The 71,778-nt window shown below is 32.4% G+C and overlaps 6 protein-coding genes and 1 non-coding gene across 17 annotated transcripts in view; 4 read left to right on the forward strand and 3 right to left on the reverse strand.

The window, feature by feature from the left end:
- The first annotated feature begins 232 nt into the window (after window positions 1–232).
- LOC142618822 (calcineurin B-like protein 4) lies at window positions 233–6,881 on the forward strand. 4 transcript variants are annotated; one of them, XM_075791853.1, is made up of 9 exons: window positions 233–339; window positions 3,458–3,615; window positions 4,571–4,653; window positions 4,803–4,862; window positions 5,201–5,309; window positions 5,487–5,539; window positions 5,882–5,962; window positions 6,046–6,158; window positions 6,365–6,881. In XM_075791853.1, the coding sequence occupies exons 2-9, from the start codon at window positions 3,540–3,542 to the stop codon at window positions 6,426–6,428; spliced, it is 639 nt and encodes a 212-aa protein (XP_075647968.1). In that variant the 5' UTR covers window positions 233–339; window positions 3,458–3,539; the 3' UTR covers window positions 6,429–6,881. The 4 variants fall into 4 exon arrangements, with proteins under 4 accessions (XP_075647968.1, XP_075647970.1, XP_075647971.1 ...); XM_075791855.1 differs by lacking the exon at window positions 233–339 and adding an exon at window positions 396–416; XM_075791856.1 differs by lacking the exon at window positions 233–339 and adding an exon at window positions 427–810.
- Window positions 6,882–10,706: 3,825 nt separating this feature from the next.
- On the forward strand, window positions 10,707–17,782 carry LOC142619377 (uncharacterized). 7 transcript variants are annotated; one of them, XM_075792461.1, is made up of 7 exons: window positions 10,707–11,016; window positions 11,149–11,243; window positions 12,147–12,619; window positions 13,937–14,131; window positions 14,796–14,825; window positions 15,065–16,174; window positions 17,050–17,782. In XM_075792461.1, exons 3-7 carry the CDS (start codon window positions 12,179–12,181, stop codon window positions 17,599–17,601), a joined length of 2,328 nt encoding a protein of 775 aa, XP_075648576.1. In that variant the 5' UTR covers window positions 10,707–11,016; window positions 11,149–11,243; window positions 12,147–12,178; the 3' UTR covers window positions 17,602–17,782. The 7 variants fall into 7 exon arrangements, with proteins under 7 accessions (XP_075648576.1, XP_075648575.1, XP_075648577.1 ...); XM_075792460.1 differs by having other exon boundaries at window positions 10,712–11,016; window positions 11,165–11,243; XM_075792462.1 differs by having other exon boundaries at window positions 10,844–11,016; window positions 11,165–11,243; window positions 12,169–12,619.
- Window positions 17,783–23,882: 6,100 nt separating this feature from the next.
- On the forward strand, window positions 23,883–27,723 carry LOC142619562 (phosphatidylinositol 4-kinase gamma 3). Its single transcript, XM_075792702.1, has 3 exons — window positions 23,883–24,103; window positions 24,636–26,390; window positions 27,057–27,723. The coding sequence occupies exons 2-3, from the start codon at window positions 25,014–25,016 to the stop codon at window positions 27,453–27,455; spliced, it is 1,776 nt and encodes a 591-aa protein (XP_075648817.1). The 5' UTR covers window positions 23,883–24,103; window positions 24,636–25,013; the 3' UTR covers window positions 27,456–27,723.
- A 5,422-nt stretch (window positions 27,724–33,145) lies between these two features.
- On the reverse strand, window positions 33,146–37,479 carry LOC142619434 (putative pectinesterase/pectinesterase inhibitor 34). The gene is made up of 3 exons (XM_075792533.1): window positions 36,388–37,479; window positions 35,556–35,692; window positions 33,146–34,085 (listed from the first exon to the last, which is right to left on the reverse strand). The coding sequence occupies exons 1-3, from the start codon at window positions 37,365–37,367 to the stop codon at window positions 33,388–33,390; spliced, it is 1,815 nt and encodes a 604-aa protein (XP_075648648.1). The 5' UTR covers window positions 37,368–37,479; the 3' UTR covers window positions 33,146–33,387.
- A 20,595-nt stretch (window positions 37,480–58,074) lies between these two features.
- LOC142620108 (GDSL esterase/lipase At4g10955-like) lies at window positions 58,075–60,920 on the reverse strand. Its single transcript, XM_075793533.1, has 4 exons — window positions 60,910–60,920; window positions 60,512–60,582; window positions 59,614–59,680; window positions 58,075–59,047 (listed from the first exon to the last, which is right to left on the reverse strand). Exons 1-4 carry the CDS (start codon window positions 60,918–60,920, stop codon window positions 58,075–58,077), a joined length of 1,122 nt encoding a protein of 373 aa, XP_075649648.1.
- A 306-nt stretch (window positions 60,921–61,226) lies between these two features.
- On the reverse strand, window positions 61,227–61,299 carry TRNAA-CGC (transfer RNA alanine (anticodon CGC)). Its single transcript has one exon. It is a non-coding gene; the product is annotated as a tRNA-Ala (tRNA).
- Window positions 61,300–64,411: 3,112 nt separating this feature from the next.
- LOC142618733 (wax ester synthase/diacylglycerol acyltransferase 11) overlaps window positions 64,412–71,778 on the forward strand; it is an 8,554-nt gene continuing 1,187 nt past the window's right edge. For both annotated transcript variants that reach the window (XM_075791739.1, XM_075791740.1), the window contains exons 1-5: window positions 64,412–64,884; window positions 68,750–69,313; window positions 69,948–70,014; window positions 70,913–71,025; window positions 71,327–71,536. In XM_075791739.1, the coding sequence (XP_075647854.1) occupies window positions 64,675–64,884; window positions 68,750–69,313; window positions 69,948–70,014; window positions 70,913–71,025; window positions 71,327–71,536 (1,164 nt within the window). In that variant the 5' untranslated portion in view covers window positions 64,412–64,674. The remainder of the gene's footprint in view (window positions 64,885–68,749; window positions 69,314–69,947; window positions 70,015–70,912; window positions 71,026–71,326; window positions 71,537–71,778) is intronic.

The raw sequence follows: 71,778 nt of genomic DNA on the forward strand, positions 1-71,778 counted from the left end.
CTTAAAAAAAAATATTTATATATACAAAATAAATAAAAAAAATTACTCCTAAATTTGGGCCTTGTCTAGTGAGGGGCCCTGAGTATAGATGTAAATTAATCAACAAAAAGTGATGCCAGAGTGCCCACTGCCTCATAGCTAAAGTGGGGTCAGCTGAATCAAACTGAATCAATAATTAAATACTACTAGTTCAAATCTCTCTCTTTATAACATGCATTGCATTTTCATGTTCTGAGAAAGACGAGAAAGTGAACTTTGACAAGCACTCTCTACACACAAAACACATAAATTATAATCGAGACTAATCTCAGCCTTCCCCTACTTCATCCATACTCGCAGGTAAAAACTCTCTCTCTCTCTCTGTCTCTCTCTCTCATACACATGCACACATTTTGTCTGTGTAGATGTATTTGGAGGTGTGCTCTATTCTTCTTCTTATATAAATTATCTTCCTTTTTCCTTTTTTTAAGGCATTTGTTTGGTTGACTGAAATGGGTTCTCTTTTTTATTGTCTTTTCTTCTGGATTTCGTTGCTTGGGTTTGTTCTTGAGTCCCAGCATTGGAAAATCTCCAAGGTTTGAGGTTTCCAAAAATTGCTAATTTCAATCTGGGCATATAGATTTCTGGATTGTATCAGAAGTCAAACTACTTAATCTTTCACCTTCATTCTTTGTTTTTTAATGATTGATCAATTTTCTTGTTCGGCTCCTGGATGGTAATTCTGAATATTATGATTTCAACAACAACAACAACAACAACATCTTAGTTCCACAATTTTGGATTGGCTATGGATCTTCAACAGAAACAGGTGTCAGTAGTTGATTCATTCATGATAAAGTAATTAAATTTTACCCAGTCCATCAACCAACCATAATTTCTTTTTCTTTTATAACATTTATGATTTCCTTAAAGAGCCATATTACTCTAAAATTTCTGATATTTTCATAGAATATCTCAAAAACAAAAGGTAGGTAGCAATGTAGCATTTCAGAATTGAGCTTTGCTGTTTCTGGGGTTCTACATCTAGCATGAACTATTGTGATTTTCTATTATCCGGGACGTTGCTTAACCGAAAAAATTAAGCCTATGGCTTTGGACGTTCTTTATTTTTCCTTAATGTAATACTGCGGCTTAAACTTGTATACTCACATGTGAGTCCTTAATTTAGCATATAAGGACACACTTAACCCAAAAAATTTAAGCTTATGGGTTCGAGTCCAAATATGTTATATTAATTCCTCAAGTTCTATATTTTGCGTCCATCTGAGACTTCTACTTACACATGTTTATACCCAACAGATTATAAGTTGTAACTCAAGTTTGATCCTTTATTAATGACTCCTTATGTATATTTCTATTTGTTATATGTGGGTGTGTGTGTATCTTGAGGGTGGTGGTGGGGTTGTGAAGGTGGTGTTCAATTATGTTTCTTTATTTGTTAAATTGGTATTTGTGTGGTAGACAGCTTGTTGAACTTGATTGCTTTGAATATCTCTTATATGTATTGGGATTGATCAGGGAAGGTCAGCTTTGCTTACATAGGCTTTGCTGGTTTTGAGGGATTAATTACTTGAGAAAAAAAAAATTGTATTCATTCATTTTAATATCTAATGCAAGTGGTTTGAGGCATGGTTGTTGCTCAGTCCCACATGGATGTGTGGCTGAGCTTGAGAAAATATTTTATTTGCTTCTGGTTGTCAACATCACATGAGGCCATAAAAACTGTCTCCTTTCTTTTTTGACTAGCCCATTGAGTTCTATAAATTTTTTCTTTGCCACTTGATATCATTATGAAATTTGTGGTTATTCTCGCCAAATACATACATACATACATAAACTGCAATTGTTTAACAGCAAGAGGACATATTTTTCATCTCCAAGTTATGGGTATTTGATGAATATGCTTTCAAAACTGATCAGGAAGTCAATTTGTCTCTATCTCTGCATTTGAAACAAAATGAACTACTCCTGCAGTTCATGGACTGGATGATAATCTATTCAATTCAAACTGGATATTTCAGAAGCAAGAATGGCCATATATGTGCACTATATAATGCAACATTTACAATGTCAAGTGCTACTTAATAAAGTGACAAATAGCTTATATGTAGAGTTAACTTCTTGTGTGATAGAGCTGGTTTATGGGATGTGTTATATAAAGGGACAATTTTGTCTTCCTTTTAACTCAACATTCTTTTCTTTTTTTTGAGAGAGTTTTAACTCAACATTCTGTTCCCTGAATCATCTGAATAGTTTGTTTGTTTCTAGTTAATTATTAGTTATTATTGTTGTTGTAGTTGCTGTTATATTTATATTATTATTCTTACTATAATAATTATTATTGTTTGGGGACTGACGTTTTTTTGTTGTCAAATAATTATTATTATGTTCTCATCATCTCATAATCTAAACCACCCACCATTACCAAATAGTCTTTAATATGGTCTTGCTGCCAGAATGGCAAACAACGCATGACCGACCCTGATGCAAGAAGCGCAATAGAATTTCAGAATTTATTATTTTTCCAGATTTCATTTTTGAATTTTGAACTTTTACTTATTGAATTTTAATTTGAATTTGGTATTTAATGTTGTTGAGGATTTTATGGGATGTAAATGTAATCCTTGAAGCCAATTAAAAAGAGGCTCTAGAAATAGCTTGGGATATTCTAATAAGGGAAAAGAAAATGAAACAAGACAAATCCTAAGCTTCACAACCTATAATTTGCCTGAAAACCTTAGGTTTCACCACCTAAGGGTGCTTGGAATCACCTCCAAGCAGTGGTGAAGCCTAAGGTTTTTGGGTAGATTCTAGGTGGTGAAGCTTAGAATTTGTCATGTTTTATCTTCTTTTCCCTTATTTCTATTTTGCTAATTCTTTTGTCCTGCATTAGACTCTGACCTATATTACCCATCCGATTTCATCTCCCTCTCTCTCAAACAGTAACCTGCAAGCTGTTGAATCATGTGACACAGTTGTTCACCTTAGGCATGGCTCACTGTGACCAAGTTAATTAGCTTATGCACTGATCATCAATGGATTGACTGTTCTGAAAGTAATTGAACATTCATTGCATACACTGGTTTAGTGCAGTTTAAATATGTTGCTCTGTGAAGTCATTTCACCAAATCTCGGACACTTAGCACACTGTCACCAGAATTGTGCACTGCTTCAAGCATCAAGTGGATGCATTCTTCTTGGTCAAAAGCAGATGTGTCTCATCCACTTCTCTACCTTATTTCTGATGGTTTGGGTTCAATTGTTATAGTGTTTTCCATTATGCTAATGGCAATGGCAACCCTGGCCCATAATGGTTTGGTGATCAGAGGCCACAAATTATATTATCTAGCACTTCTCAGCATAGAAATCAGCAAAATGTTTCATAGAATTTTGGTTCACTGTTTTTTAAGTGATAGTTCATTATTGGCTGGTTCTTTATTTTTTTGGATGTTGGCAGGTGGAACTTTTCCTAGTGGTAGCACTGGCATGAATATGTGGATTTTCAACATAGTTGAAAGTGAACTATACTAGTTTGTTTAATGGGCTGCTTTTGCTCAAAGAAAGCTCAACCCCAAGGGTATGAGGATCCTATTGTTCTTGCTGCTGAAACACCTTGTGAGTATGCTTCTTGGTATACTCTTGCAACTTGCTGTTTGCATCTGCTTAATTTCAGTAATGAACAATTTTTATAAGTAAATAAATTCATTAAAAACAGAGAAAAAAGTGGCAGAACCCAGTGCACGGGCAGTATAAAAAGGATGGGCCAGAAAAAATTATAAAAAAAAAAAATCTAAAATCAACTTATCCATAAATTCTAAGAAATCTGTTGAAGTAGATGAACTGGCAGCCTGCTCCCACTTGCGTAAACATCATAAGAACAAGAAATTCAGGTTCACCATTGAGAGCTCATTTCCTTCAAAAGTGTGTGCATTCCTTTCTTCCAAATACTCCACATCAAATAATTGGAACCAATCCTGGTCATTTTTAAGATAATTTTGCTTAAGAACCTGTGTCTGGCCTCAACACCTTTTGTGTTACTAGTTAATGGTCAATACATCCATACATTTGACCTAGCTTTTTTTTTTTTTTTTTTTTTTAAAGGTAGAGAGTTAATACATAGAAATGGTTCAAGGTTTGGCATACCTCATGTGCTGGAAATCTCATGTACTGAAAATTGACTTAGATAATTGATACAATGAATAGGCGCTACACTGTAGTTTCGCTCAAATTCAGAGAGAAATGTCAGGTTAAACAATCAAGATGCCCAAATCAGATCCAATATAATAATAAGAGTTACGCATTACATGGTGAAAAAGGAGCATTTGAGTCATTTATGGCATGATTAGGAGCATTAGGTTAGAAAGACAAGGGCGTTCCAGGTCTGGTTTCAGCTATATGAAGTTGTTTCAGTTTCAATCCATCATGCATGCTGCTAAAGAAATGACCATACCTGCTGACTCCTCAGTGTCATGATTTGCATATCACCCAAAATTAATAGTTGGATTTCTGGATTTAAAAAATATATATATATATATATATATATTAATTTCTTTAATTTTTCTCTTTGCAGTTACTGTCAATGAAGTAGAGGCCTTATATGAACTTTTTAAAAAATTGAGCAGTTCAATAATTGATGATGGGCTCATTCACAAGGTGGGGATTTGCAAAGGCAACTTGTAACAATCCAATTTGTGTTAGGGGTATATTGTTATAGCTCCAACAAATTCAATATCTAGTTACTCTGATGGTTTTAGTTGTTAACTTTCTCCAAAATAATAATTACTAAGTTATCTTGTCTGCAGGAAGAATTCCAGCTTGCACTCTTCAGGAACAGAAATAAAAGAAATCTCTTTGCGGACAGGGTATGTGATGCTCACTCCTCATCTCTAGTTCCATGATCTTTGATTTCATCCCTGTGCTGCTGATATGACGAGCTATTACTAGTGCTGAGAAAAAAAATAATATATACTGAATTATTTGGAACTAAAATATTGCTGCTTGGTAGATGTTAACTTTATAAGGAAGTAGCAAAGGCTGATATTATTGTGATTGTAAATTGCTAATGGTGCTATAACATTGTAGCTTCTTCACCCTTTTTGTCATCCGGATATGAAAATTCAACTTTATTTTGGACAAATGTAAAAGTCTGCACTTGTTATTGTCTTCTTTCTAAATATATCAACCTGGTGTTTTCTTGTAGGTTTTCGATTTGTTTGACATGAAGCACAATGGGGTTATTGAGTTTGGAGAATTTGTTAGATCATTGGGTGTCTTTCATCCAAATGCATCTGTAGAAGACAAAATTGCATGTAAGACTAGTTTTTCAATAAAATATATATAATCATGGTTTTTTCAATTCTCAAATTTCTGCTGTAAGTTAAACAGGAATAGTTATACCAAGTAATGTATCTCTTTTCACCACAATATTGTTCAGACATTCTACAAAGCACATTAGCATCTACTAAAAAGGTGGAATTTTTTTGCAGTTGCTTTTAAATTATATGACCTGAGGCAAACTGGATATATTGAGAGAGAGGAGGTGAGTATTGCCAATTGATTTCCTTCTCATCACATATCAATCCTGAAAATTCCAGTTTCTATAAATTTACTTCATTTTTTACAGATTACTGAAATTTCTTCTACACTGTGAGGCTTATACATATAGCTATTAATTTGAGCTAACAAACCTATTTAAAAGGACTTGTATTACAAACCGCCACTATTTAGATTTAGTCTTTGGCCATTGTTTCATTGACTATTACCTTATGCATGTCATTGATTAAGGAATATGCAGTGAAAATTTCAAGGTTGATGGTGGTAAAGATGTGTTTCTAAATCTAACTTGAGCAACCTAAGCTTACAATACTAAATTATTTGACAGTTGAAGGAAATGGTCTTGGCACTTTTGCATGAATCAGATTTGTTACTTACAGATGATGTTATTGAAGTAATTGTGGATAAGGTACAGATTTCTCTTACCTTTTCATCCAGTTTTTCATGCTCATTCAAAACTTCAAAGTATATATTCTAAACTCTTTCCTATAGACTTATAATGAAGCAGATGCAAAAGGTGATGGAAGAATTGATCAAGAAGAGTGGAAGGAGTTTGTTTTGAAAAATCCTTCTCTGATAAAGAACATGACTCTACCGTATTTAAAGTGAGTAATAAGTTCATAATATTCTCAATATCCAGATCACCCCAGAATTTGCATGTTCTTGTTATGACTACCAAGTTAACTTTGCTTGCCTCAGCCATTTGGTTGGGATTTCTAAATTTATACTAGTGTTATTAATTTATTATATACAATCAGCTTACTGGCGTTAAATCCTTGACACGCCAATTTTTTTTTTTCCTACTTTCCAGGGATATAACACTATCATTTCCCAGCTTTGTTGTTACTACTGAAGTTGAAGAATCAGAATTATGACTTGGAATTCCATAAAGAGGAATATATCAACTATCTCATGACCCATGACCGAGTAATCTTTTGAACTTCATTTTATGTGATGGAATGTGGACTTTGGAGGATATAATCTCTAACCACAGTCGAAGAACTGAGGAGTCTGGAACTCCAAGAAGCATAGCAAACAAACAAAGACTCGCTCCCCAGGCTGCACATTATCTTTGCTATCTTCAAATACATGTTCACGGAATGCGGGCTGGTACCAATAATTTGTATATAGGTTTCATTTCTAATTCTATATCGAAAGTTTTTAAATAAACTGTAAACTGAATAGAGATAAATGTATTTCATATTGTATGTATTCCATGCTGCAAATTGCTAACTATGACCAGTGAGAGGTTAATGCGAGTTAAATCAAGTTTCTTAAAGGGACATAAATATTTCAATAAAGTTATTCAAAATTATTTAGAATGGTATACAAAACGTATCAGCACAAAACTACCACTCATTGAATCCATATAATAAGAACTCACATATTCACCATGCATAACTCTATTCCTTTTCAGAGAGAGAGAGAGAGAGAGAGAGAGAGAGATCCCTCATGTGTTATTTCAGCTGGTTTGGCTGGACATAAAGAGTGTAAGATGTCGTTTCTGTAATGCAGCAGTGTAATGCTGCATTACACTAGTTAAATATTTAAATAGGTTTTGCTGTCTGTAGGCCGAAAGGGAGATCTAAAAGTGATTCAAAACTAAACTAAATAAAGTAAGAACTAAGAATAGTTATGGCTTGTTTGGATGGAAGGGGGAAGGAAGGGGAGTAGAGGAGAGTAGAGTAAAGTTGGCTAAAAATAAACTAATTTTGTGCTAAATCTACTCTACTCTACTCTACTCACCCTCCCTCTCCTCAATTCAAACGGACCATTAGAGAGCTCCGTGTTCTTTAACTTTGTCTGTGATAAGTGTTGAAAATTGACATGGGATTAAGCAACCAACAATTTCATCAAACTTATCATGTGGCATCTCTCTCTCTCTCTCTCTCTCTCTCTCTCTCTGTGGACCAGGATTGTGCAAACCTTGTGATCGGGCTGCGAAAGATTGATATATACTTTCTCTTAGTCAGCCTCTTTTAAGGAGGAATCTCTTCCTCCTCTGGTGGGCAAAGAACAATGCTACGAACAAAATAAAATATGACTATGTTTTTCAAATAATTGAATTGACTAATTTTTACTGGTTATTATTTGGACTCACCAAGAAATCATTTTTTTACTTACCATTAACAATAAATAAATAAAAAAGTGAGTCCACAAACACAATTTCCATTAGATTATTACAAATTTTGTAAATACTTTTGAGAAATTATAGTTGTTAAAGGGAAAAGTTAACAAATATTCTAAGAGTATTGGTTTTATAAATATTTTTAAAATATTTTTTATGAGAAAAAATAATTAATTTTTAAAGAGTTTTTACATTTTTCAGAAAAGTTGTGCTAAAATTTTCCTAAAATAATTTATTAGTATTTGCCTTAAAACACACAAAAGAAAAACAATTTAAAAGATAAATTTTTGAGGGGGAAAAATCTCAAATAATGTAAGTGGTATAGAAAAAAAGAGATAGTCACAAAAAAAATAAATAAAGTGAGATTTACACCGACGTTTTATACTTATCCAACTATCAGCTAAATAAAAGAAAAAGGATGCCATTGAGAAAAAAGAAGAAGTGAACCAATCAAATGCGAGTGAGTCAATTTCTTGTACATTGATCAATAAACTTGGCAGCTCCTTATTGGCCATTGGATAAACAAGGATGTCTCAATCAATGGACCATGTGAAGGGACAAAAAGTCATGTAGCTTTTAGAGTAAACACGTGGCGCGTACGGACAGCAAATCAGCTTAGGAACCTTGGTTGCTTCTGAGATACTGAGGATTCTGCTCCTTTGTCTTCTTTTGTACTTTATTTATTTTATTTTTTCAGATTCCTCTTTGTGGGAATTTTTCTGTTCAGAAAAACAAAAAAGTAACTGAAGTCACAACAATATACTTTTGAGTAATTTTTTGGGTAATTTTTTTAGTTTTTAGCAGTTTTTGAATTTTTAGTAATTTTTTTTTATTTCTTTTGGCAATTTTTTTTTTAATTTTATTAAAGTAAAATTTAACAAAAGAAACGTTAACAAGCACTGCATGATGCTTATTAATATTTCCTTTTTACTAAAGTGCATCCTTCAACGAAAACAGCAATCATACAAGCACACAATTTTACAAGTTTTTTCATAACTAGTCGAGGTGGTGGATCGCGATTTTGTAATACATTATTTTCACAAGAAATCATCATTGATACTATTTCTACTGTACACTAATTACAAATTACTATCTTAGTAATTATGAAATTGATTGTGTTTTTTAATTTATTGAAATGTTGGCTAGATTCTTTGGGCCAAAATGGCATCATCAATTTTTTTTAATTTACTAAATTTGGAATTACATATTTGAGATGGTAATTTTAGATATTGTCCTTTTATTTTCTCAAAAAAAAAAAAAAGATAGTCTTTTAAAGTTTTAAAATTTGTATCTGTTATATAATCTTTCAATTAAGGCATTTTGACAAAACACTGTTGAGGGACCGGTAAGTACTACCTCAATTAAGCGACAAAATTTCAATTTTTCAAAGCATTCCATAATGAGGGGAAAAATATATAACTCTTTTTTATTATTATTAATATGTTTTTCTATTTTTTCCCTTTTTTTTACTACCATCGATGATGTTCCTAATGGCTTTGTTGGTCCCCAAGTTTCCATTCTCTTCTCTCCCTTTGGATGAACCAAACTTTCTCTCATCATCATTTGTCAACACTCGTTACTACCATCATCAATGGTGGCTTTCGTGTTCCCATGAAAATGTCTATTACAATATAGTAAGGAATTGTTTGATATTTTGTATATCCAAGTAAAGTTGTAATACAAGTTTGTTATGTTGGTCCCAATGGAATGGATGGTAATCCTGTTAGAGTGGAAATCACCAACACGACAACAGAGATAGAATAATCTAATGTACCGAATGAATGATGAGTTCTTATATTCATAGACTCTTTCAAGTCCTTTGGTAACACAGTCTCTTTGTGAAAAGATAAGTTTATCCAAAAGACATTAACTTAACATTAAACTTATTCCCGATTATAAATTGGTGAAAGAACACTATCCACAAAGTGGGGGATTATTGCATGAGTATGTGCAGCATTTTACGGTGTGATCACTTGTTACTTTCATACACTAACATGTTACTACTTAAAAAGTAGAGAGTATTATTATTTCTTTATAAGAGATAGAGTAAAAGAAACAATAGAAAAGAAAGTGGAAATATATATTTGTTGTATTTTAGTTTGATTTTTGTTAGTAATTTAGTTGACCAAGTTTCTCACTAAAGTTTTTTTTATTTATGGGAATCTAAGTAAAGTTTTCTATCTAACGGTGTTAGTGTTCTTGTTAGAAATTCAGCCAACAAAAATTTCAAGTGAGATTATGCAAAATTTATTGCTAAGATAGAAAAGCAAGTGGAAAAAATATATTTGTTGCGTTAGGACAAGTGGACAACCCCTTGGAATTTAATGCTTGAGACACAAAATAATGAGAAAGGCAAAGAACAAATGGACCCATAGGATTGACACTTTTTTTTTTTTTTTTTTTTTTTTAAGTTAGAACTAGGATTGACACTTAATTCAACAAACTCTAAGGAATGTTAAGATAGAATAAACTTGATTAATTGATACATTGCATGTAGATTGGATATTACACAATTAGCAAATATAGAAATTCATCATATAAAAAGAAAGTTACAAACATATCATTTTCTTAATAAAGCTTGGCAAGCTATTAATAGTAGATAAAAAAAAATAATGTCAAAGAGGCACCAAGATAAGAGCTAATAACAACTTACTATACTGATTTTGCTGTGAAATTACTGTAAAGAATGTTATGCTCACAACATTACTCTTCATGTAAACATGAACAACAAATTCATTATACACATGCATGACCTGATAATCTCTATGCATAGTGCAAATAATAAAATTATGAATCAAAAGAAAAACTATCTGAAGAGATGATTTGCTAAAACATATTTCTCACAACATGCGTGAATTCTACATTACATGATACCGTTTCATGAGATATATTCTTAGACCGGCAGGAGTAATATCATAAGAAGCAATTCAATACAAAACCCAAAATGGCATTTTCCAAATTCAGAACAGATATTACATTTATATTTATATATATATATATATATATATATATATATTTAACAGATAAATTGAAAAACAGTACTCATCTACTAGCCATTTGGAGGTTTCATCTTATTCCACGCATTTCAGGTTGTCCACGAAAACATTATAGTAGTAATTATAGAAGTCCAACAAAACCCAAAACACACAGATCTTTCTCTCTCTCTCTCACACACACACAAACATAGAAACTCCAATTTCCTAAATCCTAAGAATCCGATTCCGAATCCTCAATCAAGAACAGTTCTTTCTTTTTTTTCCGAGGAATCCAAAATCCGATATTACGTTTAACTGTCTCTTCACTTTCATGGACGATCCTTTTCAGCTCTTTCCAAGGTTTTGAGTCAAATCAAATTCTCGTTTTTAACATTAAAAAGAGAGAAAAAAAAAAAAAAAAAGTTTTTTCAAGTTTTCTTTTTTTACTTATTAGTATTTTTTTTTTTTTGGTTTTTATGGACAATACAAAAGTGTGGGTTCGGTGCAGGTTCGTATTTTGTGATCGGATCCAGCTGACAATTTCCGAGAACTTTGTCAGAGTGCTGATTCGTGGGGTTTCTTAGTAGGTTAGAGCTATTTGAAAATTATGTTCTAGTTAATGATTATGCATTGATTTTACTGTGTTTGGTTGTTGAGAAAATGTAGGAAAACTTTTGACCACTAGAATTAAGTTTTTATGTGCTTATTTGAGATGGGTTTTAGTTTTTATGTTGAACTGCTAGCCTTTGTTTTTGATTGCTAGAAAACAGTGCGAAAAGCTTTTTTTTTTTTTTTAAATAATAAAAATGTTCTGATTTCACTCTTAGATTTTAGAGCTATTTGAAAATGATGTTCTGGTTAATGTTTATGCATTGATTTTACTGTGTTTGGTTGTTGAGAAAATGTAGGAAAACTTTTGACCACTAGAATTAAGTTTTTATGTGCTTATTTGAGATGGGTTTTAGTTTTTATGTTGAATTGCTAACCTCTGTTTTTGATTGCTAGAAAACAGTGCAAAAAGCTCTCTTTTTTTCTTTAATAATAAAAATGTTCTGATTTCACTCTTAGATTTTACTGTTTATGCTATATGAATTTATTGTATAAAGTATAACCTTTTAGTCTCAGTTATTTATATTTCTTTTTTGGGGGAGCTGCATTTAATGAAGAATCTAAGCCCCATATGGTGTAGAATCTAGGATATCATATCTGTTATTAAACGCTTTTGTTATTAATGTACAGTTTGTGATCACCGCACACCCTTGATGCGGTTGTCACTCCACAAGTTTAAATGTTTGTGGGATGTGGGGATAAGGGTTGGGGTTCAAACTTCCAAGAGGGAGTTTTACATACATATATACTTAAATTAGGCTAGAGTAGAAATTCTATCTTATATAAAAAAATAAATTGTATGTCTTTTTTGGGTTCCAATGAAAAGTCATCACATTTTGTTTGATTAATTTATCATTAATTAGGTTCGGGTTCTGTTTCAGTTTTTTGATCAACACTTTTTAGTTAATTGGTGATGCAATCAGTTGATGAGGACAAGAAGAAGACTCTGAAGCGTTCAAGATCATTTAATTGCAATATGCCTTTGACAGACTCAAGCATTACAGCAACTATTGATGACTGTAATCTTTTCCCTGTTGAAGAGATTGTGCAATACCCGTTGCCCGGTTATGTGGCACCTACTTCAATCAGTTTCAGTCCTGATGATAGCATAATAACTTACTTGCATAGCCCTGATCACACTTTGAATAGGAGGGTTTTTGCTTATGATGTCAAGACCGGAAAACAAGAATTATTTTTCAGTCCCCCCGATGGTGGGCTGGATGAGAGTAATATATCTCCAGAAGAGAAGTTGAGGAGGGAAAGATTGAGGGAGCGTGGATTGGGAGTAACACGATATGAATGGGTGAAGACAAGCACAAAAAAGAAAGAAATCATGGTGCCTTTGCCAACTGGGGTTTGTTCCATTTTCCCTTAGACTAATAATCTTATATATTATGTTGGTATTGAATTACAAGATAAGTGCTACTCTTTGCTTTTGTGAATAATTCCGCACTCTTCTGCAAAAACATTTTGATATAATTTCTTAGACTGAGAATATCTTTTTGGTATTAAAAGGGTTTGTTGTACTGTTAATATTTTAGATTCAAGAGGATAGGTTCTTTGGTTTCATTTCTCGTTTTATAACAAATGTATGGCTATGACCATTAATTAGTTGGAAATTAGAATTGACGCAAGAAAAATGTGTTTTAGGTTCACATTTTCATTGTGGGTAGGGTTTTTTGTTTGGTGGATTAGGAGGGGGGTTTTAATGGATCTCTTGGACCTCATCATGGCATCGTCACAATATTTTCTCCATGCCATAATTTTGTTGCTGCCACCATATAGTAACACAACCACCTCCATCACAACCTCCTTTAATGCCCCTACTGTCACCACCTCCACTTTTGAAATTATCCGACCATTTCCACATCCTGATTTTAACTCCATGACCAAAACCATCTCTGCTGTTGTCCCCCTTTTCAGCGTCATCACCACCATCAACTCCTTCAATACTACCTCTAATATAACTATATAACAATCTTCAGCTATTTGACCTTCATCACAGTTTTCAGCTCCTATTCTAAAATACTTAATTTACTGTTCACAATTTAAATAACGTGGACTTTCCGCCACCATGTTTCATTTCTTGGGTTCTCCATCAGAATATGTTAGAATTTTATGGATGGAAAATGGATTTTTTGTAAACACATTAGCCTATACTGCATATGTTTTGATCCTTGAGACTTGAGTTGCATTAGGTGGGCAGCTGATGTAAATTTTTTTAACCAATCGTATATGAATAGATAGTTGGAGCTAATACTGACAATTAGATATTTGGAGTTTCTGTTATATACATATTATCACTGTTAGTTGGAACACAACTGATACTTACCCTGCATTTCATCAGATAATTTTTTTTTTTTTTTATACAAATTTCATCAGATAATTAAACCTGTGGACATGTTCTGTTTTATTATAAACTGAATTTCTCTTATGTATTTCTAGTGGTTAAAATGTTTCTAACTATTAATAATGCCATCAACACAATCATTGCCTCTCGAACTTTTACCACCTTGTCACTTCTGTTATAACATTGTGGGATGTATTCAATATCTATGTTTTGGGGCTAATTGATAGATATTAACTCTTTCTATTTTCTATTTCTTACTTGCACTGTGAACTTGAAATGATATGGTTTCCACTGATGATTTGGTATTCTATCTATGGACAGATTTATTTGCAGGATTTTTCTCGTTCAAATCCAGAGCTCAAGCTTCCAAGTGTACCGTGTTCTCCAATTATTGATCCACATCTATCCCCAGATGGCACAATGGTCGCTTATGTAAGAGATTCAGAGTTGCATGTTCTCAATCTCTTGAACAATGAATCGAAACAGTTGACATATGGTGCCAATGGAAATTCTTTGGTATGTACAATGCAGGTTTAAATTTTTATGATATCATTGATACTAGATGCTATCAAAAACTCCATAATTTCTGTGAAGTAATGCATAAATTTTTACATTGAATTCTTTGTTTGTGTACAACTGATCTGTCTGCCTTAATCTCACTATTAATGTTCTGAACTGGTTTTTGCTAGTGAGCCATTTAAGGTTGGATAACTGAAACATAGGAGTCTATTTCAGCCTTTACTTAATTTAACCCAGGGAGCATTAGCTCCCAATAACTTTGGGTCAGCTTTATGTATCTAGTTCCACCTTCTTAAGGCTGGATCCTCTTTCAGATCTTTGCCATTTAATTCTTTTTTTCTTCATTTCCCCCCCCCCCCCCTTTTTTTTTTCTTTTCTATCATTTTTACAACTCCACTTTCTTTTGAAATTACTACTCTTTTCAAGGTTGTGAGACTAAAGTCAGAATTGTAAGTTTCGAAACTGCGAAGCATCAAATTGCCAAACCAGTGCAACGGGCTTTTGGTTATTGTGTTGCCAATTGTTTGGTTTTCTAATGACTTTCTAAATTCTATTTTTTCTCCAACTTGTGGTAGATTGAACAGGTTAAATTTCTAATCTCTTGACATTCTTTTTCCTTTTTTTTTGGTTAATTATGACACCATATTTTTGTGTACTGCAGACTCATGGCCTTGCTGAATATATAGCTCAGGTGAGAATTCATTCTTTCATCTTCCCCTCTTTGTGCATATACAAAGTCAGGCAACTGTTTGGTTTTGCTTCTTGTAATTAATTCCTGCTTTGAGTGTACGAATGTTAAAAAAATTGCTTTTAGAAGCAAAAAAGGCGATTCAGAAAACCACCATTGTTTATTTATTGGTACTTTTAAGATTTTATTTATTTAAAATTTTTTAAATGATAACAATTTTGAGAAAATATTGCTGACTGCAGGAGGAAATGGATAGGAAGACTGGGTACTGGTGGTCATTAGACAGCAAATTCATTGCATTCACACAAGTTGATTCTTCCGAGGTACCTCTTTTCAGAATTATGCACCAAGGTAAAAGCTCAGTTGGCTCAGATGCACAGGAAGACCATGCTTATCCTTTTGCTGGAGCTACAAATGTTAAAGTTCGCCTTGGAGTGGTTTCTGCTGCTGGAGGTCCTATTACTTGGATGGATCTTCTCTGTGGGGGATCGGATCAGGCAAACAACGAGGAAGAATATTTGGCTAGAGTCCACTGGATGCTAGGACATAATCTCACAGCTCAGATTTTGAACAGGTCTCACTCCAAGCTCAAGATCCTTAAGTTTGATATCAAAACAGGCCAAAGGAAAACCATATTGGTAGAAGAAGTAGGTACATGGGTTAGTTTACATGACTGCTTCACACCTCTGGACAAAGGAGTCACCAGATTTTCTGGGGGATTTATCTGGGCAAGTGAAAAAACAGGATTTAGACATCTTTATCTGTATGATGCAAATGCAACATGCTTAGGACCTCTCACTGAAGGTGACTGGATGGTTGAGCAAATTGCTGGTGTAAATGAGGCTGCAGGGTTTGTGTATTTCACTGGCACTTTAGATGGGCCTTTGGAATCTAACCTTTACCGTGCTAAACTATTCCCATATGGAAACAACCCCCCGGAGCTACCAGTGAGATTGACTCATAGTAAGGGAAAACATGTGGTTGTGCTTGATCATCATATGCGGACTTTTGTGGATATCCATGATTCTCTTAATTCTCCCCCTAGGGTTTTAATTTGCTCTTTGGAAGATGGAAGCATAATCACACCTCTGTATGAACAGCCATTTACCATTCCAAGATTCAAACGGCTTCAACTTGAACCTCCAGAGATAGTTAAAATACAGGCAGATGATGGGGCTACATTGTATGGGGCTTTATATAAGCCTGATGTAACAAGATTTGGCCCTCCACCTTACAAAACCTTGATTAATGTGTATGGTGGTCCAAGTGTACAGCTTGTTTCTGATTCTTGGATAAATACTGTTGACATGAAAGCACAGTTTCTACGAAGCCAGGGCATATTAGTTTGGAAGGTCAGTATCTTCTGTAAAAACTTATGTTTTGTTTACGTGATATTTCATTTATAATACTTCTAGAAATAGTGAAAAAGGATATGATAAATAGGAGTGTAGCAGAGTGTTTGATCTTAGAAAGGATAAAAGGACAAAAAAGGACACATTTAACTGAATCAAATTAGTTGATATGTGGGATACATAGAACTGCTCTCAAATAGTTAGGATTATGGCTTAGTTGAACATTTTGACTTAGACTTCTTTTCTAACAACTACTTAATTAGAATTAAACACACCCTGGTTATGCAAGGCTGTAGTGTACATGCACATACGTACGATCATTGTCCAATTGGTTACCTGGCTATAACATATGTACAAGTTACGCTATCAATTTACTCAATTATGTTGCTGACACACAGGAAGCCTATGCTTGATGGAACCCCCTTTTTTTTAATTAAAAAAAAAATTTGAATCGGTGATGTATATTAGATGGATGAAGATATTGTATTGGTTATGGTGCATGCAGCATGCTTAGGTGATAACTTCATCCAACCCCCATATCTTCGAATATTGGGGCATGGCTAAACGATGAGTGCTCATATTTTGTTAGTCCCTTTGTTAGGTGGGGTTCATGGTAACACGGTGGACGTTGCTATTATGTTTACGAGACATGGGTACTGCATCTATGTATAAAAAGTATGAAATTTCGGTTAGATTAGGTTTTGTTATTCTACCCCTGGTCTGATTACCTGTCCCATTCCTGAAGTGTTTTGAAGTGTCAAGCATATGGATAAAAACTGTCTCCTGCCTACTTCTCTAATAGATTTTATCATCATCATGCCACTTATTTTCCAAAAATGAAAAATTCTTCGTTACAATTATTTTACTGTTTACAGATGGACAATAGAGGAACTGCACGACGTGGACTGAAGTTTGAGGGCTCTCTAAAATACAAGGCTGGTCAGATTGATGCTGATGATCAGCTGACTGGAGCTGAATGGCTTGTCAAACAAGGGCTAGCTAAAGCTGGCCATATTGGGTTGTACGGATGGAGCTATGGCGGATATCTCTCAGCTATGACGTTGGCCAGGTTTCCTGACGTGTTCCGTTGTGCTGTGTCTGGTGCTCCTGTAACGTCCTGGGATGGGTACGATACATTTTACACTGAGAAGTACATGGGATTGCCTTCTGAGAATCCATCAGGTTATGAAAAAAGCTCTGTGATGCACCATGTGCACAAGATGAAAGGGAGGTTGTTACTTGTGCATGGCATGATTGATGAAAATGTACACTTTAGGCACACTGCAAGGCTTGTGAATGCACTTGTGGCTGCTGGAAAGTCTTATGAATTATTGATTTTTCCAGACGAACGTCACATGCCACGCCGGCATAGGGATCGAATTTATATGGAGGAGCGGATTTGGGACTTCATAGAGAGGAGCCTGTGAAGAGTAACAAGTTTTTGTTTATATCTTTCCAGAGTGAGATCTGTGTTTTCATTTCCTTCTATAGGCGTTGTAAAGTATGGAAGACCTCTTTGTTACACATTTTAGTCCCTTTTAATAAGCCATATGGCGGAATTCATGTATCAAAACCTCACATGATGCAAAATTTATTTGGTAGAAGTCATTCTCACAAGAGCATAAAAGAAGAAAAAAAAAATGCCTATCAATGTTTTGGATTGGACCCTTTTTTTTTTTTGGTTGAGGAAACCAGTAAAAAAAGATTTTATAAATGAACTAAATCAGTTTGGAATACATAATCCTGTTCAGATGGTAGATCTTTTACCCATACATCAAGATCTGCAGATAAAACTGCTTTTCTAACAAGGGAACGAGCATGTTGGTTGCCCTCCCTTTTTACATGTTTGAAGCTATATTTATGAAAAACCTCGGATAGCATCCAAATCTCTTCAATAACATGACCAAACATAGTTTTCGATAGTGCCTGGTTGTTGGTAGTTGTGACAGCTCTCTGACCATCTCCTTCGAACTCTACCTAAGAAATGCAAAGTTCCCTATTAGCTGCCAAGGCTTCCACGGTTCCACCCAAATCTACTGAGTGAGGTAGCGGAATTTTTTGGCTAAGGGAATGAGCAACCGGATTGGACCTTCATTTATACAATGCAATTTAACCATTACAGTCTACACTACTGTCTCACCTCTAAGAATACCAACCACAGGGTTGGGTCAAGGTCAACACCAATGACGATAGATATGAGGACTACTTGCTATGAGATCGAACTTGACTCACTGACAGCAATTGAAATGATTAAAATCAAACAAGACCACCAAACTAGCTACCCTTTTCTTTTTGTTGTTTTTTTTAATAAAAGACAATTTTTATTGGTTTAACCACTGAAAGAATTTTTCAATTAAAAAAAAAAAAAAACTGTTTTGAGTAGTTATGATATCATGCTTGCTAAGTTGTTGAACACTTCTAACCAAAACATAAGATGGAAAATACAGTAAAAACACGTATAAAGAAGCTACTGTTTACTAGTGCTTAATAACCCATTAAATTTGCCAAAAAATCATAGTACATGACATGAAAAAAATTGGCGAAAAAACATTTTACACCATATAATTTTGGTCAATTGTTATTTTCATCCACTAAATCTAAAAATTGTCATATTAGTCCATATAATGTTTTGCCTGATGTAGATTAATCAATTTTGAAATGCAGGATTGACCTTGGTGGAATAATTATAGAGGGAAGTGACAAAGGTTTCCCAGATAAAGATTGGGTTTAAGTTCATAGCAAATGTAAGAATGGTTAAAAGAGAAAGTCCATTATAATTCCTGTATGGTTAGTTTGGCTAAAAGTATTTAAAGATGAGGATTTGGAATTCACATTTTTGGATTACATAACTTAAATAGAGTATGAACTGATATTATTGTTTTTTTTTTTTCTATTGATAAATTTATAGATAGATTTGAATTTTAGTAATGTATGGATTTGAAATAATTAGGTGTAAGACATTATTTCAAATCAATAATATCGAAAGTGCTTTGTTTGAGTAAAATCTTCCAAATTCAAATCATCACCTATTATTAAATTTATATCAAGTAACTCATACAGTCATACTCGTAATTTATTCGAATGCAGAAAGAAGTGCATGCATGTATTTAGAGACAAGAGAGTACATTGAGGAGGAGAACAAACCAAAAAAATAAATATGCGTTTTGTGAGATTGTGGTGGAGGTCGTTGTTTTCTTATAAACAAAGTGACTCTGAAAATAAGCAGAAGGAAAATTAGGAGGATCTTATAGATATATATATATATATATATATATATATATATATATATATATTTTTTTTTTTTTTTTTCCTTTCAAAAAACAATTGGGTAGTTGAGTTATGCTCAATAATTGTATTGAGTTATTGTTCAAAAGTTACTTTTGGTTTTTGGTTTATTGAGGCTGAGACATGAGACTTTTAACCATTTACCATTTGTTCTAATAGAAAACCTCGTGCAGAAATAGTTTTTGCATTTTCTTGTATTTGGTAGTATAAGGGGGAAAAAGTCAATGAAAAACTTTCTTAACAAACTTCCCTTGGTTAGCTTAATGCGAGAGAGGGTTGTTTTTTTACTTTTACTAGAAAACAATTTTATCTCACTTGAGGCTAAATAAAGAAATCAACTAGTTTATCTTATGCAAAATAAATAAAGAAAGTTAAGAGATAGTTTTCCAACTTATTTTAAGGTTGTTACCAAATATAGGAAAATAAGATACTTTTCTAGAAACGTATTTTTTGAAAAATGAAGTAAGATACTTTTCTATAAAAGTATTTTTTGAAAAATGATTCATTTTTCAAAAAATATTAATGTCGAAACAAATATAAGAGTAATATTGAGCCTAATGTGAGTGCTCAACACCCCAAGGGTTAGAAAAAGGCTCACAATATTGGAAAAATGTAAATTTTTGCTAATTTTTTTTTTATAAATCTCACAATACTAAGGTTAAGAGTTAAAATTATTTGGTTTAGAATGTGTTTAGATTTATTTACTTTTTTTTTCGGAATAAAAACTTTATTAAAAATGAAAGAAGAGGATTACAAAAGAGGAAAAGGCCTGGCACTATCTCTGCCTAAAACCTTAACAACAAAGGCTAAAAGACTAGTGAAAAGAACCGACCATGTCCAGTTGAACAACCCTACCCATCAGACTAGAAGATGGGTAGGGTTATTTCTCTCTTTGAAGACAAAAGAAAAAGAGAAAGATTCAAAGGTCTTGAGCACTAAGAACTGCTTTGCTCAAGTGGGGGGGTTGAATAAGAGTTTTTATTTTTATTTTTTTAGGCTGATTTTATACATATATATAAAGTAGGACCAAATGATGTGTGACGAAGACATTTTTTTTATATGAGTCTTATCTTATTTCATGCACGAATATTATGTAGGGAATCAAACCGTAAAAAATGTTAATAATCATGACTCATCATGTAATATGAATTTGAACAAAAATACCAAAAATTTCTGTCAAAACTTAAATTTGTTGAGGAAAATAACTTGTACTCTTTTTTTAATGAATACAATTCCAATCCAAGCTAAAATACTTTAAAATTAGCACCCAGGGGAAAATAAAATAAAATAAAAACACCCTTCACATTTTTTGTTTTGTTTTTTTCCATTTTTGGATTGATCCTAAGTTCACATTTAAAATGATTATGTTCAAATTTAAAAAATAATAATTCAAAATTTAAAAAAGTGATTACGATATGAAACCATGACAATTGGCAAGTAGCCATTGGTTGAACTACGTGGAGAAAGTATTAAAGACTTCTTGGCGGCCAAGTTGAAAGTGTGGATGTGCACAGTGACTCACTAAACGCGTTATTTTCATCAGGATTGACGTCCGTTACCATAAAAGATTCTTGTACCCGTGTACCTTGTCCGTACTACAAATACCAATATAATTCCATATAAGGATAAAATATTAATTTGAATTTGTATCGTCCGGTTTAAAAATTAATATAATCACCATTTATTATTAGTTTAAATTGTGGTATAGTGTGGGGAGAAATTATTAGTTGAAATGGAGGACGGCTGATATGGTCCTCTCTGACCTCTCAACTAATAAAATATTGTTATTTATACAAATGTGACATTAGTTGGTAATTTTTATTTTTTATTTATTGTGTTGATTAAGAAGCCACACATATATATTTGCATAGATGACATTATCTCATTAGTCATTGAGGAGTCCTCCGGTGTAAATAATAATTTCTCATAGTGTGTGATCCTAAATGTTTTGATTTGCTTGATTGGTAATTATTGGATACTACTATAAATGCATATCCTCTCACGTAACTTTGAGTCTCGCTAATTAAATTTATGATAAAACCTACAATTCATATGAGAGGAAGGAGTACACATTTATAGTACTCCCAGAGTATTCAATAATTTTCCTATATAATTTTTTTTTTTGGTTGGAGCAAAGCATTAATTTTTTTTTGTTGATGTAAATGAAACTCAAGCTGTGATTCCTAATTTGTGGAACAAAATATTTAGAAATTAAATTTTATAAGGATGTGGTGTAAAACCCTTCAATCACAACATGCCACAATATTATATCACATACTAATAAAATAGACACAATCAATCAATTTTAATATTCATTTGAAAATCCAATCAAACTAAAAGTTTATTAAGATATTATTAGGTGCGTTAGGATGTATTAAGTTTTAAGTAAAAAATTAATGTAAAGATCTTTTATTAAATAACATAAAACATGAGTTCTACACCCCATTATTACCAAATTTAGGTGGAAACAAGTACTTAGTTTGTAGATTTTTTTTATTATTATAGAAACACAGCATTTTCATTTTTATTATATATAAAAGATTGAAGCTAGTCAATGTAGGTTTTTTTTTGGTCTGAATAGTAAAAATCCAGATGGAAAAATGTTACGAAGGGTCTGAAATGCTCTCTACTCAGTAAACTTAAAGCAAACCCAATGCATGGTTTACAAAATGTCGACTATTAAATAATTATTTTTAACTTTTTTTTTTTGAGAAGTAATTATTTTTAAATTTGTATTGTACGTATGAGTTTTTTAATATAAAAGGTATCGATTATTTTATGCTCACAAATTATAAAAGAGCTTTATTTTTTATACATCCGTACAAAAAAGCCGATTAACTTTGTTACATGGAGTAGTCTTTTATTACTCAATTGTAAATCTCACATTATTCTAATGGGGATGTCATTGGGTTAAAAATTGAAATATCTTTTAAAATGAATTTTATATAAAGAATATATTGTAAGCATGATATTGTCATAATCATGTATATGTAATATGTATATGAGGACAAAAAAAAAAGGGTATCTAGTGCGGCTGGGATGAAATAGTTTCTTCCAAAACCATCTTGCCGATTTTGGTGAAATTATCCCTATGATAAGACTTTCTTGAAGTTGAATATGAATATCTAGAACTGCACTATACTATTTTTTTAACAAAATATTTGGGTATGACAGAAGAAGAGAGGCACGTCTCATGATTACTTAACCAAACTTTTAATATCCCTCATGTTTGGTCCAAATTCCATCTTAATAATTGGAGATCTAACACGTAAATTTTTTAATGGGAGTTAGAGTAGAGACATCATGTTTGAACTTTGAACTCATAAATATTTATTATAATACCTTTATAAATTAACGATTGTTCAAAAAATATAAACTATTAAGAAATTGTGAACTTAACTATTTAACCAAAATTCTAGTAATTTCTATGAAAAATTAGAATTAGTCTCTAAATATAATTACAATAAAGGAATTTAGTGTTTACTTTTTTTTAATGTTGTAAAAATACCACACATATTCTTAACATTATTCCCCTAAAAAGGAAAAATAATAAATATGAGATCCTTATTATCAAACAAAACAAAATTGAGATCCTTAATTTGAATCATATTTTTCTCTTATCTTTCTCTCCCTACACGTTAACAACACTATTATCTTTCTCATCTAATATCAAATATCTTATTATATTAACACTAAGAGTACAAAAGTTATTAAAAATAGGTGTTGAATTCCCTCCACGCATGTCATTTTACACTAGGTCATGTATATATCTTCATGCACTAACTCTTTGCTCTACTTTAACTCAACTAGCCTTATAGTAGTCTACTTCAAACAAAAATATCTACAAAAAATAATTATTATATTTCTAAAATATCTTTAAAAAAAAAAATTTTTTTTTTAGAAGATGTTTCTAAAATATCTTTGAAAGAGTAAAACTTCTATATATACATATTATTGCTTTAATCCATGGGCTCCCATGATGGGCACACAAGACTAATATATTGTAGTTTTTATAGGCTAAAATTTTGGTCAATTAAATTCAAATATAACCAATATTATCTTCTTCGAGAACAATTCAATTCAATGCAGTTATATTTTTTTATATTTAATTAAACGAATTTTACGCATAACTAAGGAACTATACATAAATTTTATCTACGTGTTGTGTTTGTGTTGTGTCGAAGTGCAGCACAAGAAAACTTTTTTTTTTTTTTTTTTTTAAGTTCACTGCTGTAAGGTTCTAGAAACAGTAATAAATAATCCAGCCTATAAAAATTCAAAATTTATTTACTCAATAGTATATCTAACACTTTTAACATAACGTCCATTTACAGCACATCTAACGCCGTTAAACACTTCCGGCAAAAGTCATCGAGTCAAAAAAGTCCAACCTATAAATACCCCAACCCAAATTTGATTCCACACTGTCACATCATAATCTCTTTGTGTTTTTTTTTTCTTTCTTTCTTTCACTGTTTGTCTCTTTTATCAGTGGAAAATTTTCTCGAGAAAATTTTAAAAGCGAGAGAGAAAATTTTTTGGATTCTCGGAGACATGGCGAGGAATCAAGGGAAAAAGCTTAGAGAGAATGATCAATGGCCGAAATTCTTATGAGTTTCCAGTTTCATTTCCTCCGTACCTGAGGTTTTTTCTTCGATCTTTTTACTTGTTAGAATTAAATACCTTTCTTTTTTTTTTTTTCTTTTTTTGAGTCAATTTCTTTGTGTAGATTGTACAATCTCAGTATTTACTGTTTGGTTAGTGAGAAAATTTGAAAGAAAATGAAGAAAATCTGTTAAATAGTCTGTCTGTGTCGGAAATGAGATTAATTATTATTATTATTACTATTATTATTCAGTGAAATCTGCCTTCAATTTTTGTGTGTGTGTGTGTGTGTGTGTGCGCGCTATAAATTCAAATGTATGTATATTTTGATTTAGTTTAAAAGAATTTACATTTTTTAGCCCAAGAGATACAAGTCAATGGAAAAAATTAACTAATTAAGACAAATTTTTTGTAATATTTCTTTCGAATTCTCTAATTAAAACAATTTATTTTGGAGTTTTTAGTCTCTAATTGCAAAGATTCGATAATGTATGTATATATATCCAGATTCTTCGGTGAATAGGGTAATTTTTTTTGGTATCTGATTACTCAAATTTTTGGCTGTTTGTAGGGAATTCGAATTGGCAGCGAAGGGTTTGTCAGTTTTCAACAATAGAAGGAGTGGCATAAGCCATAAGCCCTAGATTTGACGGGCATCATAGAAACCTTAGATGTTATAAGTCTAACAGAAACCCTAATTGGTGTGACAAAATTCCTAAATTCACTAATTGCTTTGATTTGGTTCTGTTCTGTTCACAAGGAAAAAGAAAATAGTATCATCTGCATAAGGCTTTACTTCTTGGGGTTTTAGGAGCTCTTCCAAGCTCTTTTGGATTTACCCTATTAATTGGGTATTCCAATTATGGTACAAGTGGCTTTGTATGAGATTTAGGGTTTGGAACTTCTAGGTGATACACATATAAGGGGATTTGATTCTGTAGAATAAACAATGTCGATTGCCAGTGTAGCACTTAGTCCAGTTCTCGAAGAGTCTCGATGCTTCCCCAGTAGTTTCACCAGTCTGTATGGCCCATGCTCAAGAGAGTCAATCTTGATCTACCTTGCTGTTGGTGGGTCTGTGGTCCCCATGTGTGTTATGGAGTCAGATTCGATTGCTTTGGTGAAGTTAAGAATCCAGAACCACCAAGGTTTTTTTGTGAAGAAGCAGAAATTGGTTTGTGAAGGGAGAGAATTAGCTAGGAACAATACTTCCGTCCGAGACTATGGGTTAAGTGATGGGATTGTATTGCATTTGGTGGTAAAACTCTCTGATCTCCAAGCAATTACTGTTAGGACTGCATGTGGGAAGGAGTTTGAGTTCCAAGTTGAGAGGAATAGAAACGTGGGTTATGTGAAACAGCAGATTGCTAAGAAGGGGAAAGGGTTTGTTGATCTCAAGGACCAAGAACTGCTATGTGATGGTGAAGAGCTTGAAGATCAGAGACTAATCAATGACATATGCAAAAATAATGACGCTGTGATTCACTTGCTAGTTAGGAAATCTGCCAAAGTAAGAGTTAAACCTGTTGAGAAAGATTTAGTAGTGTCTATCGAAGCACTAAATCTGAAAGAGGAGGGGGCTGGTGTTAGAGAACACCAATGGGGAGCATTATCTGGGGGACGTCCTGTCATACAGAGGATGCCATTGCAAAGAGATTTTCTTTTGGAACCTCTAATTGTTAATGCTAAGATTGAACTACCAATAGTGATTAAAGATCTTATTAACTCTACCTTTGATGGGTTAATGAGTGGCAATGAGCCAATTCAGTCGTCAGAGGGATCGGGAGGAGCTTATTTCATGCAGGATTCATCTGCTCAAAAGTATGTCTCAGTTTTTAAGCCGATTGATGAGGAGCCAATGGCTGTGAATAATCCTCGGGGGTTACCCTTGTCGCTTGATGGTGAAGGCTTGAAGAAGGGCACACGAGTAGGAGAAGGGGCATTGAGGGAAGTTGCAGCATACATTTTGGATCATCCAAGGAGTGGACGTCGCTCATATTGTTATGCGGAGAAGGGTTTTGCTGGGGTTCCCCCCACTGTTATGGTCAAGTGCTTGCACAGAGTATTCAATCATCCAGATGGTTTTGAGTGTTCAGCCAAAAATGTTAAGATTGGATCATTGCAGATGTTTGTGAAGAACAATGGTAGTTGTGAGGATATGGGTCCTCGTGCTTTCCCAGTGGATGAGGTGCACAAGATATCAGTGTTGGACATAAGGTTGGCGAATGCAGATAGGCATGCTGGGAACATATTGATTAGCAAAGATCATGAAGATGGTCAGATTGTGCTTATTCCCATTGATCATGGCTATTGCTTGCCTGAGAATGTAAGTGTTTTGTTCTTCTTCTGACAATGCTTGCTTAAATACTGGATACAATTTTGTTTGTGTTTAGTTTAAAGGGTGTATCCTCTCTTGTTTACTTAATTCAATCTCCCCGTGTATTGTTGATTTTCATGAAACCAATACTGCCAATGATACAATTATTGAAATTTTCATTGTGATCACTTATTGACTCTGAGACATAGTTGGTGTCTTTGGCAGAAAATTATGTATGTTCCCTGTGATGATATACTTCAAAATCTAGTTCAATAGTCTATTTCACTTACTATGTTGTTTAATTTGCTGCAAACTGGAAAAAGTTAATAGCATTGTTGGCTGTTTTTCTTGTCCTAATTTTGTGCCACTGTGCAATATGTTTTCACTTTGATTAGATTTCCGTATCCTTCTCTTTGCATCCTTTTATCTTTCTGGTTTAATAGGATACGCAACAGTTTGACAGATTAAGCTATGCTTTCCTGTATAATTCTCATCTTTTACATTGAACTTCTGCAATGCTATGCTTTCCAAAGAAACTGAATTGTATGTTATCCACTTTTTTTTTTTTACTTACAAACTAACAGATTTTCTATTTTTTAAGATCATTACACTCATTTGTCTCCAACACTTCTTCTGTCTATTACTTCCTCTCATTTTTGCTTCTTCTCACTGCAGTTTGAAGATTGTACATTTGACTGGCTCTACTGGCCTCAAGCTAAAGAACCTTACTCCCCTGACACAATTGATTACATTAAATCAATGGACGCTGAACAAGACATTGAACTTCTGAAGTTTCATGGGTGGTACATACCACCTGAGTGTGCCCGCACCCTTCGCATTTCCACCATGCTTCTAAAGAAAGGTGCGGAGAGAGGACTCACCCCCTTTGCCATTGGAAGCATCATGTGCAGGGAAACCTTAAAGAAGGAATCTGTGATTGAGCAGATTGTTCAAGAAGCATCAGAAGCTGTGCTCCCGGGTACAAGTGAAGCTGCATTTCTGGAGTCTGTATCACTGATCATGGATTGCTGCCTTGATAAGCTATCCCCATACGGCCAAGCAGTAAATATATAGGCATATAAATAATGTGCATATGTTACTTAGAATGTATTCCTGATTCTCAAAAAAAAAAAAAAAAAAAAAAAGGATTTATTCCTTACTTTAACATGTACCGTTGCTTTGTTTCGGAAACTTTTTCCCCTTTTCCTCGTTTGGTTCATAGATAGAGGTTTGTTCAGCATTAACCCTCCTTTCTTCAAACGTTTATAACAAAATGATTCGAGTACTTGATGTCTCCTAAATTTCTAATATCTTTTAATGGTACTTTTATTATGTAGAGTAATATAATATTGTACTTTTCTTTTGTTTTTGTTTTTTGGTCAAACGCAACATAACCACAAGGTAAGACTAAATTTTATGCTAGCTTTTGTATATTCTTGTTTTTATTTTGTGTTGATACTTTGGGTTTGCTTGATTTAGTGTGGGAATTTGATTATCACCCAGGCCCTAGTTTATGCCTTCAAATCTTGGATGCTATTTTGGCGGATGGGCCCTTAAACAGGTACACAGATTCTGGTTTATGTTAGCAAACAAAGATATGGGTGTTTTCAAGGACTTCTTGGAGGCATTGGCAATTTTATTTGAGGATGAAAATTTGATGCGTCTTATGTAAGCATTTTATTTGACAAGAAGATCTATTTGAGTATTGAGACTGGGTCAAAAAGTTTCATTTCAGGTCAATCTTATTGAAACTATTTTGAGGGAATGGAAATCTTGGTAGTGTGTTAAACAGAACATGACAGACTGTGTGAGGATGGTTTCAGTCCACAAGGGCAATTAACTTCATTGTATGATTGGTTGCATCCAGATGGTGGTTTGTACAGTAAATTAAGTTGTACACAAGATATGGATTTCGAGTTATATACGATGCAGTCAGCTCAGTTGATACCAGGGTCTCTTCTGTTTTGAGGGAAGGGAATTGATTTTGGAAGCTTGTAAGGTTTGAGGCTTTGGTGGACATTCAAAGCAGGTTGTGCTTACTGGAGCTAGAAGAGGAGGGCAGGCACATGTGGATCAGTGGGAAAGTCTACTTGTGCAGAAGCCTAGAACAACATTATAACTAAGCTCCCAGAGGTTAATTGGTGGAGAGGCTCCTGTGTGGTTGGAAATTCTTAATAGTTTATCAATTAAAATTAAGTAGTTGTAATGGTGGTGTTTCTGTGGAAGTGGAACCTTAAATGTGTATTTTGTAGAGTTGTAGACACAGCAGAAAATAAAGAACACTTGTTAAAAAACCAGTTCCAGAAGAAGGGTCAAGGAAGATGAAGGCAGAGCAAAACACAAAAAGTAAGAAAGCACCCTCTTTTTTTTGTTGCTAAACGTAATGTAAGCTTTTGTTAATGAATAATACCATAGCCACGTACTATTTTACAACATTTTTACAAAATTTTGATGTGGCTGACCTCTTATTAGTTTTCATCTAAGCCCACCATTAAGAATAATGTTAGAGAGGCAAAGAGTTTTACAAAATTTTGTATAAACTGCTGACAGCCAGGATTCGAACTTGGGGGCCAAAACTTAAAACAATTTAAAAATAAAATAAAATAAAAACTAACATCTATTTCATATTCAAAAAAATACTACATATAAATCACATAAAAAAAAATATTACATATAAAATAAGTGTTTTTTAAACATTTGATATTATAAAAATGTTAACGAAGTATAACATATAAAATAAGTGTTTCTTAAACATTTCAACACATTTATCAAAATAGAACTTGATGCTATTTTAGAGGAGATCCAAATATATAAGTGCAAATCTTAATTTTTCAAATTACATATATACTAGTTAGTTTTTTTATTTTTTATTGGGTGGCTATTAAGACCAAAATTTAAAATTTCAACATATATATATATACACACACATACTAGCTTTTGGGGGGGGGGGGGGGGGGTGGCCCTCTTGTTGGTCCGTCCCTGACGTGATAAACGGTTATTGATAAATGAAAAAGTGGTATTAATAGTGAGCCTAGATGAAAACTAATAAGAGGTTGGTCATATCAACATTTTATAAAAATGTTGTAAAATAGTTTGTGGCTATAGCATTGCTTTACCATTAATATCACTTTTTCATTTATCAATAATCACTTGTTTTATCAATAGTTTGTAAATTTTTTTTATAAAATAGTTGGTATCTTTAGCATTATTCTTAGTTAATCTATGGTTTAGTCCCACACTATAAATAACCTGATTGGACTTTTTAACCAGAATGGAATTGGACCTTGATATCTGGAAGACTTTTCACATAGGCCCATTAAGTGCTAAAATTTATGATTTAAGCCCTTGTCTTATACCAATGTGAAACAATAATATTCCTATAGCATCCAAAGCTGATATATTGTATGTGTGGTGATTATTTGATTAGAAGTCCAAGCTGAAGTCTATTATTGCATCGGTCACCTCTGGGCCAATGAAGCGATAAGAGTACAAAAAAATTGAAGCGATAAGAGTACAAACTACAAAGTACAAACACTTTCTGAGACAAGGCCATATGCCATTGCAGTGACACATTTGGCACAGAAATGGTCTAGTCTGTTTGGATGAACTTACTGTCCAATTTATTTGAGATTTGACAAAACACACTCTACGTCTATGTGGTCCTTGACATGCTTGCTAATCAAAATAGCTGGGCACATGCAAATGTTGAAAATATTTGACCAAAGATAAAAATTCTAAAAATGAAAAGCCTCTCTCTCTGATAAAATTAAACCTTAAAAAGTTAAAACTAGCAAATTTTGTTGACGAAAAAACCATAGAAATAAAAGATTGCAAAATAAAAATTTAATAACCTGATGAGTCTCTACAAATTGTATGGTATTAAGTTGTGAGTTTCAGACTGCAGGTTTCCAAAAGAGTTTCATTTTGGGTTTTCATCAATGATAAGTTCTGATGAAGGTGAAAGCGTCACTGAACTATGTGATATGCGATGATAGTGTGATGGCTTCATTTCATAATTTGATGGGGCTGCAGATTAATGCGATGTGGATTTGTTGCTGAAACATGGGGTTTTTAGCATATTTGGGTTACATTTCTCCATTTTTTTTTTCAAAGGATAGGGTCTACATGCAAAACTTTATTAGACAAGGCTCTATGATTGCACTTGTTGGTACACACTAATACACTATATGATTGAACTGGAGTGGCCCTATTTTATCTAATCCTAATCAGATTATCCCATCATAGATAATATATTAGTGGTCCTTGCTTGCTTTATATGAAAGCAGTTCTATTCTATTCCAATTGGCCTGTACTAAAAGATGGACATGGATGGTGATCTTTTGTGTTTGATAGGATAGAATCGTGGTTTCTATTTTGGATGAATTGATAACATACCTAGCACCAAACTTTTCAAAGGAAAACTTTTTCTTTTTACAAGTTTGAAAAAGAGTCTTCATACGCAACAGCCTAATTGTGTAAGTGTTTTATGTTGGGTTTAAGAAGCAATGAGAGGCTTAAAAGAAAAGTTTTTATGTTTCTCTTAAGGGACACAGTGCAAAACAGAAGGATGATGTATCCTCTACATTGCTTACATTTTATTTACAATTACATTCTTTCATGAATTTATTTAGATGTCTGCCTGTTTGGTAATGTGTCATTAAATCCCACTTTTTTGAAGTATAATTTTTTTCAACAATAATTATAGTTTCAGGATAGGTGACACAACTCGTCTATATGTTACAAGTTATGATCCCACATGAACCCACCACTTTTTCTCTCCTACTTACAACTTGTTTCGTGGATGAGTTGTGGTAAAAATTATGTGACTTCTTGTGGCACTAGACTTTTTATTTTTTTCCCAAAGTACAGCTTTTAACAAGGGTATTCCATGCTTTTTTTTTTTTTTTGGTGAATATTGATGTGCCTCTAGAGTTTTTGTTTTTGTTTTTTAATATTAGAAAAAAAAACTAAGCTGTTTATTCCCACGCTAGTTTGATAACCACCATTAGAAAAGTTCAACTTGATTTTTCTTCAAATTACCGCTTCCTAGTTTTCCTCCTGGTTGAAGAAAGCACCCAAGAGATAAATAACAAATGACTCTATTTTTCCTTATATCATTTTCATTGAATTATATTAAGCTACTATATTATCACAAACTTGTAACCCATAAAATATATTAGGATATGCTATAAATACGTAGCCCATGATTTATGAAAAAACATGAGCTATCTTGCTTTTAGAGCATAATGTACTCTTTTACTTTTAGGGTTTTTATTTTTTTATTTTTACTGTGGACATGAACCATTTAGTCAAACTACATTAATGATCTGCTTTATCTCTCTGCATCTTTTTATTTTTCCTCAATACAAAACATACATCATCAAAATGTTGCCTGCATTATGCAACAAAATCAAATCAATGGTAGTACCTTCATTAATACAACAGTTTTTGTGAAACTTTTTGGGCTTAATATTTTGGAGTGGAGTAGGTTGTAGTTGGTAGAAGAAGAGTGCATTCAAAGCATAATTATTCATATCCAGACCCAGAAGAAAGGGTACATGGTCATGGATTATGAATCAAATTTTTGTAGAGCCATCAGCCATGTGATAATTTGGTGTTTTCATTGAATCATTTGCAGCTTGACTGGACGTATTGATATTGCTATCCCACCACAGCAAGAAGTGCTACCTTTAATTCCAATTCCTGCCTAACTCTGATTTAAAGGAACAGCTAGATGGCCAAACTATGGCATTGTCTTTACACGAATGGAATACATGAAAACAAAAGTTGTTGCACCTTGTAACTGTTGACAATGCTGACTTAGAGAGAGTAGAGACACTATGCAAGTTGTCCAATCCGACAAATAGGATTTCACTGCAGATCGGTGGATTGAAGAAAAGTTATTATGATTGACATTTTCATTTTTTTTTTTTAAGTACGGAAACAAGGGCTAAAGTCATTATTCCAATTCAATGAAACAAAATTACAATAATATGAACCCCATTATTGTCACTTTTATGGACCACCAATTCACAATCAAGAAGTTGTATGAATTATTTCTCCTCCTCCATCTTAGCAACAGTGTATGGAATTATTTATCTTTCAAATGTTTCTTATAGTTTTTCTATTTCACATGTAGGTAGGAATGGTAATCAAATAGCTCACTTGTTAGCAAAATATACTCAAGGTGTTGAGCAATTTGTTACTTGGATCGAGGAGAATCCTTATTTCTTAAAACATGTTCTCTTAGCTGATGTAATTTCTTTTTATTCATGTTAATGAATTTTCAATTTTTTATATAAAAAAAAGTTGTAAAATAAGAGATTTGGTGAAATATTTTATCATAGAATAAAAGATCTGTTGAAATCTTTTTTCTTGCACTTAAAAGAATTTGTGTATCTCATTTTCCATGGTTGAATTTTCTTTAGAACACAGAGCCACATCTTGGGTTGGTCCTAACGCCTAAATCTCCTGCATGGGCCCCCATAAAATATTGGGCTGAATTCAATGCAATTGAAACTCACCTTTGATGACCAAAAATGTGGGCCAACATCCACCGACACCATTGAATTGAATTAAATTAAAGTAAATCTCAACCCCACAATCGAAAAGTGAAACAAACCCGCAAAGACCGCAAGACACGAGTGCCCAAAGTCAATTCACAAAATCGCATTATTGCCCTTGTACCATCACTTCACACTCTCTAAAAAAACATAGAATCCCATGCACACATTATTTGATAAATTTAACCGACACAAAGAAAAAAACAAAGTCTCATAGTTTAAGACAAAATCTATTAAGCCATTGAATAAACTGTAGCTTCTATTACATCTTTGAATTAAACCAACAGAAGTGACAGAGAAAAACAATGACAAATTCTAATAATTATTCCAATATATATATAAAATAAAAATCAGAAACTTATTTATATTTCATACAATTGCAAATTATAAATAATACCAACTATGCCAACATTATATCAACTATATGTTAAACTATAAATTAATTAGTCTGATAGCCCAGCAACAAATGCTACCCCAGTAGATGGTAACCATGATGAACCATAAATAAACTGTGCCACAGTGAACCTGCTAGCCTCCACCGTTGATGTAATAACTCTGTACCCTGGCCATGTAACACGTTGCCCTACCGCTGCACCTGGACCAAAATTCATGTATTCGCCATAATAGAGTGAATTCACAGGAGATGTTGCATTCCACTCTAGCCAACCTCGTGGGTGTACATGATTATCAATGTAGGATAACATGTACACAACCCTAGAGTACATCTTCCATGGACGGCCTAGATACGTTGGGAAGCTTCCTATGGATGGTCTGAGATCCGAGTCGGGGAGGATTCGGCATTTGTGGATTGAAATGCCTGTGTTTTGATTTGGGTCTTTTCGATTTTGGGCAGTGATTGTGTTCTTCTGTGAGGGCATTGGCTTGCGAGCATAGAGGCTGCAGTTTTGGAACACTACGGCTGCATTTCCAAATATGAAATCTACGGTGCCATAGACATCACATTCTCGAAAGAATTGACGATTGGAGTGCACGTAGAGTGTGTCTTGGTACCCAATTATGTTGCACCTATAGACCACGCTGTGGTCCGCACCAACTCGGAGTGCCACGGCTTGGTGATTGCCTGGTCCAGCTGAATTCTCAAATGTCATGTCTCGTGCAATAAAACCTGCTCCTGTTGCCGCTGCAAGATAGGAGTCCAAAATACACAACAATAAATACGATTGATACTATTTAAATAAAATAATAAATAAATATTTATGATTATTAGTGTGACAATTTATTAGTAGATCTAACATTACTCTTACACAAATAATACTACTAAGCTAATAATAAACATCACTCTAATGATATTATTAAGCTAATAATAAAATTTACTGACAAAATTGTACTGTAGCAAATAAGTTATGAAAAATTTCCCTGTCTTAAACTTTTTTTATTACAAAGTAGAAAATGGACGGTTGGGTAGAATAGTATGATTGGCTTGTAAGTCCTGCCGATATACTGACAAGAATATACGTAACAATCATGTAGGTACCCGTGACCCACCGCTAATAAAAAAGTGATTCTCTTTCTTTAAATTCTATCCACCAGTTCAAGCTAGGGACAATGTTGTCCATTCAATGCATTCATATTTTATGATTAAGATTAAGACTAAACATGATTTGATGTGAGAACTGAGAAAATTAAAATTGCTTAATTTACGGTTGGTCATGCACTGAAAACGAAAACATTCCATTCTATTAAAATAAAAATAAAAATAAATTAAAGATCCTGTTAATCTTAAAATTTTGATACCATTAAAGCAGGAATATAAAAAAGGGTTTTACTCAGGTTCGCTTCAAAGAATACATTACTAATTTCTCTTAAGAAGTTTTTTATATAAAAAAAGATGAAATAATTACTATTTTTTTGACCCTTTTTTTAATTTTCTATAAAGTATGTATTTTTAAAAATAAATAATTAACGTGTGTCTTAATAGTAATAAAAAATTATCAAAAAATAAAATTAATTTTTTTTTATAAAATAAAAAAAAATCTTAAATTCATATAAAAATTCTAAAGCATTTGAAGATTCATTTCAGAACCTGTAGCTTTCATGCTCAGTGCACTGACTGAAGTAGAGATACAAACACTGACCGACATTTGTGATATTGACTGGTTATTACAAGTTTCATTAACCAATTTTACGTGACATTTTGATTCACGCAAACCCATGTTATTTTTTGTTTTTGTTTTTAACCTTCATTTAGTATATACATAGAGATTCCTTCAAACCAAAACTAATGGTAAAATAGTTTCTCAAAAAAAAAAAAAAAAAAAAAACTAATGGTAAAATAACAGTGACACTCATAATAGAAGAAGACAGTAATTATGATTAAAAAAAAGTTTTTTTTTTAACGAGAAAAAAACAAGTTGAAGTGGATATTAATTTGGAGGGTAATTTGGTCTAAAATGGTACTATTTGGATAATATATAGGAATCTAGTAGGGCATGAAAGGGTAAAACATGACAAGCAAACCACGTGCAACATCGCATCGTGCATGGGTATGTCTGGCCCATAGGTTTTTTAGTGAAAAACCAAAATATATTATGACTTATGAGTGAAAATTAAACTACCAAACAAGGTTCAAAGATTAAAAATTTGAGTTTACCGAATGATGCCGTGTGAAATGTCGTCATGCGATCGGCAACACTTTTGGAACCCGAAATGACCGTTATGCCCTTCCCATCGCCTATAAACATCAAGTTCTTCTTCTTCCTTCCCACCTTCAAGTTATTCTCTTCATACCTATTAAAAATATATATATACAAAAACACTTTTTAATTCCCTTGTTTGCTAAATTAAAACAAAAAAAAAAAAGAGAGAGAAAGAGAAACATTCAAATTTCACAAAAAACATTGTCTCGGATTTAAATTGAAATTATGAAATTATTAGTAGAAAAATACCAATGTTGAGGGAAATCGTCATAAATTTATCATACCTAACACGTAAGTTTTTTTTTTTTTTTTTTAATACTAAAAGGAAATTTTTCATTAATTTTAAATTTAGACAATATTCTAAAATTTAAATTATAATGCTTTCATTCAAACCTGTACTCGACATGATACGAGACTAACACCTTATCACTTTTTAGGCCATGTGTTCTGTTTGCACCGGGTCTAATGTACAACACCCTCAATGCCTAATGTACATTCACATGACTAAAGTTTGAATGATTATTGAGGTGAAGTCAATGAACCAATCACTGACCAAAAAAGAATGTCAAAAAAGCTTTAAGGGTTTTTTTTTTTCCCCCACAGAACTAACAGTGAAACCACCAACCCTTAAAATAAAACTAAAGTTACCAAACTAATTAAAGACTTAAAAAGTTGTAACAAAAAAAAATAAAATATATATATATATAGGTTTGCCTATTTGCTTTTTCTTCCTCTAAAAAGTAATAATATTAATTAAAAAAATAATTACTATTAAAGTGAAATTACCTTCCTGCCCTCACGTAAATAATTGTTCGCCGATTACTATTCTCAGGCGCATGTTTAATCGCCTCGGTTATTGTCTTGTACGTACCATTCCCATTCTTGGACACAACAATATCGGCCTGAATCGCCGATACCGGTAAACTCAATAACTCTCTCTCTTTTCGGCTCAACCATCTCGGCAAACTATCGGCATTCTCACCCGAAATATCGGATTCGAATCCCAACAATCTTCGCCTGTTCTGTATCGGAACTCCGCCGAACTCGTCACTCTCGCTCGCGCTAAATATCGCGAGACAGTTGCTGACCAGCTCCGACAAGTCCTTCAGCCTATTCGAAATCTGGTCCTTGACCGACCCGGTAAGGTCCGAGAACCCGTCCGTACACGTGTCCTGGTTCGTCAGCGCGGCGCTGAGCCACGTCAGCACGTCTTGTGTGGAGGCGGGGGCGGCGGAGGAAGGAGAGGGGGAGGGAGAGACCGAGAAGAGGGCGCGTGCGAGCGCGTCGATGGAGTCGTCGAGGAGCTCGATGCAGTCGTCGTAGGCGGCGCGTACGCGCGTGTCCATTTGGACGTAGCTGATCTCGGAGGCGACGTAGAGCGCCTTGCTGAAGTGCTGAAGCGTCATGTTGAACGAAATGTGGACCAGGTCCTTCTCCGACGCGGTGAGCGAACCCGGAAACTCCATCAGCGAGTTCACGCACAGAGCCGGGTACAAGGTCTTGCTGCAAGCTTGCGAAATCGCCCGGGTCGGTTTGTGAACCTGGGACCCGATTGTACCCGACCCGTTTCTGAGGAGGAGCAGCGTGGCAGACACGGCGGAGGCGATGATTAGAGTGACTGCTAATAAGGAGAGGAGGATTATCTTCTTCTTTTTTCCTCCGCCCCGGAGATTGGCGGTTGTTGCCTTCGTGGCATCTTCTGATTGGTTTAGGTACCGCGACGAGCCTCCCGGGTCCGACCCGACTCCGAGCCTTTCAAAACCCATGGTTTTTTTTTTTTTTATTGTTTTGTTTTGTTCTCTTCTGTTTTGGCGGTGGTTTATTGTGAAAGTATATGAGTGTGACTTTTTTTTTTTTTTATAGCTGAAATATGAGTGTGAGTTATGAGTGTGTTGATGAGTTTATATAGAGAATGGAAGAAGAGGTGTAGAATTGGTTGTTGTGAAGTCCATGTCTAATAGGGCGTGAGCTGTCAGCTACTTCTAAGGGTGCCCACTGACAGAGAACATGTAGATGTGTTTAGTAATTGCATGGAAAGTTCTAACCAGTAACAGTAGGGGGACAAAAATGATTGTGTTTACGTATGGAATTGTATATATTTTTTTGTATTAATTAAGTATTTATGATAATTGTGTTTGCTTATGCATTTAGAGCCATTTGGGAACAACAAGTGAGGAAATATTCGGAAAAACAGTCTCTATTGAGATTAGAAACGATAATTATTGAATACTCTTAGAGTATCATAAATACGTATTTTTCCCTTTCATCTAATTGTTGATCTTATTAAATAAATTTATGGTAGGATTCACAATTCATGTGAGAAGAGGAAATACACATTTATAGTACTCTCGGAGTATTCAATATTTTTCCGACTAGAACAGTAAAAGACAACATAGCTTTCTTGGCTAAACTGGTGCATAACATTACCTTGTCTTTTAATTTGAGATGAAGAATGGCTCATAAGTGAACTAACAATAGATATGATTATATTCTAACGAGTGATTTCATAAACCTAAAGGCATGCTACTTTAATTTCAGAACAATGTAGATTACAGATTCTTATGTTCCATTTTTATATTATATGCTCCAATTATAAATTAATAAGGGGAATAAATGTTTTTGTGAGAATTTGTTTTTGGAAAAGTGAGTGTACGCGTGTGATTCTCTTAACTATCAAGCTAAGTGACATTTTTTTAGTCTTGTTGGATTTTGTATGTACTTTTTTTTTTTTGTTGATGAAGTATGTGCTTTTTTCTGTTATTAGTGGACTGTATTTCATATAAAGTATTCTGTAATTGGAGACTGCACGAAGTTAGGGACTGTATAATTGTACCTTTCCGGACGTGGATGTTGACAAGTAATTCTTGTACCATATCAAAATGCACAATTTTGGTCACAACTTGCCCGTGTGGTAAGTTATGGTAAGTGGAGGGGCGTTTCCACATAGACCCATTATCACCCATTTACCAACTATAACTTGCCAATGTGTCAAGTTGTGGTTAAAGTTGTCCATTTTGTTGTGGGGCTAAAATTTTTCGGATGTTGACTTAAAGAGAAAAGAAGTTGGAATTGTTTTATGAGAGTTGTGCTATAACGAGGGCACCCTCATCTTAGTTATCGTGGCCTCTCTTTGTTGTTGAGAAAATTGCATCATTACATGGATGAGGCGAATAGGACTACCGTATTAATGATTTAATGTATAATACTTGACAACAGAATGGACAAACAAAGTTGTTATTGTTTCTCCGTTTTCTTTTTTCATATATGGACCCCTCTTTTCTATTTCTATTTTCAGTCAACCATGAATTATTACTTCAAGAAGTTGTAAAATCAATTGGTACTTCAATATGTTGTGTATTCTAATTTGCTCGATTAATATTAGTAAAGTTTTTTATATTTTAATAAGAGATATATGGTTCGATTTTCGTTTATACTCAAAATCAATTGACGTTTTAGTATAATGATAAAAAACAATTGTTAGGACTGGCAGCCAAACGCCATAGTTTGAAACTAAAAATAAATAAATAATTGTAAAAGAAAGTTGTATTGGTAGACTTAATCTTGTATTTATGGTGCGTTTGAATGGTATGATTTGGATATATGGATTTGAATTTGAATGATTAAAATTAAAATACATTATTTGGATGTTTTAAGATAGATCAAGGATTTGGATTTGAAAAATCCACCAAGAATTTTAAATTTCTAAAATTTTTGGATTTAAAATTATATCTAAAATCAATAGATTTAAAATTATGGAATTTCAAATATATATATTGATATAGAAACCGAATTGAAATCCAAATTTTCAAACACAACCTAATAGAATTTTTTATATATCTAACTTTCCACAATTCATGGAATTACAATTACAAAATCTGGGTGCCGCAATTCCAATAAATCAGGAGATTACAATCACAAATGGTGTTTTATTTTTATTTTTGATGTCAAAATGGTTTTATTAATATAAGGAATTTATAAGTGTACAATTAATTACAAAATTTTACTATAGGGAAGTATGATTTGTGTCATTATAAGTAACAACCACCCCTACCGGTCGTGCCATCCTCTTCTCTTGCTTGTATAAATCTGTAGCAGTATTCAGAAACTCAAACACAAACTATAACACCCATGTGCTCGCTTTAATTTTCCAACATTTTTATTTATTTATTATCTATTTGTAACAGCGTACAATATGTATATCACTTTATTTCTCAAAATGTAAAGAAAATTTACAATTTTTATTGATGCTTGAATTTAGTTTAATATTTTAGATTAATCTGAAAGAACGAGTTTTGATTGGGTTTTTAAAATTTTAATATGATATGTTTGGGTGAATTAAAATTTTAAAATCTTATAGAGTTTAGGACGGATTAGGGTATAATATAATTGGTGAGGTTGAATTTCGAAAGCAATTTTTTGTCAAGGTCACTCTCAGTTTCATTTTCTTTTCTTTTTATGGTTCTATTGCTAGGTCTCAAAAATCAAAATTTTGTTACTTATGTTTGAGTAGAAACCAATTTCCAGTCCGCTCCAAGCAATTAAACACTGCTTGAGATGGGAAACTCACTTCACTCAAAGAAGAATGAATTCAGTATAGCCTAACTTAATAGGATTTCTTTATGAAATGCACAAATTAAAAATGAGAACAAAGAAATTAAAAGATACATTAATAGTAATAATAATAATAATAATAATAATAATAGATTATAATGCTTAAAGTAATAATTAAAGAGCCTTGTTCATACGAGAGAAAATCAACACACCTACAACTTACAAGCATAAAGAGATAATTTCAAATTTCGGATACAAGAGAGAGTCAATGTCTTTGGTTTGTATATATGATTGTGCATGTTTTGTATGAAAATGTGCATCTCTATATATACATGAAACTTTGACAATTAATCTTACTCCCTTGCCATGTGTGACATTGTAATTGCTCTTCTTCCCATAAATTATGGCTAGGAATCCTCCAATAATTTTCTTGAAGTAAGTATTGTTGGTCGAATGATGTTAAGATCACAACATTTTTACAATATTTTTACAATAAATCATAGGTGGTTAGTTGTTATTGGTTCAAATTTGAACCTACTACTAAGATTACTTTTTTCCCTCAACAATAATAGCAATCTAAAATTTGTTGTAAAAATATTGTGAAAATGTTGTGGACATATCATTTCTCATTGTTGGTCACATTCTTGTCACATGTTCCTTTTATTGGAATGGCCTCTTGCGAGGCACAATTTTCATTACTCACCTATTTCTCATATGTTTTTATTTAAACATAATCACACAAGTTGTTCTCTATGGCTTAAAGTAATTATCATGATTTAGTTCCCAGTGATATGAAGCCACTTGTCTCTCTATAAGAGCTTTATACTTATACTACCTATATGATAAGGAAGATTTTCACCACCTAAAAATTTGACTAACATGCTAGATTGTCCGCCTCCTTGGTCTAGTCTTGACCAAGAGTATTGTCAGGGACTAATAGCCTGTTTGGGAGTTTAGAGAGGGAGGAGAGTAGAGGGGAGTAAAGGGGAGGGGAGTATTGGGGAGGAGAGTAGAGGAGAATGATTACCCTCCACCTTATTTGGATGTTTTTATAATTAGTAAGGGGGAAGGGAGTAATTAGCCATTCCCCTTGTTTTTAACATTGTAATTTTATAAATATAATAAGGGTAAATTAGGTAATTTACTTTAGCAATAATTTTATGTGCTCTACTCTCCCTCCAAATCTCTCCAATTTGGGGGAATTAAAAATGAGGGGGTTGGAGGTAGTTGAAACCCCTTCAAACCCCTCCAAACCCCTCCCCCTCCTTCCTTAAAAAACTCTCAAACTAGGTAATTGAATTACTCCCCTTCCCTCTACTTTACTCCCCCTCCTTTTTTAAACATCCAAACAGGCCATAAGGGATCGGTAGACCTCCTATTCTTTTGACGACCCCTCCAATAATTGTCTTGAAGAAATTATTGTTGGTCACATTCTTGTCACATGTTCGTTTTACTGGAATGGCCTCTTGTGAGGCACAATTTTCATTTCTCACGTATTTCTCATATGTTTTCATTTAAACATAATCACACGAGCTGTTCTCTATGACTTAAAGTAATTATCATGATTTAGTTCCTAGTGATGTGAAGCCACTTGTCTCTGTTTAAGAGCTTTATACTTATACTACCTATATGATAAGGAATATTTTCACCAACTCAAAATTTGTCTAACACACTAGATTGTTAGCCTCCTTGGCCTAGTCATGACCAAGAGTATCGTCAAGGACTAAGGGATTGATAGACCTCCTATGCTTCTAACGACCCCTACAGCATTCGTTAGACACTTGCTCGTCCAGTGCACCATGCCAATGAATCTACCTTGATGAACAATTCTCCATACTTAGCCTTCCACACCATTTGCGTATCATCCACTCAAGCATCTCTATATTGAAGAACTTGCATGCTACGCCCAAGGATCCTTCTACATATTCATATCTTCCAAATATGGGAAGTTAAGCCCAAGAATTTTGAAACATTAACTCCTACTCTCACTATAAGGAAAGAGCCAACATTCACAGGATTTTTGTCAACTCTATATTACTATATAAGCACAAATCCCTCTTTTCTCCTAGGTATGTAGAATTTTCTAACTCTCATAATTTTAAAGTTATTAGAAATTATCTAATTATTGACTTAACTTTTGAAGGGTCTTTGGCCGACACCCCACTAATGCTTTTTGTAAGTTCTTCACCTTTCATCCTTCAAGTACCCCTAGTCACTACGTGTCTGGACAATCAACTCACTGACGATTTTGTACATCATCACTATATAAAACTAAATGCCTTAAAAAAGACCTATATAAATTAAATTTTGGGCCTAACAACTTAGGGCTAAAATTGAAATGATTTCATAAATAAAGATGCAGGTTTGTCAAATTGACAAAATTCCTTGTCATGTTTGTCAAACTCCAAATTTTATATTAGAGGTAAAATTCTCAATTAAATAACTCTTGCGTAAAAGGAACAAAACCCATGTTACTTCAAGTGTCTATTTGAAAACAGCTTATTTAATATTTTGCTGAAAGTGTACTAAAGTATATTTGTATTTTGAAATTTTTTAGAAAATACAAAAAAAAAATAAAGATTTAAAAAGATGTATTTAAAAATTAAAAGTTAAAAGCTGAAACTAATTTCAAACAAACTCTAAATAATACAAAAACCATTGCTATTTGAAAATATATCCCTGTTTGTCCCATACAAGATCTTATTTTTGTACTCAAATTCCGTATGAATCAAAATGAAATGATTTGCCCAAAGTACATTAACCCTCTTTGTTTTGTGTTTGCTGAACAAACCCTGGTCTTTTTTTAATTTCTTTTCTGGGAAGCCAAAGGCCCAGGTCCCCCCACTTTGATAATTGCACATTTGTACGTACTCGCAGTGCAAACTGCAAAGCAGTGTACGTAGTGGCTTCTGTTAGTTTCTCGTATGAAAAAGTCTGGTGCCACGATAAAAAAATACAATTCGTATCTCACTTGGTGGGTTATAATCGGCAGAGAGACGATGGTAGGTCCATATTAGAACACTCTTCTACTAACTACAGTGGCCATACCGCGAATTGTGACACAAATTGTGTCACTAGAGCGGCTCTTCTCATATTAATTGTCGCACGTGTATATGTCGTACTATTTAACAGGAATATTGAAAGCTGACAAATGCAATTGTATTCCTTTTCGTACGAAATTACGCCACGGTATTCAGGAAGAAAATGAAATTAACAAAAAAAAAAAAAAAAAGCTTGACTAGGAAGAGTCAGCGAATAAATGCAGTCATATCAATGCATTCATTAAATTCCTAAGCGAGCTAAATAGACCCACCCTTTGATTCAATCAAATTTCAATTGAAAATAGTAATTACACTATGAAGATTCACATGGAATTGGTAATTTATAATGACAATGTAAAAATGAGTGAATCACTTGGAAAATGGAGGAACTAATAAATTGATTGTGGTGAAACCAAGTGTTAATAAAAGTTCTTGGATTAATTGTAACCAGCTGATTGTCGAGTTTCATATACGTATAAGAATATAAAATTCATTTTTTTTTTGTTAGTGCATGTGTTCCTTGTAAAACTATAAAATGTTGAAGCGAAATTGTTCCAACTTTTGTTTATAACCCTAAACCCTTTTTCAATTCTGAATATAAATGGATTAATTTGATCTTAAGCTGGGGCTTAGCTAGGAATTCCAAGTTCAAGAACCTTTTTCATTTCTTCATGGTATATACTATCTCCAATTGATAACACTTCAATCCCCAACTTCCCCACTATCTACCTAAAAAAAAACTAATGTGAGGAGGTTGAGAATTTTTCAAAGATGGCAACAACCCAATTTACTACTGGATATATGGTAATTATATAGAGGTGATATTGTTGGTAATTCTGCAACTGTTAGACAGTCAGAGATTGGAATGGGTGGTGTAGTTTGCTTCACTTAATTTGGGTACGTAGAGATCAATGATGGCATATGGGTTATTCTTTCCCATGGCATAGAGACTTAAAAAGGAAAAAGAAAAAAAATCCAAACAGTTAGCTATCCCAGAAGCATTAATTCGCATACCCACCCTAAGTGCCTACCTAGAGACATTTTTGAATTTCTTGTGATGAAGTTAGAAGATGGTGGTCCAATAAATCGCCAATGTGTTAGGGAAGTCATTAGTGATATATTGGACCACTGAGTAAGATGAGCCGAATGGTACTTCTTCATGTATTGAATGCAAGGAAGTAGTGCCTCAATTTAAGCCCCAGGAGGGAGTGGTGGGAAAAAAAAAATCTTATCTGCAACTGTCTCATAAAAGATAAAACCCATGTCATACTGACATGTGGGTCTCAAAAGATGATGGCTAGTAGTCTACTATCATTTTGTACTCATTAGTTATAAATTGCCAACACAAGAAAGTAGGGCATTATTGAATTTACCCTCTTTTGAAGGGAGTTATTGTGTCAAGGTGCCGTAAGAGAAGTAACATTGGTAGAGTATAAATTTCAATACATTTTCATTTTATTTTATTTTAAAAGTAGTACAAATTGTATTTTATGTTTACAATTAAAAAAAATCATTTTTATTTGACCATTTGAGTATTGAAGTTGAATTTTTTACAAGATTCACTTATTTTATAATCAATAACCATATGTTTTTTTAATATTAGCTTCCATCACCCACTATGAGTGAGCATTAGGTTGACATTTTTTTTTTTGCTTTTTTTTTTCATCTAATAGATGGATAATATACTAGAAATACATGACATATAATAATTGGTAGACCAGAATGAAATACAAAATGTGGAATAAGAGAAGAGAAGATAAGAGGTGAGATTCAAACCACAAGCACAAAAAGAATGTCATTATGGTTGCCTTATTACAAAGGATGACATGCATTTGATTCTTTACAACTCATTATTTAAACCTCTTTGCCTTTCTGCTCTCCTTTTATTCTACTTCTTTTGTTGTTCTCTTTTGGGGGCGGTCGCTCCCTTTTGTTTCCAAAAGTGATTTCCTATAGCAACTTGTCTTTTGATTAAAGGAAATCTATGGAAAGTTTCACAATATAAGTGAACTTAATTACAAAGAAAGGGATGTCCATGAAAAGGTTGTTACCTACCTTAATGTGAAAGGTAAAGTGGAAAACCCATTTTATGCTGGTCTACAACATAATCACAGAAAAAGCAAATTCGAATTCTTTAGGATCCTATGAAAACTTCCGTGTTAAATAGGAACATAAGGTAACATTAGTAAATTAAGTAAAAAAATGTAAAAAAGTTAATGCAAAGTGGCCTGAAAACTGAAAACGTAAACATAATGACCGGTGAAATTGGACTTTATCTTCTTCTTTTTTTTTAAATAAGTTTGGAATAATTTTTTATTTTATTTTAATTTGTATATAATAAAAATGATATATAAATAAGTGATAACCATGTGAAAGTTCGTAAGGAAAAAAAAAATGTAAAAGCAGTAACGTTGCTTTAATTGAAATTTACAATTTTAAGAACATTGAGGTTTGAGTCCAAACATAGACTCACTTAAGTTACTTCCCTCAGCAGTTTAAGGTTTATTAATTTCCCTCATGAGGATGGAAAGTTATGGCTTACTATAATCTCCCTGCATCCTAGCAAGACCCTGAACCCAGCGGGTAAAGTGATATTATGGTCACGCTCAGATAAGATTGCCACGTTAGTTGCCTCCTACCTATTTTTTTTGTTCATAAAAAAAAATTACAATTTTAAGAAACTGTAAATAATATTAGCTCCCTGAGATTACTCGTTTTGCAATCTTGAATGTTAATATGCCCCCACTTAGATTGTGCCATTACTTTTTCTTAATAAAAGTTTCTCTTTCTTAATCATAATTTACAATTTTAAGAAACTGTACGAAAAATATTAACTCCCTGAGATTACTCGTTTTGAAATATTGGATGTTAATATGCCCCCACTTAGATCGTGCCATCACTTTTTCTTAATAAAAGTTTCTGTCTTTTTCCTTTAAAAAAAATAAAAAAATAAAAAAAAGACTCTGCTATCTTAGTATTCTGGCCTACCAAATGCTAGACTGGGGTTTCAACTTGCAACTTTGCAAGTGAAAATACAGGGACCCAATAACATGGACCAAGAAAAAATGCCGGAGATTAATAATCCTATTGTAGCAAGTTGAAATTAAAAAAAAAAAAGAAAAGAAAAGTAAAAGAGTAAATATAAGACTCAAACGAGGTAAGGTTGCTAATTAGTATTAAAAGATCCAATAATGTGGACTAAGAAAAACTATGTACTGGAGATTAATAATCCTGGTGTACTAAGTTGAAATTAAAAAAGAAAAAAAGAAATGTAAAAGAATAACTATTATAAGATTGAAACACAGATAAGGTAGCAAATTAGTATTAAAATACTAATGGGTGGTGCTGACTGCCATGGACCATGGTTGATGTTTATGGATGCACTGTATAATCATCGAGGAAAGTTTTTCCTCCTGTCTCCTGTTTTCAGTTTTAACTTTCAACAAGTGAATAGTATTATCTTACAAACTAAAATGCTTGGATTAAGAGACTCTAATTTTTAAATGGAAAATGCTAAAATTATAATAAATTTTATTTTTTCCTTGTGTTTATACTTGTAAGTTGAAACCCTAGTCTAAAACTTACCAACTAATGTAACAACGAATATGATTGATGAATTTCAATAACTTAATAAATAAATAAATAATTTTTATTATTTATTTGTGAATATTGGTAACGCATCAATTTTTAAATTTTATGTAATAAAATTTGCAGTATTCCTAACATCACATTTTTACATTTTGTAATAAGTTTCCGCACTTGATTACTTGGGAGTTTGGTTTTGACATTTTTTTTTTTTGGATGGAACGGTTTTGACATATCTTGTTGTTTAAGTAGAACCCAGATTTTATTAAAATATGGTCTCCCTTTATGTCAAATGTAAGCAATTTTAAGTGATGATTTAAAGTAGAATCTCACTTTGTGGATTTGGGAAGGGGTTCGAAAGCGCGTCACTTTAGAGGACTTTCTGTCGAAATGCAAGTAACAATGAAAAATACAATGATAAAAGCTACTAAATAATTAAATATTGATACCTAAATCTAAGTTATCTCTAGTGCAATTGATTAGAAATAAAGTGGTTCAAAATAAACTAATTCAAACTAAACCGCGCCTAACTATACTAATTCAAAGTAAATTGATTAGTTCAAAGCCTAGGTTATCATGCTAATTAACACGAAATTGATTTGAAGCAAACATAATTAAGATCAAACACAACTAACAACTAAATACTTGAACCAAACTTAAATAAACTTGATCACAAAATTACAAGGAGAGCACTTACATGCATAAATAAAGAATTAGAAGATCTTTCGAGAAACTAATTACAATTGATCTCAAAAAGCTCCTTGATATGTGTTTGCAGTGCCATATCTTGCAAAATGGGCTGCAAATTATATTTGAAACTTCAACAGTTATCGTGGATTATACATTTCACACTTTTCTTTCTTCTTGGGTTTGAACGACACTTGTTAAATTATTAACTAGTGCCGATATCTTCCTATAAACTGCTTCTAAGTGACTGCTCCAAGACTGATTTAAGTACCAGAAGCCTAGAACAACATTATAACTAAGCTCCCCAGAGGTTAATTAATGGTGATGACTCCTATATATATGGTTCTTTGAGGCAATTCTTAATAGGATAATTTTACTCAAACCCTTCTTTAGATAAAATGGGGCAACTGAGACTGCACCGACAGTAGACAGTTCACTTCAGTGTGGAACAATATCGGAGACAATGCAAATATGTCATGATCTTGCATGTCAGTCAGTCTATCGTACCACACTGTGTACTTGTGTCCATAAATTCTCAGCTTTGCGTACGTTTAGACTTTTCAGATATGAATCTCATCCACACACACACAACTGTTTAACTGTTTAACTTCTTTAATGCCAGCCAAACAGACCCATCACAAGTTACACAAATTCATGAAGATGAAATCAATGATTATTTTGAGTAAATGAATGGATTGGATAAATCAATTATATTAATGTGATATTCAATTTCAAAATATGAAATGTACAATAAATTATTAATTGATATAGTTTTAAATTATGTATATCTAGCCATTTGGCTTTTGTTGTTGTGGATTTAGGTCTTAGTGACCAAACCAAATTTAATATCTTCCATCTTTTCAACCCAACTCACCCACTCCATCACCGCCCCTTCTTCCTACCATGGCAAGGTGAAGAGAGGATGGGGCAAAGTAGGGCAGAGCAAAATCTTAATTTGTCCCGACTATTAGGACAAGACATGAATAAATTTTGGCCATCCCATCTTACCCTAAGTATATTTACTAAAATGTCATAATAAGAAAATGATTATTGAAGAATTATTCAATTTATTTATGATTACTTTGTCCTAATAGAATGTTGGATTCAGTGGACTTTGTATCATTATTTTGTTAATCAATTTCAGTGTGAATTTTTTGGTTTTTATTAGTGTTAAAGATTTGTTAAATTTTGCATTTTTCTGAAAATTTGTTTCTCAGTATGATATATTTGGTTTGTATTGTTGAATTTTATTTTTTATTTTGTTAATTTATCTAAAATCAAGTTGTAACTAATTTACCCAATATATATATATATATATATATAATAATAATAATTCGATGGTTGGGGGAAAAACGATTTAAACCATAAATGTCTTTGTTGAAAACACAAGAAACCACCAATGAGTTACAAGTCTCTTGAAATAATTTACCCAACATTTTAAAGAGGACAAAATTAGTATTTACTTTGAATTAAGCATCTACAGTCAATATTGCACTGCATCATAGTGATGAATTTATGAATTATTTTTCTTCTTGTACCAATATATACGATCCATCATCTAATTTATTCTACATTAATTAATTAGCAAGAAATTATCTTAGAAGCGAATAATAATAATTTATTTAATTAGCTGACTTTATAATTTATTCAATTGGTATAAATTCTCTGTTTTTTTAATTTAACATTAAATTCTCTGCTTTTAGAAGTGAAGGTATAGTTTTCTTTTATATTTTCCTCTTAAGAGAGGAATGCTTTGACCAAATTGGAATGAATGGAGAGGGGGCCACATGTTACGACTAAATGTCGGGCTAAACAAGTAAATTAATATAAGCATGTGCCAGTTTCATGGTGGTAGGGAACATAGGGCTAAGATTCCAGACTAATCACCTGATTTTTTTTGTATGATTTATAAATTACAACAAACCTGGACGACATACACATTATTCATTTTCTTCTAAGGATGATTTGATTTTAAGTTATAGAAACAAGTCCAGTTATTTATATGAGACTTGAACTCTGACAATTATCCCCCAAGAACTTTATATTTGTAGAGTGACTATCACGTAAGGGTGTGTGGTGGTTTGCTCACCATTTTTAAAATAATAAATATATATCATCCTAAAAAAGGTATTTGCTTATAATACAGGTCCCTTTTTAAATTTTGCAAAACTTAAGTTTCACATCTTCAGTAAGTTCTTATATAATTCATGCTTCTCTTATATAATTGATTTGATATAGATAATCAAATATCTAGATATGTATTTGCACATGATATGAAAAGCCATATTTATTTTAGCTCTAAGTTATTTTTATTTAATTTTGTAAGCATTCTTTCATTGTTAGTTTCTACTACGTACAGCAAGGTTTCATGCATACCAATGTACAATATCATTAAAGAAAAATTCCATCTGATGTAATGTGAGTCCCATATAGGATCCAATTAAGGTTTGTCTTTTATGTGAGAAAAAAAATACAATACATTAGATACACTGGAAAAACAAAATACTTCACCTCATTTTGCAAAGATGGTTTTATGTCTTGATTTAAATTTTTTTTTTTTTCACGAGTGCATCTAAATGTCTTCAAATACCTAACTACCATGGTTGTCAAAATCCCGATTTGGATCCTACGATCCTACGATTTTACGATCTCACCTGCTCAAAACGATTAAGATCTTTCAAGGATCTTTGCGATCGTTCAGGATCATAAGATCACACGATTTTGACGATCTCAAACAACTTTTATTTCTTGTAATGTTTTTAAACTTAATAGATTGCTCAGTTGGACTTAAATGAAAAATAAAATCCCAATAGACTAAATTTTTCAACTCTAATGTAGAGAGTGTGCCAGTTGGATCCGAATAAAAAATATTCCAATAGAGTGTCATGTTTTAAGATTTTTGACCTCTTTAAATGATGGTTATAAATGAATATAGTGATGTATGGTAATTATATTAATGAATGTATAATTTATGTGATTATTTAACATACAAATGTTTATTTTTTTTTGTTTTTTTCTCAAATAATATAGGATTTTACGATTTACGATCCGATCCTACGATCCACGATCTCACCTACCTCCTACGATTCTACGTAGGATCCCGATTTTGACAACCTTGCTAACTACTCTACTCGATGTTTTTTTTAGAATAATGTGTCTTGATTTGAATGCTCTTAAAATTAATTAGTATTTTACTATTTTATAAAGGTATCACTTTCAATTAATTTTTCAACTACTTTAATATGATACGGCTTTTGTCAAGTGCATTTAGAAGTTTCCCTTTTAATATTACAATATCTACTCCTACAATATCTACTCATTCGATGTTGATTATTGTGGATGTTAAAGTCTCTTCTAATAATTAATCATACCCTATCTACTGAAAAAAGAGAGGACAAGCTACATCCTTGCAAAGGCTTTAATTTTTTTTTTTTTTTTTTCTGAGTAAAACTCTATATTAAAAAGAACAAAAAGGAACTAAAAACAAGCTCCATCTCTATCTATCTCGCAAAGACTTTATGTTTCTATCAAAAGACTGATTGGTCATATACTCTACGCATTGTCCACATCTGTAGGCGGGTTCGCGCAGTGATGACACAGTCTCACCTGTGTTTTGTGTTTTGTCATCAGCTTCTTTCCATTATGTAGCAGATAGTGTTCTACATCTGTCACATTGTCTGTCTATAATCTATGTAACAAGCTTTGTGTAAATCATATAAGCAAAGCTTGATTTTCTTAGGTGGTTGAAAATAGTAGGACCTTACATGCATTTAGATTGTGACTGTGAGCACAATCATAAAAAACAAACGTTATAAATTGAAACTCTATAAAAAAAAAAAAAAAAAGGTATGAATGTCTTTATATACTACCTTAATCCCATATCGGTTATGCACTGAATATACCTGTTTTAATTAATTCATCTTTTCTTTAGGCAAAAGTGGATTTACAGGAGTAAGAGAGAAGGGAAAAGATAGCGACCAAGAGATTATTGAAAATTATATATATCTAACACCTGAAGAAATGGAACTGGATGAGACAAGGAGGGAAAAAAATTTTACCACCCCTATGCTGTGCCTGTTATCACATTAGACGTTTTGTTGTCCATTGCTGATTATCTTTTTCCTTCCCTACACAACTTCTTTGTCTGGCACATGATATTGTGTGAGCCTATAGATGCACGTAAATTTGTGCTTTGGCTGGCATGCATTTGTGCAACTTTCTTTACTCAGGTTTCGCTATCTAAAGACTAAGACATCTCCCCCCCCCCCAATCCATCAACTGTTGATGGTGAGTCATGCATATTGATATCGTAATTCTATGTGCTATACATCTATATACCATTAGCACTTTTTCTTTTTGAGAAACCACATTGGCACTTAAAGCATGCTACAAGACATTCCAAATGAAATTGATTGTTCAATTATTTAGATGACAGCGAACAAAGTGTTTAGTTTGATCAAATAAACCCTATCCATTTTTTTTTTGACATAATAAATAATGATCTTTATGATATCCGAAGTAAAAGTCTGTTTAAATTGAAAAGTGAATAGAGTAGAGTTGGTTGAAAATAAGTTAATTTTGAACTAATTCTGCTCTACTCTTACTCAATCCAAACGGACTGTAAATATTCTTTACTAAGGGTGTTAATATAAAAATAAAATTAAAAAATTAAATAGTAGTCACTTATGCCATTCCATGTAAATTAATTGACAAAATGATGATACTTAATTATAAGTGGTAGTTATTTCGTACACGTAATTAACCCCCCTCCTAGATTAGTGGGGTAATTTTTGGCTAAAAATAACCACCACATATTGCCTATTAGAGAAAAAAGGAAGTCTACAAGCAAACTCTCTCCAACAATAATGTAATTCTCTATCAAGAATGGTCATTCTCGATTAACGGAAAGATAACTTCATATTTATAAACGAGTTCCGTCTCACATGAATTATCTAGAAATAGACTCTTAACTTAAGAGTATTGTAACTTAATCTTCATTTTGTACTTGTGCGATCTTTTAATATGATATTTGTGACTCCTTGTAATATCAATAATGTTGTTTTTATTCTGTTCCTCTGTTCTTGATTGATTACTAGTGAAAGTAGTTTAGGCATGGTAGAATCTATACTTTTCGTGCAGTACATTGTGCCTTACAGCCATTTAGAATGAGCTGTGCCTTTTTTTTTTTTTTTTTCTTTATTTGTTGAGAAAGTTGTGCTTTCAAACAAGTGGGAGATGATGTTTCATATATATAAATCACCGACTATTATTCCATTGGTGGCCGGACATGCATAGTGATGGTTAATTTAAAGTAATGACGTAGTGATGGGATCGAAATCGCTGGCACTGTCTATCACATAATTCACATATAAAAGGTTTGTTTAGTTCATTTTATTTTTGTTGAAATTAAATTTTTTTTGTTAAAAATATTATAAATAAAATTAAAAATTAACTGAAATAGTATAATGAAATTTATGAATAGTATCAAAAAGTGCAATGAGATTCATAAATAGTAGCAAAAATCAACTAAAAAGTAAAATAAACTGGCAAAATAATTTTTGCCAAACAGACACAAAATGTTTTCATAAGATATTAAGTTTTTCAGGGATTGATTAAAAGTAAAAATAAAAAAGATTTCAAGGATTTTTGTACTTGCAGGTGAGAACATGGCTATGCTCATAAGCGGAGTCAGGGGTTCAACCGCCTTGGCTAGCCCAAAAAATAATTAATAACTAATACTACTAATTTAGAACTTTGCCCTCTTCTTCCCAATTATGATATTTTTCAAAAACAAAAGAAAATATTTTCTATTTTATTAGTTTATTTTAAGGGTTGTATTTTTTGGAGAATCAGTTAATTGAAGTTTCAAAACCTACAAAAAGAAAATGAAGGTTGAGAAAAAATAATAAAGCCAGAGCTTTAACAAAGGAAAAAAAAAACATTATTGTTATCTTTTTTATATAATAATTTATTCGTCTTCATAAAATTTGTGTAATACGCAATAAAATTTAGGAATGATTATATAATAATATAAAATTTTGTAAGTTTTTTTTTTTTTTTTGGAGAAATTGTCAGTTGCATTTGCCATTTGGTGTCTATCTAACCATTCAAAATCTTTTCATTCGTAAGTAGAATTTTGACTTTGAAAAAAAAAAAAAAACTTATTCATACAAAAAATCGTTAATAAATAAACAAAATATAATGAATGTGCTATTGTTTTGTAGGATTTCACTAATTCTTAGTGGTGGTCCTTAGACTATTGTGACAAAGGATTTACTCCTAAAACTTTTCCAATGTATATAACTAGCATTTATACATGTTTATATAAATTTATCGTCATAAAATCAAATCTTGGTTCCGCCACTGATTATTTTGTGACGAGATGAATTCCATCCCATCACATTCTTTTAACAGAGAATAGTGAAACTTTTGCTGCCTTTTAGACTGGGCTAAAATCTTGTCTTTAAAGGAAGTAAGATTTATAGGTTAATTAGAAGAAAATGGAAAGTTGGTCCACAATGAGAGATATTCATTGCTTTATGATTTGATGGTACACGGAGGATTGATACAGATCCCACATCAAGCGGTATAGAGACCCTGCTATGGTTGTCATTTATCAAATTGATGACTTGAATTTGTCATTCATGCATCATGCTTTGATCTCTGTGATGCAACGAGTTTAATAAGCTATTGGAAATGAATTATGCCTCAGCTTTTTGTTTTTTTGTTTTTTTTGTCATTGATTGAGATGTTTATTGTAATTAGTGTAAAATAGTAGTGTAGTATTCATGAAAACGATGAAACACAAATGACAACTTATTACCCTAAGAAATCGTTCTTCTTCTAAAAAAAACTTAAAGAAATTGTGAACAAAATATGAAAGATAAATTATGTTTCTAGAATTTTTTTTTTAATAAAAAAATTATACAAAAGCATTTCGAACCGCAATCCTAATATAGCTTAATGAAAAGAAAAGGATTGTGACATATTAAAAAGAACATTTGGGGTACCAAAGTGCTTAAAGTGAATGTTTGGTCATATAAATTTAAGCCTGCTACCGAAAAAAAAAATGTTTGGTCATATAAATTTAAGCCTGCTACCGAAAAAAAAAAATGTTTGGTCATATAAATTTAAGCCTACTACCCTTAACTATCTTTTGTTCTAATTCTATAAATGGAAGATTTAACACTAGAATTGGAAAGAGTAAAAAGTATTAGAAAAATGTTATGTTCACAACATTTTCACAATAAATCATGTGGTATTGTTGTGAACATAGCACTTCTTAAAGAATTATATTGTTTGATATTTTTGACATGAATTGAAAACCAAGGACTGAGGATTAGAAAAATCCTACTCCAAAGTCACATATATTAATCTTCAAGATGAAATACCAATGTTAACAGTCATTATTAATCTCGAAGAATATTATATGGAATATATTGAATGGGGAATCACTAATAAAGTGATGTTTCAAGCTTTAGCAGAAGATACATGCAGGTGCTATTTCCCTGCTATGATTAATACAACAATATTTTCTTTCAAATTTATAATATATTGCAGTCATAATGTAAATCAGAAATAAAGCGAGCATATTCCATCAAATCTATTAATTGAATGTGATGCCAATCTGATTACAAGAATGCTTTTTCATTCTTACACCCGTCGGCAAACCAAACTCAAAACACCTGTCTTGATCCAAAAGACTATTTCAATGGATGTTGAAATAAATTAAAAGCATGGCCCAATTTACTAAAGTCCTTGCAAGTTCATTATGAATTTACAAGTTTCAACAAGCAGTCAAAAGAATTGTGCCAACAAAACTTTGGTCTTGGGTTCGAGTGCCCCTAATCTTCATTAGCGTGAGCATTGGTACTCATTTTCCTTCGCATTGCCTTGTGTTTGTGTTGAGACATGTTAGATCTAGATCCTAATTGAATAATTTGATAGAAACTTCTCTTTTGTTTGTTTGGCTTGTCGATGCTTTAATAACAATCCCACTTTCATGAATAAAAACAAACAAGCAAACAAAGGCATAATCCACGTTATGCTTGGCAATCATACTTCCTGGAAAAACCATGACACATAGAAAGGAAAGAGGGGGAAGAAAAAGAAGGCAGGAGCATGTAATGTGAATTGGTGGGGATTCAATGATTCATCCACTGTTATCTGTACCACATTTTGAAGATAAAACTAGCACCACCACACACATAGGCACATTACTTTTGGCTTCAAGCAAAGCTTTTCACGTCATAGACTAGCTAACTTTTTTGATGAACATAATAGACAAGCAGGTCAATGATCGTGCTGTATTCTAATGTGCTAAAACAAGTTGTGATGGTCGCTTATGCGTGTCCATTAGTCTCATGTGAATTAAGCTCTTTATGAGACATAGAAGGAAATAAAGGTCCCATGAAAATTGGGTAGAGTGTCACTTGATTGAAATTTGAGAAAACTATGTGTTAAGAGGCCATATCACTTGTTAGAAAAAACCAATTTGGGCTCTGCTAAAGAGCATGTATGTCGAAAGGGACCTTTTTAATTTCGCAGTTTGAGCATTTTATCTCTTAAACCTCTAAGCACTTTGCGTATGAGAAAATGTCAATTCAGTCACAAAATTTGTGGCAAAAGGATCATAATATCAACAAGTAGCTCTTTAGTTGTTCATAAAAAAAGAAGCACTAAAAATTCATATCCTAGAATTGGTTCTTGAGACATACATGATAGTTGTATGAAAAATATATATTTAGTGCGTTTTTTTTTTAGCTCGATGGTGAAATTTACAGACTAAAGAAATTGCCAAAGAAATTGTTTGTGTTCAGAAAATAGTACACTGAGGAGTGAGGACAAAGAATCTCTGAAATTAGTGCAAGGAAAACTAGGTAATTGGCCAAGTTTGAAGCTTTGAATGACTTTGATATTGGAAAAATTAACATGTCCCTTTTGGCTTTTGTGTGTCTTTCCAATTTTCAATATTTGTGACAAAAGGTTGACTTCCAAAGCGGTAATAGTGACTAAGTTTTTGTAAAAAATCCTTTTTGGGAAGTGCATTAGATTTTTAAAGGCAAAGATGGGTGACATATTTTTTATATCATTCTATTTTATATAAAAGAGTTGTGTTAACTGGTACTAAAAATGTGTCTATTAATAACAGTTTTTTTGATAATTTTTTTGTTTTTTTTTACAATTTTATCTCATTTTTTTTCAGTTTTATAAGTACTGCTTCTTGTCTTTTTTTACTTTTTTCTAACATTTTTGTTTGTCTTCTTTGCACCTTTGTTAACATTTTCCTATATAAAATTATATTTTTAATAACATTTTTTAATTAAGTTTATCTTTTTTACCATTTCTATTAATATTATTTAAGGTTTTCTTTTATCTTTTCATTCTCTTGGCTTAAACTTAAATCACATCTCTAATTAGTACACTAATCATTTTTCTTTGTACATAACCAAAGCATCTAAAATGACTTTCTCTCAAATTATTTTAAGTAATCATTTTGTAACTTATCTTTGTTATATTTCCACTTATCTCTATTAATATTTGCATTTCAACTACGTTCATTTTATAAACATATTGCTTCTTCATAAGCTAACTAACTTTTTTTTTATTGTATATCCCAACATTCAATATGCTAGAGCATACTTAGTCTTATTTATAGTTACGAACTTATGATCACATAATATACTTTTTGCACTTTTTTAAGTATTAAGTATAAATATATCGACAATATCTCTATTACCCTTTCAACAAAATATATATATATATATATATTTTTTTTTTGTTTCTTTTTCTTTTGTCCATATTGGCAGGATGTACAAGACTTAGTTATGTTGAAGTCTATGTCTTTTAACCAAGGTTAGCCTTTTTTTTCTTCCTTATCAAATACTATTGGGCCTGTGCCAGAAGCCATTTTGTAGTAATAATAATTTAACAGTATCAGATTTGTTTGAGGGCATTGTTTCTCTCATAGGGCTGGGCTTGAGACGTTGATGGCATGAGTTCGACCTGGATAATTTTAAGCCAGCCCAGAGTGAACTTTGTATAGTAGACCAAAGTTGGCCCTAGCGGACCACTGGGATATTTTTTGGGGTAAGTTGGACCGCAGCCCAAAAATTTGAAACTACCAATTGTACCCAAAATAATATATATTAGAAAATTATAAATTTATTCATTACGAAAAGAATAAAATTTAAATTACATACTTTGAAATGTATAGATATATAAATGCCTGACAAATTTTTTATTTTTATTTTTTGTGGTAATAAATAACTTATATTAAATCAAACAGAAAAGTTAATGCAAAGCCTCTCATAGTACATGCCGATAACATCAAAATATAGCTACATAACAAGATCCAATGAAACCAATGGAAGACTATCAAAGCTAATAAAATATAATACCTATGTAATTGCATATACTAGAACTCGACTCTCTTTTTGCTCCTACATATAATAGAGTTCAAGAGGCAACAAAACTTCCTTAGAGAAGGATAACAATTTCTTTATGGCAACACAATTGATTGCTATTATGTGAATCTGTTACACAAAAGCTAGCAACTTAACAAAACTAGAACTCCCAAAAGAAAACATTGCAGGAGATTTTTTATTTTTTACTTAAATTGGTACGACTTGTGTTGACACTGAATATCAGGATTCAACCACTGCTGAATTCCATGAGCTCGTCTAAAATTTGGTGATTGACCCTGAATAGTAGTCAGATGCGACGAAGGAATGAGATGCAATGCCTCTTCTAAATCCATTCCCAATGCATTTTTGAATAGATTCCTGAAAGAATTAGTTGTTGCAATCCTCTCAACATTTTCAGCTCCAATTTCCTGCATTTTCTTCCTATGCTCAAAATACCCTATATACTCTGCACAAATGGGATCGTTTGGGTTCACAAACAAGTTAGGAAACCAAGCAGATAACATTGCAAATGAGTCATCTTCTCTAGGCTTAGAGTTATAAGCTTTTGTAGCAGCAACAAGGCTTGCCTTGACAATACTATTCGCAATGCGAAGTGTATCCTTCACTTTTGGATCCTTGATTCTCTCTATAGGAATAGATAAGAATGGTGGATTGAATAGATATGTTTCAAGATTATAACCCACCTTGATCATGTTCTTTCCTGCAAGCAATGCCATAGCTGACCCTAAGGAATGTCCAGCTAACCATATATTTTCAGCTCCAGCAAAATCAACCATTTCCTTAACATATTTCATTGCAATCTCAAAACGTGTGTCTGATTGAAGTTTGTTAAGAATGCATCCAAGGTCCAACATGAGGTCACGTAATAGTGTGCCTGGTTCAGTGATTGTTCCTCGGAAGGCAATAACATATTTTGGAGTTTTTGTCTTAGAACCATCACAGTAAGAAGCTGGGAATTTAGACTCAAAAATGGCACCAAAGACGGAATTGTCAACATTATCTACAAGCACTTCACTTAATAGGAAATCGAAGATGTCCCACCATACTGGAGCAAAAGCTTGAGGGCCCTGCCGGTTTTGTTGCCGATCTTGTTCTAGAATATATACTCCTTGAACCAAGCTAGCTGCAATAGATCTTCGATGATCTTTGTTCTTCCTACAAAATTATTGTAACATAGAAAATAGCTAATAAGTTTAGTTATTAATAAGAACACCTATGGGATACATTTAGTGAAAACCCATTATTCCATTAGGCCATAATCATTTTGACAATGAATTTTTATCATACTCTAGTTTAAGTTCAAAGTAAAGTTACATAACAATTTGCGTTATATCATTATCCAGTTGTTCTGCTTTATACTTAATCAATCGACGTTTGTCGCACATACTTTTTTTTTTCCCTTACAAATGACCAAAGTTTAAAATGAAAAAATCAAACATATGTTATACAGAAATTAAGATCTTAATTGTGTATTTCCCTAGGTTTCATTTTTATTCTTCAGCCATTGTGAGTCACAAACAGAATGTTCAATTATATATCTATATATCTTTGAAAACCACTTTCCTTGACCTTACATTTTGGTCTCAAGCCTCAAATATGTTGCAGATATATTTTGATGTATTGCTAACAATTTAACATATCATCCTCTAGGTGTATCAGAATCTCCCTGCAATCAATTCCACCCCATATACAGGTTAATTATATATGGAAAATGGTCTTACCAGTCAACAACTTTGAAATGTGTTGGTCCTGAAAGGTTGAAAATATCCTCCTTGGCGAGCATTACTCCTTATATTACTGCGTTCATCTTTTACTAAAAGCATTTGAAATGGATCTGCCATAGAGGAAAAGAAATGTTCAATATTAATCGTGAAATTTTCGTTCAACTCTTGTTGTACTTGTGTAAATATGAGTCTTTAAGTACTATTTAAAGGGCGAGAGAGGATATGTGGTTGAATAGGATAACGGATGTCCTAGTACTAATAAAATTGAAGGAAAATGCTAAAGTTATTACAATCTACGAGACATGAGCCTAGCTGATACAATTAGATGCAACCCTTATGGCCTTACTGACAATCAACTATTAACCACTAGTTAAGGCTAATATTAAACCTACCATTTTTCTTAATCCTTCCAAGTAAAGTTATGCATAAAATCTTTTATAGTCAATTCATGTCAAATTTTAAGGCAACTAAACCAAACAACTTTGCCATTCTTTAAGATTCAAAAAGTTAAATTCTTCCATTCTTTTGCATTATTTGATAATTATCATCCCAAAAGTAAGGTGAAGGGAAAGGGTAAATTAACTTATCAATATTCATACATTATCTCATCCATCATATGGCACTTTGAAGTCTGAACATATAATGCATCGACAATACCGCTTCAAACTTAGCTAATTGAACTATAAACATTAAAATATATTCAAAAGCCAATCCAAATGAAAGCCTTTCAAGTATATTCTCCAACTAGATAATGAAATTCCATTTGAAATTCTCCAAATCAAAGATTAACGTAGGATGTGAAATATTACCTAGACAATTCTCATTTTCAACTGAAATTAAAACATTTTCTATTTTTGCAGTTCAATATTACTAATAGAAAAGAAAGGAGACCAACCTGTCCAACATGTAATGGTCTTGAACTCCACACATTTGAGTCTCTTATTGTACTTTTTGAGAAAGAGGAAGCTGTAATGATTAAACATCAATTAATAAACACTAATTAAGTACATTTAAAAAAAATTATACACGGGATGTTCAAAAGAAAATGGCATGAATAGAAATTAGACTTTTTTGTGCTATTAATAGCATTACTAATTGAGATAGATTAGAAAATCATTTTGCTTCAGTTGTCTCTGATGAATTCAAATCAATTGTTTTTCGTTTGTTTTAAATGGACGGTGTAAGTAAAAAGTCTTTCCATTTTGTATAGTTTTTTTTGGTTTTGACAGTTTGTGTTGTAATAACTTTCACTTTTAATTTTGTTATTTTTCGTTGGTACAACAACAATTTTACCATTGGAACATTTCTACTCAGTTGAACAAATCTCCTTCACACCCAAAAGGAGATTAAAAAAAAAAGGGTCAATGTCAAAGTAAAATTTTGGAGTTTTAAGAAACTATCAAAAAATGTAATACCCAACAAGTAATTATTAATTAACAAGAAAATAAAATGTTATATTTGATCTAATTATTTCTAATTAAACAAAATGAAAAAAGGCCAAGGCTGGACTTGCATAGTTGCAGCGTGTTTGTTATCAATAGATCCATTACTTCAATAGAAATGCTTGAACGGTGCGTTTTAGCAAGCAGGATAAAAAGAAAGAGATTGAATGGAGGTGCGGGGAATCGAACCCCGTGCCTCTCGCATGCGAAGCGAGCGCTCTACCATATGAGCTACACCCCCGATCGTTGTGCAAGTTACGATAATATTAATTTTATAAATGTTAGCGATGACAGAAAAAAAGTACATATCAATGTGGTCAACTTGCTGCTCAATACACAAAGTGACAAAACCCACAATTTTTCCACATGGCGAATTATAAGTGGTGAAATTGTGAACCTACCACTCACAACTTGGTAAGTTGTGAATTTTATTGTGGTCCTAACATTTTTGTTTACTACTTAGTGTGAAAAAATTGAAAATTTACTTTTGGAATATTTCTCATGTATATGGGGAGGCAAGTGGGACTATTAAAGTTGTTGTATGATTTTGAGTAATTATATGATAAATGGAAGTACGAAAGAGAAAACCATCATGAAAATCTCTTGACAATTACATATTTTATTAAGCTCTTGTATTATCATAAATCCATTATAGGTTTCTATACTAAAAAACCTTAGACTAACCCTAGGGTAACAATAAACTAACCTTAATTAATATACATGTTCTACAAATACATGGACCAACAATTGGCTTAGGCCATAATATGTCTAACAGTGGCATCTCAATTTCTCAATTGATGGACTTCTGTAATTGCTTGCAATAATAAAAGTTCTAAAGACACGAACTGTTTTATATTTATTAAAGTAGTATGCTATAATTGGTATTAATAAAAATAGTGTTGGTAATAAAACCATGTAAAAGTGATGTTATTATAATTATAACTTGTCACGTTAACATTTATAAAAAGAAAAAAGAAAAAAAAAAGGAGTATGAAATATTATATATCTCTAGTATTATTTAATTGCTGAGTCCAATCCCATCTTTTCTTCTTCCTGATCTTCTGTGATCCTGTGAGCAGTAGAGATATATAAGATGGTCCTTCGACTTGTTCTTCTGGTTCAATGAAGTGTTATTTGGCAACAAGATTGAAAATAAAATAAAATAAAATAAAAGTTTGAAGAATCCATAATGTCATTTTATTCTCCCACTCTTCAAGCATGCATGGTGGACATAGTCATATGCATTTGTCAAACCCAGAATGTTGAGGAAAAAAAGAAATCAGAGTTTATGACTTTATGCATCATGCGGCATATTTTCCACCCAATCAAACATTTATGATTTATCATTGCCAACCAAAATGTCCACCCAAACCATTGAAACCAACATGGACGTAAAAGTGAAAGTGAAAAAGCGTTTTTCATTGGACTTAATTTAGGTCTAATGCATTTAGTGCACTAGACCGGTCAGATGGTGACACGTGTCTAAAAGTAGATACATGTCGTCATCTCAACGGATCTAGTGTCACTCGACATTGAACCTAAACCTTACCCTTTTTTATTACATGGAAAAGAAAGATAAAAAATGTCATCCAATCAAATCCATGGAAGGCAAATTTGGAAGGAAAAAAGCAAGAGTTTGAGGAACGCACTAAAATTATTATTTGACTCCTTTGATTAATATCTTTTTTTCATTTTTTTTCTTGTAAATGTTTGTCTTGAGTCTCTTGATCTTGACATCTATAATAAGATAAAATTTTCTATACGATAATAATTGTTTTTTAAAAAAAATATATATATATAAGTAGGTTTTACATTTTTTTCTCTCACCTCTAAAAAGATTTCCAAAATATTGAACCAATAAAAATCCAACCAAATTGAAATCCTAAGATGTTTCTCACAAAAAAAGAAGTTACAAATTTACTAATAATCATAGACAACCAATTTCCTTAACAACTTGAGGCTTTAATTTTCTCAAATCAATATTCCACATGGTAAATTATATGATCAAGTGACGTTACAATAACATTTTTAATATATTAAAATTGAAAAAAAAATCCAATTTAAGATTTATTATGTCATAAGAAAATTAAGTTTTTTTTTAGAAGAATAAGAAAATTAAGTTGATTGGCTATTCTCAATTTTAATGAGATCTTAACAAATCTAAATTAAATTTTTAATTAGTAATATTGTATCTCAAAAGTAAGAAAAATAGTTGTATTTTTTAATAGTTACCGTTCTTATATAGTAAGTTAAATAAATATTAGGGTGTAAAGTGTATTTATTTATCTTTCTATATAAGTCATTGTAAGAAGAATTATACATTAGATTGCAAATTAAAATTAGTAGCTGCTTTTTGTGTGGGACTGGGGCATGGTGTAGTGTGTTTTCTTTAGTGCACTTGGAGCAGCTTTATTCCTTGGCTAACTGCATGTAGTTAAGCCTGGGGTTTATACTTTTTCATTGTTTTTCTTTTTTTGTATTCTTTTGGTTTCGCTTTTAATGAAAGTTTCTAATCAGTTCTCAATATAAATATAAATATATATATTCCACCTAATAATATTCCACCCCCCACCTCCCACCACCCTTCATATTTTTTTTCTTTTTTATATATACACGAAATGGAAACAAATAAAAATTACATGCAATAATATATATATATACACACACGCAAAACTTAGAGAAAATTCAATTATAATTTGAAATTAGAATCTAATTTTACGTCATATGTCTAAATTAATGTGAAAATTATACCATAATTATCCACTTAAGTTTGTACTATGTGTACATTTAAAATTTTTAATATTTGTATCAGGTGAATTAATTAGTGTAAAATACTAAAAATCTAATATTAATAAACTATAGATTAAAATAAATAAAAAATCAATAACATATACTCAATAAAAATCATCGTACAACAAAAATCACCACACATTTTATCTTATTAAAAATTCAAAAAAAAAAAGATCATAAGTAGCTTTAAATTTAGATAAGAATTTTAATATGTTACTAATTACATTTACTTTAAAAAAATTGGCTAATTATTTATACTTTTATAAAAAAAAATTATGTTTAATTTTAAATGTATTCATACATATGTATTAATGCATGTTATATGCTATTATTTAAAATTATTTAACAAATTATTTATATTTTTATAATAAAAATTATGTTTAATTTACATACCTCTTTAATTGCTAAAGGAAAACTGAAGCCGTCAAATTAAGTAGGTTGGTTATAAATTAAGCAGCTAGGTTATTAGTTAGGGGCATCCCAATTTCAAAGTCAAAACTGTATCCAGGGGCATTTTTTGTAATCCCGTTCTTTATAAAGTCAAACCAGCTATTTCCAAATCTTTGAGACACACCCCAGGAGGAAAGACATCCTTAAACCAACTTTAGATCTAAAAACCCATTTAAACAAGCTCACAATAGCCAAAATTCAAGAACTCAAAACAAGTGAGTATTGGGCATTGAGTAAAGCCTATCTCTTTTCTTTTTCCTTCTCTTTTTGAGGCAAGATTAAAGCCTATCTCATTCCAAGAAAGCATATATTTTTGGAGCCTTTTCAATCTCAAAGAAACAAAAAAAAAAAGAACCCACAAAAAGAAGAATTCAAGATGGGTGAGAGTGATAATAATGGGATGGTATCAATGGAAGAGGAAGAGGAAGAGCAGCCACTAAGTCCAGCAGCTCGATTGTTTCATTCACCAAGCTTCAACTGTTATATCATTGCCATCTTGGGGTGCAACACAAAGTTCAAACCTGACGTTATTAAATCTGGTTTAGAACAGACTTTGCTTAAGCATCCAAGATTCTCCAGCAAGCTGGTAAGAGAAACTATCCTATTCTTCTCTACTTCATTTGTTGAGGTTTCTCTTGCTTTCTTGCTAGCTTGACTTGTTCTTTCTTTTTGTTCTAAGTGGTGCTTCTTTTCTATCTTGTTTTCTTTCTTTATGATGGAGGTGGTTCTTTTTTTCTTTTCTTTTTTTGGTTGTTCAAACTTCAAAGTTTCAAACTCATGGTTTGCTTGAATTCATTAAACTATTTGTCTTTTTTATCAAATACTTTTGAGACCACTTGTGCTGCTAAGTGTTTATTTTAATTGGTTAACTGGGTCTAAATAAACAAAATGAATAAAAATATAGATGTACTTTAACAAAAATAAAGTTTCAACAAATTATACATAAATATTTAAAACTTCTTCTTTTGCAAAGATGTTCTCTACTTCTCTCTATGTTTTGACATATTTGAGGTTGACCTTAGATGTTTTTGTTGCCAAATTATCTATCGCCACCGAAATTTCCACAATCCAATCCACATTAGATGAACTTGATTCGCAACATTCAACATTATAGAACAATAGGGTTTATTTTATTTTTTTGTGTTGGTGAAAAGAATAAGAAAAAAGAAAGACAAAAAATGAAGCTAGGGTAGTAGCTAGTTTACAGGCAACGGGGCATATTCAATTGCCTTTCCCTTTCTAGTTTCTTCTAAGTACTAATAAAGGAGTGGCACATCCCCATCACAAGGTTGGCATCAAGTTGCCAACAAATCTTTAATGAGCTTAAATTTGATAAGTACAGGTGTTACAACTCTCGTTTTACACGTTTAATAATAAATTGTCACGTTAACTTTTTACTTAATAATAAATACACCCTACAACACTTAATAACATCTTAATTATCTCACACTTTCATTAACTTCTTTAATTTCAAAACAAACTAAAACCCAAATCTCATCCCTTCTTATACAAAAAACCAAAGAAAAAAAAAATTGAAATCTCCTCATTTCCTGCATCGTTTGCTCAAGTTTTCATTTTTCAAATCTGAAATCTCATCAATTCAGCAGGTTTGCTCAAGTTTTAATTTTTCTTGATTTCATCTTTTTCCCAAATGGATTTCGAGATTTCCCAATCATTGGCTCAAGCGAAGGCTGCTGAGATTTCTTGGTACAAACTGATACTAATTGAATTACATCATTAAGCCTATTCAATTACACATTGGAACTTCGTAAAAGACAAGATCATATGTTAACAGCAACTATCAATATTTCAATTTATGGAACAAAAAACAAGATCTCAGCGACTATCAATAAAAGGCACGATTCTATGGAACAAAATGTCAAAAACACACTTTCATCACCTACTTTGTTAACTATGGAACAAAAAACACGGTCCTTGCCTACTTCAACTATGGAACAAAAAACAAAATTCTATGTTACTGTGCAAACCCATACAGTCAAGATATCCAAACACACTTTCATCACCTAGTAAGACCCAATAACAAATATAGCAAAACAGACGTTGAAGTAGTGACGCCGGAGAATTGATGTGGCGGAGAACGAAGGTCCGGAGAGATTTGCAGTGGGAGACAGAGGAGCTGAGGAGGGAGATGAGATTTTAGGGATTCTCTTTCACATCAGGTTTGAAAATGTGAAATAGGTTTTTTTTTTTTTTTAAATGTTATTAAGTGTACTGGAATGTATTGATTTTAAAATGAGTCCTAAGTAAAAAGTTGATGTGGCATGTCTATATTTGCTAGTGTAAACCAAAAATAAAACGTGATTTGCTATATAATCACTGTCCAAATTTTTGATAATTTTGTTACTAGGTTCTAGGAACCTGAGTGGAAATCAGACCCCCAGGGAACCAACAAGGCATCTTTCCATTTCTTTGTGCCATATGAGTATCATTTGAGCTGATTAGTGGAAGGTTGTATAGAGGAAAACTTTATTGTGGATTGGTAAATTACACGTGCATCTAATAGCCTTGAACCTATAATCTCACTCTCTATCCCTTTTTTTATTGGAGGAGGGAGAGCATTCAAGTTAGAGCTTTTTGCTAATACAACTAACTGGAATTAAAAATTATTACAAATTTCTAGATTTGGCCTTTAAGCTTTCCATCATAATTGATGCGATTCATTGCAATTTGCATAATAGTTGAACTCCATTAGTTTTTTTTTCAGCATTTTGTGAGCCTTCTCTGTTTTGTTTTTAGCATTTCGTGAGCCTCCTCGGTTTTGTTTTTCTTACTTGCACATTATCTTACTAAGATTTAGATAATATATGACTAGGTGCTCTATAGATGTAGCTTTGTGCAGCCTTCCTAAGCTTTATATTCACTGACAATAGCTCTGTAGCCAAACAAGTCAATGAGCTTTGGATCCATATGTCATAATTTAACTTTGATGATAATTAGCTTTGCTTATTTTTTTAGTAATTATTTTGATATAATTATTTTCCTAATCATTTTAATATCTTCCTCTTGAAGGTTTTTTTTTTTTTTTTTTTCAATTTTAAATTGTATAAATTTCTCTCCATGAATTCCAACAACGACAACATCATTATTGTTAGTAAATTATTTTCAATAATAATTTTAAAAAAAACATATTAAAGGAAAAATGAAAAAATAACCTTAACAAAATAGTTAAGTCCTTTTTTGGAATTTACACTCAAAACAACCATTTTTAAAACAACTTACCCAAACACTTAATGTAAATTTAAAAATAAAAAACACATATTTTCACATTTTTACCAAACACTTATTTGTGGTTTTTAAAACGCACGTTTTAAAAACACACCTTTATAAACAGTCTATCCAAATGGGCTCTTATTGATTCTAATTCTAAAGTACAATGTACATAGCTCTTTCATTACATTCCATATTTTAGTCAACGTACAAAATTCACCGATAATGCAAAATTGTATTAAAAAAACATTTTATGGTTATGATAATTGTGTAAATTTATACTGATATTATTTGTTTTACATTTAATTTTTTATTCTTTTTTTATGTATTCTGATGATTAAGAAAATAGTAGATGATGGTTGTTGTGTGTGTGAAGAAAGAGAAAAATTATAAAAATAAAGATAATTTGATATTTTAATGAAATTTAGTGTAGAATAAACCATCTCAATGTCGGATGTTTTGAAAAGTCAGTATATAAAATAGAAAAAATAAATTCTTATACTAAAATCGTTAAGAATTTTTGTTGGAACTAATGCAAATGCTCTAAGTATAAAAACTCAAAAGTGTATTTTTTTTAATGTCGACTTTTTTCTTTTTTATTTATTTTTGGAAGTAGCATGTTAAAGGTGAAAGTTTATGTGACAGATTTTTAATGATAGATAAAAAAATGACATCAATAATGGGCCCAAATGAGAACAAATAACATAAGATATACCAAGATTTTAATGGAGAGTTAAAATAAAGAATTAAATATAAATTCAATTAATAACAAGTAAAATGATGAGACCTCAAACTATGAGGCGAACCAAAAGTAAAATATTTTTCACGTTTGGTTTTATATATAAATAAATATGATGGCTAGAGATAATATGTCCCATGTTTTTTACTTTTGGTTTTTTATATAAATAAATATGATGATTAGAGATATTATGTCCCATTTAATATTGAAGGTTTGAAGCTTGCCTAAAACCAATATGTCACAATTGCATTATGATAAATTTTGATCAAAAACCAATATGTCCCATTTAAAAATTATGATAAAATTTTGAAGGTGATAATTCATATTTGGGCTATTAATTTTTGAAGAAAATAGCTAGAGAAGACAGTGTGCTCAGATTATATTTTACTAAAATTCGCTCAAATGTGGTATTTTCATCTATATAATTATTGTTACTTGTGTTTAATTGTTAACATTTTCTTTCTTGTTATCTATGATACAAAAGGTTGCTGATGATGGACAAAGATGGACAAAGACTATAGTAGATTTAGAGGACCATGTCATAGTTCCAGATTTGGATCCTAACATAGATTTTGCAGACCAGTTGGTTGAAGACTACATATCAGAACTTACTACAAAACCTATGGACCTCTCAAAACCATTATGGGAACTCCACCTTCTTAACATTAAAACCTCAGATGCTGAGGCTGTTGGGGTTTTTAGGATCCACCATTCAATGGGTGATGGTGCATCTCTAATATCTCTTCTCTTAGCCTGTACACGAAAAACATTGGATCCAGAAGCATTACCTAGTGTTCCAGAAAATAAACAAGCAGGTTCAACTAATTCAGGCGGGTTTTGGTGGTTCTTGTTAGCATTTTTGTCAGTATTAAGGTTGATTTGGAACACTTTGGTGGATGTGTTGCTGTTTGGGGCAACCGTTATGTTTATGAAAGACACAAAAACTCCTATCAAAGGTGCACCAGGGGTTGAGCACAATATCAAAAAGTTTGTGCATCGGACAATCAGCTTGGATGACATAAAGCTTGTGAAAAATGCATTGAACATGGTATGCTGATTATTAATAAATCCTGTTTACTTGCTTATTAGCTTGAAATAGTTTATTTTTAGATACAATAGTAACTTTTTTTATGTGGGAAACAATTGCATGTCTTTTTACTTTGTTTGTGCCATATTCCAACTGAATTGACACTACTCTAGATGGCTAAACTGGATGGATTTTGATAATTGACAGGCAAATTCCTGTCATATCATGTGTTCTTCAATGAGATGATGAACATTTAAAATTTTGGTGAACTCATTACCATCTTTAATGAATAATGACGCCCATGACCCATGAAATTCTGGGTCCCAGTTCTTTAAGATCCTGTTGTGGAAGTTTTTTTGTGTGGATAAGTTACAACAGAGGGGGAATTAAACCATGGATGTCTTTGTTGGAAACACTAGGAGATACCAACCAATTGAGCTACAAGACTCTTGGCTAGCAGGGGTTTAATTAGCTAACGTTGTCCACTTAGTAATAAGCTAACATTATGTTCTTCCAAATCAAATCTAATGGCCTTTAGAAAGTCATTCTGTCATAAGGTCTGCTTCAAGGAACATACAAGTCTACGTGCGTTTCTATATTTTCTTTTGCATTTCTTAATGGCATTTTTTTTTTTTACTCTGGTCGAATTCAGTAGACCGTCAACGATGTCGTTTTGGGAGTAACTCAAGCTGGTCTTTCACGGTATCTAAACCGGAAATATGGTGAGCCTATCAATTACTTTCTCATTTAGCTATGATCATACTGTGATACTGGTGTATCACTTTATTTCCCTTATTTTGATGGCATTATTTGGTGTAAAATTCATCTTTAGCAAGTATGTAAGCATTTATATCATGTTTAGTATTGACCTCCTTTAATTTGTAATCTTAAAGCAACGGATACCAATTTTAGACTCCATGTCATGTTGAGAGTGCTGGCATAGTATTTTTTTTATTGGAGCAATTCCCAGAGGAAGTAACGCTGCTATCTGATAGAAAACTTAAAACTTGGGCCATTACAGTTCTTTTAGTCAATATGCCTAAAAGTAATAATAATAGGCAAGGCATTGCACTTAAACAATAGCTTTCTACATTAGTTATTCAATTTATCTGTCCTTTCTCTTGAATGCAATAGCTGTGAAAACTCAAAGATGCAAAGTCTAGGAAAAACGAAGTTTATAGATTTCAACACGTTCCATCATACTACAGATAACTTCTATTGGATCTAAAAAAGTTTAGCAAAACGAAATTTACAGGAATTGCAAAGATGATGAAGATAAGAAACTATTTTTTTTTTAAGTACTTTAATGAGAACTCAATCCTTTCCCTAAACCTTTCTGAGATCGATACTGATAATGTTCAGGGCCTTCTCATAATTATAATTACATGAATTTGCTATGTGCTTCATCGTTGAAGTTTTGGACTTTCTAAAATAATCATAAATCAGATGCTATGTTACGGGACATGATTAGCATGATCTTAGGGATGTTGTCCTAGTAATTTATGAATTATCAGTATAATGTGGCTTGGTTGGTCCATAGAAAAGTATTATGCTATCAAAAACCAAACACAGTATCTCTACCTGACATACAGCAACAGTGGTTTAATAAAGTTAACTCAGCAGGTGAGGCAGAGATAGATGGAGGAGAAAAGCACAGGAAAAGTAATCTTCCAAAAAGTGTCCGCCTTAGGGCAACGATTCTTGTCAATGTAAGACCAACTGTAGGAATCCAGGTAATTTATCTCTTGTTATTCTTTGAAAAATATCACATTGCAATATGCTCCAATGCTATGAAAAATGTGAACTCTAAAATTACTCATCCATGAAGCTTAACTATGTCAATTATCTCATGTATACAAGTTGGTAAAATTGATTTTGGTGTTGGTATGTAATTGATGTTAAGATAATCAGCTTGACAATCCTTGGAATCCACATTAATGTTTCACCCATTTTAATGTGATTCATCAGATAATAACATGGTTTGCCTGCCCCTCATCTAGATCATCCTCTCTTTTAATGTTGTCCATGAAACAGGCTCTGGCTAATATGATGGAAAAGGGATCCAAGACCAGGTGGGGTAATTTGATTGGATATATCCTCCTCCCGTTCACCATTGCTTTACAAGATGACCCATTGGATTATGTTCGGAAAGCTAAAGCCACCATTGATAGAAAAAAGCGTTCACTTGAATCTATATGCACATTCTCAGGTGGTGTGTTAATACTCAGAACATTTGGAGTTAAGGTACAGACATATCTTTTTAAACCTTCTCAATGAGACAATAATGAATCTAAGGTCACAGTTGGCATTGGGATCTATTCTCTAACCACTATGGAAAAATTAACCAAAGAATATAACCTAAACTCATATTGTGCCTAATTATTACTCATGAATCATATGCAAAAATATTCTCCCATTAAAGAAAGTTCTCAATAAGTTCTGTTATATTTAAACATAGTTGTGGATCTAAAGTGTGGCACTGCAGA

The sequence above is a fragment of the Castanea sativa genome, chromosome 12, assembly GCF_040712315.1.
Source record: "Castanea sativa cultivar Marrone di Chiusa Pesio chromosome 12, ASM4071231v1".
NCBI lineage: Eukaryota > Viridiplantae > Streptophyta > Magnoliopsida > Fagales > Fagaceae > Castanea > Castanea sativa.

Excerpts from the sequence above, each read along its gene's own strand:
- LOC142618822 (XM_075791853.1), top strand. The coding sequence starts at position 3,540 with ATGGGCTGCTTTTGCTCAAAGAAAGCTCAACCCCAAGGGTATGAGGAT. Across the intron at positions 3,616-4,570 it reads TCTTGCTGCTGAAACACCTT|TTACTGTCAATGAAGTAGAG; the intron begins GTGAGTATGCTT and ends TTCTCTTTGCAG. Across the intron at positions 4,863-5,200 it reads GAAATCTCTTTGCGGACAGG|GTTTTCGATTTGTTTGACAT; the intron begins GTATGTGATGCT and ends GTTTTCTTGTAG.
- LOC142619377 (XM_075792461.1), top strand. The coding sequence starts at position 12,179 with ATGCAATCAGTTGATGAGGACAAGAAGAAGACTCTGAAGCGTTCAAGA. Across the intron at positions 12,620-13,936 it reads TGGTGCCTTTGCCAACTGGG|ATTTATTTGCAGGATTTTTC; the intron begins GTTTGTTCCATT and ends ATCTATGGACAG. Across the intron at positions 14,826-15,064 it reads TTGCTGAATATATAGCTCAG|GAGGAAATGGATAGGAAGAC; the intron begins GTGAGAATTCAT and ends TGCTGACTGCAG.
- LOC142619562 (XM_075792702.1), top strand. The coding sequence starts at position 25,014 with ATGTCGATTGCCAGTGTAGCACTTAGTCCAGTTCTCGAAGAGTCTCGA. Across the intron at positions 26,391-27,056 it reads GCTATTGCTTGCCTGAGAAT|TTTGAAGATTGTACATTTGA; the intron begins GTAAGTGTTTTG and ends TTCTCACTGCAG.
- LOC142619434 (XM_075792533.1), bottom strand. The coding sequence starts at position 37,367 with ATGGGTTTTGAAAGGCTCGGAGTCGGGTCGGACCCGGGAGGCTCGTCG. Across the intron at positions 35,693-36,387 it reads ATTTACGTGAGGGCAGGAAG|GTATGAAGAGAATAACTTGA; the intron begins GTAATTTCACTT and ends TATTTTTAATAG. Across the intron at positions 34,086-35,555 it reads ATTTCACACGGCATCATTCG|CGGCAACAGGAGCAGGTTTT; the intron begins GTAAACTCAAAT and ends CCTATCTTGCAG.
- LOC142620108 (XM_075793533.1), bottom strand. Across the intron at positions 59,681-60,511 it reads GACCATTACATGTTGGACAG|GAGTAATGCTCGCCAAGGAG; the intron begins GTTGGTCTCCTT and ends CAGTAATATAAG. Across the intron at positions 59,048-59,613 it reads CATTTCAAAGTTGTTGACTG|GAAGAACAAAGATCATCGAA; the intron begins GTAAGACCATTT and ends ATAATTTTGTAG.